At 40.4% G+C, this 71,191-nt stretch overlaps 3 protein-coding genes and 1 non-coding gene across 9 annotated transcripts in view; 1 reads left to right on the plus strand and 3 right to left on the minus strand.

The window, feature by feature from the left end:
• MRPL35 (mitochondrial ribosomal protein L35) overlaps nt 1-8,203 on the minus strand; it is a 9,929-nt gene extending 1,726 nt beyond the window's left edge. Inside the window, exons 1-3 of the mRNA XM_032410518.1 lie at nt 7,999-8,203; nt 2,580-2,769; nt 1,337-1,481 (exon numbers count right to left, since the gene is read on the minus strand). Of these exons, the coding sequence (XP_032266409.1) occupies nt 1,337-1,481; nt 2,580-2,769; nt 7,999-8,152 (489 nt within the window). The 5' untranslated portion in view covers nt 8,153-8,203. The remainder of the gene's footprint in view (nt 1-1,336; nt 1,482-2,579; nt 2,770-7,998) is intronic.
• A 3,486-nt stretch (nt 8,204-11,689) lies between these two features.
• Nucleotides 11,690-51,321, plus strand: IMMT (inner membrane mitochondrial protein). Of its 4 annotated transcripts, none has more exons than XM_032410520.1 (15): nt 11,690-11,876; nt 26,020-26,093; nt 26,823-27,012; nt 31,486-31,597; nt 33,549-33,686; nt 34,043-34,138; nt 36,897-37,033; nt 39,451-39,554; nt 40,827-40,962; nt 41,663-41,792; nt 43,859-43,873; nt 45,217-45,440; nt 47,913-48,044; nt 49,025-49,154; nt 50,385-51,321. In XM_032410520.1, exons 1-15 carry the CDS (start codon nt 11,832-11,834, stop codon nt 50,996-50,998), a joined length of 2,277 nt encoding a protein of 758 aa, XP_032266411.1. In that variant the 5' UTR covers nt 11,690-11,831; the 3' UTR covers nt 50,999-51,321. The 4 variants fall into 4 exon arrangements, with proteins under 4 accessions (XP_032266411.1, XP_032266412.1, XP_032266413.1 ...); XM_032410521.1 differs by having other exon boundaries at nt 33,582-33,686; XM_032410522.1 differs by having other exon boundaries at nt 33,585-33,686.
• A 5,456-nt stretch (nt 51,322-56,777) lies between these two features.
• PTCD3 (pentatricopeptide repeat domain 3) overlaps nt 56,778-71,191 on the minus strand; it is a 27,400-nt gene continuing 12,986 nt past the window's right edge. For 2 of the 3 annotated variants that reach the window (XM_032410524.1, XM_032410526.1), the window contains 16 exons: nt 70,905-70,972; nt 69,640-69,727; nt 69,078-69,138; nt 68,497-68,582; nt 67,674-67,818; nt 66,954-67,004; nt 64,594-64,683; nt 64,035-64,063; nt 63,086-63,192; nt 62,044-62,122; nt 61,860-61,950; nt 60,914-60,999; nt 60,272-60,420; nt 58,680-58,721; nt 57,908-58,066; nt 56,778-57,656 (listed from right to left, as the gene is read on the minus strand). In XM_032410524.1, the coding sequence (XP_032266415.1) occupies nt 57,584-57,656; nt 57,908-58,066; nt 58,680-58,721; nt 60,272-60,420; nt 60,914-60,999; nt 61,860-61,950; nt 62,044-62,122; nt 63,086-63,192; nt 64,035-64,063; nt 64,594-64,683; nt 66,954-67,004; nt 67,674-67,818; nt 68,497-68,582; nt 69,078-69,138; nt 69,640-69,727; nt 70,905-70,972 (1,404 nt within the window). In that variant the 3' untranslated portion in view covers nt 56,778-57,583. The remainder of the gene's footprint in view (nt 57,657-57,907; nt 58,067-58,679; nt 58,722-60,271; nt 60,421-60,913; nt 61,000-61,859; nt 61,951-62,043; nt 62,123-63,085; nt 63,193-64,034; nt 64,064-64,593; nt 64,684-66,953; nt 67,005-67,673; nt 67,819-68,496; nt 68,583-69,077; nt 69,139-69,639; nt 69,728-70,904; nt 70,973-71,191) is intronic. The other variant, XM_032410525.1, reaches the window with a different exon arrangement.
• On the minus strand, nt 59,123-59,259 carry LOC116636527. The gene has a single exon (XR_004300366.1). It is a non-coding gene; the product is annotated as a small nucleolar RNA SNORD94 (small nucleolar RNA).

Consider the following 71,191-nt stretch of genomic DNA (forward strand, 5'->3'; position numbering starts at 1 on the left):
TATTTTCAGTTCTTATACATTAATATAAATTAACCCACCCAGCTTTTTTGTTTTCCCTCTTAATATTACATTTTGATGAAGCAGGACATTCCGTATATAGAATATTTTGGGGGGTCCTGAGTGGGGACTAGGCATGATTGGAGAATTTGATCAGATCCTTTGTAACATGCAGGTTTCAGGGCCCAATAAAAGGGATGTAGAAAGGAAGGCAAAAAACCCCACCCAGCTTATTTTATCTAGGGCCAGATGACGACCTGGAAATAATCAGTATGACAACGGGGAAGAAATTTTCCAATGGTCCAAAATTCACAAAATTCAGAACTATTAACTGAATAACTCAGTTCAGCTACTTATGGATTACATGAGCTTCTATTTACTAGTGTAGCAAATGAACTACCACAGTATTGTTCCCAAGGAGGAATGAGCTGAGAGTTCCAGTCAACCTTTTTACCTTAAATTTAGGATTGTTTATAAGATAGGAAATAATCCTTTCAACCTTTCAACTAGTGAAAGTCTTACCAATTAAGTATTTTATTTTTATGGAGAAACATATTTTGATCTTTAAAGAATCGTTTAACTTCCAAATAGTAGAAGGGAATTAGAATTTGAATAGTTATCAAAACTCAAAGGTGGTTTTGCAAAACTCTAGTCTTCAGCTGCTTTCTAATTATCAGCTACTCTGTTTCCAAGAATAAAGACGTGAGTGAAAAAGCCCACACACATGCTGAATGATGTGCTGTGGGAGAGGACAGAGCAGTAATAATTTGTCAGAGGCCCTCTCAGAGGCTGTGGTCCCAGGCCAGAGTAAGTGTTAGGGTTCTGTCTGATACGGACCCCAATCGTACACACTTACAGAGAAAGACATAGAGTTAAAAAAGTATATGTGGGGTTAATATTCTGTCATAAAGACTAAGCCACCTAAAGAATCCAATCCAAAGCAGGCGGAAGAGCCCTTCAGCCCCTGATCTGAGCCATGCCACGAAGTCCCTGCTGAAGGCGACTGCTGCCATAACACTCTAGACTTAAAGAGGGCCTCCCCACAGGCTATTACACATGGGCGGTGTCACAGGGCTTCTGGTGATCATTAGATATGCCAGACATGTAGAAGACCTGAGATGAACTCATCCTACAGTGAGGAGTTTTGCCATTGTGACTGATACTTTGTTTTATGAATTCATTTACCTTAAGAGATGCCTGCCAAGCTGGTACTTAAGCACAGTACTGTAAAAGCTACTGGTAAACGGGAGGAAGATACATCAATGAAGAGGCTCACTGAATTCTTCATTTTCATATGCTCCCACTCCTTTTTCAATCAAATAACAGTGTGAAGACTCACCTTCCTCCTCAGCCACAGGCCAGAATGAAGTCGAAGAAACCTATAGACAACAGCTTTCACGGTCTTTCTTTTCCCTTTCCGTGAACTGAAGTACGTTACAGTTCTGACTGGTAGCTTCAGGACATCTGGAAGCAAGGGGGCCGCTCTAAAATATATTAAAAAAATTTTAACTCAGCAATAAGACTCATTAGAGGATAAAATCCATTTTTGTACTTAGAAATTTTGGACTTAGAAATGAGTGAAGGAGTTCTACTGGAATAGAGCTAACTTTATTTTTATTTTTATTTTTTTTAAAGATTTATTTATTTGACAGAGAGAGAGAGGCACAGTGAGAGAGGGAACAAAAGCAGGGGGAGTGGGAGAGGGAGAAGCAGGCTTCCCGCCGAGCAGGGAGCCTGATGCAGGGCTTGATCCCAGGACGCTGAGATCATGACTTGAGCCGAAGGCAGATGCTTAACGACTGAGCCACTCAGTTGCCCCTAGAGCCAACTTTAATATACATTGTTACTTTAAATGATCCATGACACTAAGCATAAATAAGAATAGCCACTATTGGGCGCCTGGGTGGCTCAGTCATTAAGCGTCTGCCTTTGGCTCAGGTCATGATCCCAGGGTCCTGGGATCGAGTCCCACATCGGGCTCCCTGCTCGGCAGGAAGCCTGCTTCTCCCTCTCCCACTACCCCTGCTTGTGTTCCTGTTCTCGCCGTGTTTCTGTCAAATAAATAAATAAAATCTTAAAAAAAAAAAAAAATAGCCACTATCACCAACCTGTAAGCCTTCCATCAACTACCCCCTCAATCCCTATGAGAGAATTTATCCTATATATTTTAATCACCTGATTTCTTACCTGCCCGCTAGATTATCAAGTCTTTGAGGACTTCAGTTTATCTTTGTATCCCTTCTGCCAAGAACTGGGCACCCAGGAGTCCTTAACTAAATATATGTTGACTAAATGAACACCAGCCTTGCATGCTGAGCATCTTGTTCACCCTCCGCTTTGGCTGACAGCTTCCATCCAGGAAACTACATCTAGAACATCAGAAGTGTGCTCTGTTTGGTAGTCCCTGCTGCTGGCATGTAGGCATACGGGGATATCAATCATATTCTCCCACTCTAGCAGGCAAAGTCTACATGATAAACTGCAGGTAGGCAAAGAGTACCATCTGCTTCTAAGATGTCTTTGCAGGCAGGAATATTTTACAATTTTTGTCTAAGCATCCCGTTTACTGAAATATACTCTACCTGTTGAGGATTGCTGTAGTATGCCCACATGTCAGGTTTCTGACACATGTGCTAAGTCCGGGAGCAGAGGAAACAATTGGTGTCTGAAGAGAACTAAAATGTCGGGTGGACAGTGCAGAGCTGAGACAGGCATTCTTGACACAGTTTCGATAGGCTGAAGACACCAAAATGTTCAGGGGCTGTAAGACTCCTATAAAGAGAGAGAAGCATACTTGTTTAATACAATACTCTAAAATATGCATCCAGATATTTAAAATCAATGTATCAAAACAAGGTGAGCATCAGACTCACCTGTGGAGCTTTTTACCAACTTTACTGAGGTATAACTTACATACCACAAAATTACCTGTATGTGTAATTCAATGCTTTTCAATAAATTTACAAAGTTGTGCAACCATCACCACAATCCACTCTGATGTGTCCTAGTTCTGTGTTCAACAGTAGGGAACAAAAATGTTTGTAACATTAAGTCCAGATCTTATCCTCTGATGAGCCAGGGCTCCCTAGCATGTAGTGCAATGGCAAGGCAGAGACGAGAAAGCTTGGCCATTCCCTGGAGAGGCAAGAGAGTGGCAAGAGGAGTCCTAAAGAAAACAAAAGAGGTACGTGAGCTCTCCTCTAGGAAATGAACAGGCCACAGGAGGAGGAGGTTGAGAGTCCAGGTAGGATGAACAACATTCACAAAGGCAAGGGGGGCTGAAACAAATACGTGCCCGAAGTGGGACTGGACCTTCCAGAGGCTGAGCACTGCTTGCCTGACAATATGGAGATGCCTGGGCGCAGCTCAGAAGGCACCTCGTGGGGTTGGGGGTGGGGAGGGTCTAGATGCATCGACCCAATGCAGTCCTCTTTACCTATTCTTCACATTATTGCCAACGTAAGAGTCCAGGGCTACAAAGCAGAGTCACTCACAGGGCACTGACTTGACTCAGATTCTGAGTCTAGGGTGGGACTCAAGAATGTGCACACTGAAAAAGTGCCACAGGATGATGGAAATGCCCCCAAACTGGATTGTGGTGATGGTTGCATGACCCATTAAATTACTAAAAATCATCAAATTGTACACATAAAGCAGGTAATTTTATGGTATGTAAATTATACCTCAATAGTTGCTTTAAAAAAAAAAAAGTTCCACAAATGAGACTGCAGTTCAGCCAGGGCTTAGAACCACTGCCTTACTCTCCGTTGCACTGATTTCACGTAACAAATGAGGGGCAGTGTAGTGTGGGACTGGAGTGTTGGTGTTTGAGTTAGACTGCGTTCATCTTCTAGCTCTACTACTCACTAGCTGTGTGACCATGGGCAAGTTACTTAACCCTTCTATGCCCCAGTTTCCCCAAATTTAAATAAGGTTAGTCATGGGGAGGTGACAAGAATTAAATGAGAGAAAACATGAAAAGTGCTAGGAAGAGCACTTGGCACAGAGAAACCATTTAATGAATGCTAATAGCAGATAGTAAAGAGCAGAGAAATGCTTAGCAAAAATGCTATAATGTTAACAGATGGCAGGAGAAAGATTGAATACTTAAAAGCCATATTTTGCTTTTCTGTTCTCCATTGAAAATAACAATTTTCAAACTAAAAAGGGTAGTATAAACATTAATGAGTGAGCTGAAATCCAAGATTCAGGAGACTGTTGAGAGCCCCTCTGGGAACTTGGAAGTGAAATTCTCTACTGCAAGGCATTCAAGTTTCCAGGTATAAATAACTTATATTTCAAAGAACTGTAAATATTCGCAGACGTGAGTACAAACTAAGGTAATCTTTGAGAGATTAAGTGAATTGAAGAGGAGGACTGTAAACAAGAAAATGTCCCAATTTTCACAAGGTCATCAGAATTTGGTGTCTTGGGGCGCCTGGGTGGCTCAGTTGGTTGAGCGTCTGCCTTTGGCTCAGGTCATGATCCCAGGGTCCTGGGATGGAGCCCTGGGCGGACTCCCTGCTAAGCAGGAAGCCTGCTTCTCCCTCTCCCGCTCCCCTGCTCGTGCTCTTTGTCAAATAGATAAATAAAATCTTCATTAAAAAAAAGGGGGGGGGCACCTGGGTGGCTCAGTCGTTAAGCGTCTGCCTCCAGCTCAGGTCATGATCCCAGGGTCCTGGGATCGAGCCCCGCATCAGGCTCCCTGCTCAGCGGGAAGCCTGCTTCTCCCTCTCCTACTCCTCCTGCTTGTGTTCCCTCTCTCGCGGTCTGTAAATAAATAAAATCTTGGAAAAAAAAAAAAAAGAACTTGGTGTCTTGGTTAAAACAAAACAAACAAAAACTCTCAGAAATACTGAGAAACCTTCCCTGAAGGAAGTGAGCAGCTAAGAGTCTAGAACATATAAATGGGTAAACTACAGACTCATTTGTAGGAAAAAAAAAGTTAGAATGGATAAATAAACAGGAAGTGCACACACACAAAAATCTACATTGTCAACTGGGAGTGAACTGTTCCTTAAAAAGAACTTCATTTTTTGATGTAGTCACTAGCCTGGGAAATCATGGGAATGTCTAGACACAGTGAAGCCTGATTTTAGGAAGGCATATGACAAGGTTTCTTTATATTCTGAAGAAATAAATGTGGGCAGGATAATAGTACAATTACGTAAATTCCAAGCTGACTAGAAACTATCCCCAAATTAGTTGACTGCTGTTCTGATCAAAGTCTTTTCCTGGCTCCCTAATTGATTATATTTTCCTCAATTTTTATGAAGGCCCTGAAGCTGCATAAAGCATGTTTGTCAAATCTGCATAAAAGCAAAGTCCAAAGACTATCTGGACTCAAAGTGATCTTGGTAGAATGGATCAAAATTAACAAGACAAAATCCAGGATAAATACGCTGAGGTTAGAAAAAATGAAGGAAAGGTAAATCTTGCTTGATAGCAGTTCCTGGGAAAATGACTTGGGGGGCCTTATCCACCATACCCTCAGCTGGACCAACCCGTGATTTAGTTTGTAAAAACTGAACTCAGAATGTGTTGACAAAAGGGTAGCACACAAATCAAGGGCAGTAATTAACTGTTCCTTCAGTCTTCTGCCCTGTTTGGGCATTTTAATACATACTGGCATTCTCTAAACTCATTCTTATATGGAGAACGCAGATATTTTAACAAAGAAAGTGACACAAAACCAGAGTTTTGAAGGAATAAGAAGAGGCAGAGGGAAAAGGGAGTGTACAGGTGAAGAGTGAAAAAAATGGTATAGTAGGTTTGGGGAATTACAAATAGCTCCGTGTGGCAGGAATCAAAACAATGGGGAGTGCGGAGAGAAGCGAGTATGACTGTCTAAAGTAGTGGTCTTCGGGCGCCTGGGTGGCTCAGTTGGTTAAGCGACTGCCTTCGGCTCAGGTTATGATCCTGGAGTCCCGGGATCGAGTCCCACATCAGGCTCCCTGCTCAGCAGGGAGTCTGCTTCTCCCTCTGACCCTCCTCCCTCTCATGCTCTCTGTCTCTCATTGTCTCTCTCGCAAATAAATAAAATCTTAAAAATAAATAAATAAATAAAGTAGTGGTCTTCAAACTTTTTTGATCCCATACCCTCTAAAAGTATTCTGAAAAATTTTGTATGAGGCTCAATTCCACGACCCTGAGATCATGACCTGAGCTAAAATCAAGAATCGGCTGCTTAACCGACTGAGCCACCCATGCACCCCTATTTTTTTATTTTTGTTTTTTTAAAGATTTATTTATTTGACAGAGAGGGCACAAGCAGGGGGAGCGGGAGAGAGAGAAGCAGGCTTCCCGCTGAGCAGGGAGCCCGATGTGGGGCTCGATCCCAGGACTCTGGGATCATGACCTGAGCCGAAGGCAGACACTTAAGCAACTGAGCCACCCAGGCGCCCCGCACCCCTATTTTTTTTAAAACACTTATTTATCTTAGGGAGAAGGAAAGAATCTCAAGCAGACTCCCCACTGAGTGTGGAGCCCCACTCAGGGCTCAATTCCATGACCCTGAGACCATGACCTGAGCTGAATTCGAGTCTGACGCTTAGCGGACTGAGCCATCCAGGTGCCCGTGGGGTGACTTTAAAAAAGCACACCACTTTCACAGTATCAGGCAATGCTGAATATATACATATTCTGATTCAGCAATTTCACGGCCAGTTTTATAAGTATACACACAAGCACATCGTAGAGAAACTCTTGCACTCATGTGCCAGGACACAAAGAAAATCAGCTTTGGACCTAATCGCCCCAAACTGAAAACAATCAAATGCCCACCAATCCCAAAATGGAGAATTGTGGGGTGGTCGAATAAGAGACTATTACACAGGAACAAGAATGCACTACAGCTACACCCAAAATGAACGAATTTCACAAAGTAAAAGGCATGAGAGTACATACTGTGTGATTCCATTCACGTAAAGTACAAAAACAGGCAAAATTAAACAATATATTACTTAGAGATGCCTATATAAATGTTAAAACTATTACAGAAAAAAAGACAAGGTAACAATGAAATGAGGCTACTGTTTATATTTAGCAGAAAGAGAGAATTCTGATTAGGAGAAGCGCAGCGAGATAGAGAAGAGGTTCCTAGCAGTGTTGTGTGTCCTGCCTTCGGTGTTACAGGGGCGTTTGCTTTAGAGTTATTTGTTAAGCCATTCATGTATGTTACATACATTTTTCTTTATAAGTTATTTTCACGATTAAAAAATACCCCCACATAAACATGCTCTTCTGTAACAGCTGGGAAATTTACATTGTAGCTTTTTTCTTTATTCCTATTCTTCCTCCACAGAATTTTATCCTAATTTATTTTGTGTATAAGTAATTTACTAATAATTTTACCCTATTTAAATAATATTTTTGCAAAAGTCCTTAGAGCGAAGGCAACTTAATTTAATTGCCCTCACTCCTGTCATCTCTCAGTCGAGAAATCCTTATGACTGCCCCGTACCGGGGACTGAGTGAGCAAAAAACCCGCCACATTCCCGCACATTGTGTGAATCTCACACGTACAAGCTTGCTGGGTGCCAGGCACTACGCAGGGCGCTTGACAGGCACGAGCTCATTTAGTCCTCAGGTAGCGGTGTCATCCCCGTTTTAGAGCTGTAGAATCTGAGGTTCAGAGAAATTACTTTTTCAAGGCTAAAGGTCATGAGTGGCGAGTTCTAGCCTCTAAATGAGAAGGTTAGCAGGGACTTTTCTCTTCTCCTTCGCCCCCCTCCGCCCCGGTCCTGGTCTGTTTTCTAGCTAAAGCGGAATGGCCGGGAGCCGGTAAGGAAGCGGACACCGGGGGACACCCAGGTCCGCCAGGGTCCAAGAGTGTCCGGAATCTCCGATGCGACCGGCCGAACACAGGCAGTCCCGGAGAAAATTCGGGACAATCCTCTGGCCTTTTTTTCCCCGTTAACCTCCACGCTAAACGCCTACTCCATCCTGCACCAGTCCCGCCTTCTGTGAGGGGATATATCGAGCGCCTCGCTTTCCACTGACCTGGTGCTGCCCTCACGGCACGAGCAAAAGCAGCGACCGCCATCTTGCCACCCCGCCCTACGGCAGCCGCATTGGGTCTAAAAGCTCCAGGGCAAAAGGGAATTAAGAAAAAGAAATTTGGGTGGAGTCGAAGAAGGAGAAAAAAAAAATGCATAAAGGAACGGTCAAGGCAACCTTTACTGAATGTCTTCTATATGCCAGGTTAGTCTTCACTGCTGCAAAACAAGTGCCTATGAAGACTGTCTGGCATATAGTAGGCTCTTAAATTTTTAATGAGCATTTGATTGACAAATCTATTTAAAGTACACAATTTGAAACACAATTTCTTTTTGCTCATTTTATTAAATTTGAGGAAATAACTTATTTTCCTTCCAGAGCTGGTAGCTGATACGCTAAGTGATTGGGAAATAGCAATGTTATTAAATTTTTTAAAAAATAGAATGACAGCCATAATTAAATGAATGTGAATATCCTAAGGCTATCACACACATATTTTTTTCTAATCATTAACACTGACTGTCATTTGGTAGAATAGCATCTCAATCCTTCCTAAACAATTCTATGTTCCTTATTTTATTCTTGATGATTAGTGATCATACATTTTTTCTAATGTTCATTCAAACAGGAAACAACAAATCTCTCACCCATCCTTGTTGGCTAAGATATTCCATGCATATACAATAAATGACACCATATACTGGTTGAAATGGGACACCATACACTGCTTGAAATGGGTAAGGATCAAGACTGGTCTCGAGCAGTTCACATTTAATAAGGAAACAAGCATAGAACATAAATACAAGGCAGATAAATAATTCATATGAGTAGTTCAAAGTTAAGGAGAAACGGCTTTCTGACTGAGATGATCAGGAAGGATGCGGTAGAATATAATAAGAATCTTAAAGAATGGGGAGGATTTTAACAAGGGCAAGGTCATTCTTGGCAGTAAGAACATGAAGAGCTAAGGGGCGCCTGTGTGGCTCAGTCGTTAAGTGTCTGCCTTCGGCTCAGGTCATGATCCCAGGGTCCTGGGATTGAGCCCCACATCAGGCTCCCTGCTCAGCAGGAGGCCTGCTTCTCCCTCTCCCACTCCCCCTGCTTGTGTTCCCTCTCTCAGTGTGTTTCTCTCTGTCAAATAAATAAATAAAATCTTAAAAAAAAAAAAAAAAGAACATGAAGAGCTAAGATGAGAAGAGAGGGAGCCAGGACAGAAAGATACAGGATTTATTTACAGCAGTGGTTCTCAAACCTTTTTTTGGTCTTAGAACCTCTTTACATACTTAAAAACTGAGGACTCCAAAGAGCTTTTAATTATATTTCCAATTCCTGCTGTAACAAATTACCCCAAACTTAGTGGCTTAACACAACACAGATTATCTTACAGTTCTATAGGTCAGAAGTCTAAAATGGGTTTCACAAGGCTAAAATCAAAATATCCAGGGCTGTGTTCCTGCTGGAGGCTCTAGGGGAGAATGTTTCCTTGCCTTTTCTAGCTTCTAGAGGCTGCCTGCGTTCCTTGGCTTGTGCTGCCATCCATCTTCAAAGCCAGTAATCACATCCCTCTGACTTCTGCTTCCATTGTCACATATCCTTTTCTGACCGTGAGCCTCCTGTCCCCATCTTTTACTCATAAGGACCCTTGTCATGACATTGGGCCTATGCAGATAATCCAGGATAGTCTCCCCATCTCAAGAGTCTTAATCACATCTGCAAAGTTCCTTTATCATGTAAGTTAAGATTCATAGGTTCCAGGGATTAGGAAAATGTGTATATGTTTGGGAATAATTATTCTGCCTACCGTACTAATTGATTTTAAAACAATTATTTTTATAAAATATACTCATGAAAAATAACTATTCCAAGATTAAAAAAATTAGTGAGAAGAGTGTCATTTTATTAACCTTTTTTGCAAATCTCTTTAAGGTCTGGTTTAATAGAAAGCTGGATTCTTAATCCAGCTGGATTGAATTTGCTTATGCATTCAATTTGTTGTGATATCACTTGTCACCTAGCTTCTGGAAAAACACTACCGTAAAATTATGAGATAATGAGTGAAAACAGCAAATAGTATCTTAATATTATGAAGGTAGTTTTGATTCTATGGATCTTCTGAAAAGGTCTCAGACTCCCCCAGGGATCCCAGTTCACACTCTGAGAACTGAGAATGTTAAATCCTTTAGTTCTTCTGGGTTTTAGGGTATGTAAGTGGGTGATGAACTCTGACTACTATCATTGCTTTCTTAATCTCCCACCTAAGGTGGCCAAGTTGAGCCTTAAAAACATTCCCATATGCTGGAAAAGTACTGAGACATTTCATAAATGCTCTTTGAATTGGCAGTGGGAGTCACTGCACATTTTTGGAAGAGGATTGATTTAAATTTGTGTGTTACTTTAGGGGAGTCCATTTTAAAGCAAAAAAGATTCATAAATTGCATGTGGAGGATGAAGATTAAGGATTTGGTTAAACGGGACATTAGGAAACAACAGAAATTAATTTTGGAGTTTGAGATCTGGAAGCTGGAGAAGTTGGTAATGATGTTCAGGCCCAAGATGTGGCTGGGCCACACATGGTTGGAGCAGATTGAAATTGCTTATTGGTATTGAGAGGCTTATGGCCAAGATGTTAGAAACGTCATTACACTGGCATCACCCAGGATAACAGCAGTAGGCAGGGGTGGGGTGGGGAGACTTCAACTTAATTGCTAAAGTTACTTTAAAAAATGGGAGACTGCTCTGGAGGCTGTTAGGTGATGGTGATATGAAACAGAGGGTAATGTAATTATTAAAGCACACTGAAAAGCACTGCAAACATAAGTATTTGATTTTAGTTAATTTTCAAATCCATTTCTCCATTTTACAAGTGGGATTAGTATACTGTAATACCACCATACTGTAAAAAACTGTAACTCTAGTAACACCATACTGTAATAAATTACCTAGTTAAGACCTGAAAATACTTTGCAAACACAATAGATATACACGTTATTTAGTTTCTTTGATGTTGTGATGGTGATAAAATCATTATTAGTACTAACAATATTGAACACTGTGTTCAATATTTAACATGCTAAACCTTGGTTACAGACTCAGTGGAATACTTTGAACAGTTCTTCTGCACTGACCTCCTTAACTTCCAACCCATCCCACAGACTGCAGCCAAAATTATCTTTGTAAAATGAAAACGTGGTGGGAAAATCAGTGTGGTTTAATCTAGAAGGAGTGGAAGCGGTGGAACCTGAAGAATCTGGGTTTCTATTTCTGCTCTGCCATTTATTAGATACGTGTACAACACACTCCGCACAACGGTCTCTCCAGTGTCCGTTCACCCAATCTCCCGTAATCAGGATGACTCCTTGAAGAAAGGCTGTCAAATGAAACAAACACGCAAACCAAGACACCATTGTTTACGTAACTTTCGCCAAGGTGACTGCTTTCTACGAAATATCCAACTGACATAGGCGGTTGAGATGGTCTCTTGCTTGAATTCTTCGAATAACATCTGCTTTCTGCGCTGATCAAAGCCCGAGTTTCACACTCCCCCGCACCCTCCCAGTTCACCTACTAACCCCTTCTTGGGGCTACAGACCGGAACTCCGAGAGCGACCCGGAAGGAGAAATCGCCTTTTCCGCCGAGGGAGAGCCCACCCTCTCCGAGCGGCCTGGGCGGGGTCGAGAAAGGGGGCTGCGCGTGCGCAGCGGCGTTGGTTGCCCTTCCGGTACGACCGGCGCGGAGAAGCTGTCCGGACGCAGGCACGCGCTCACGCACGCTCTTCCCTACTAGCACCGCCGCGGCAGCTCCCGCGTATACCGGCGGTGCCGTCCCCCCGGCCAAAATGCTGCGGGCCTGTCAGTTATCGGGTGTGACCGCCGCCGCCCAGGTGAGCGCGGGGGCGCCGGGAGAGAGCGCGTGGTGAGGCTGACTCCGGGCGACCAACGGAAAACGGGAGAGGCTTTCGCTCTGTCTAGGCCCCGGGAGAGAGGCGTGTTTCAGGGCCGCCTTTATCGCGAGAATCATGGGCCGACCTTTGAAGCAGTTAATTGGAGAGTTTGCCCAAGAGGGATGACTTGAGGGTTATTGCTGAAGTGGGATGGGGTGTGGAAAGAAGGTGGCGGGGAGGCGGGCGCAGGACGGTCGGCACGGCTTCGGGGACGTGTCATCCAATCAGCCCCGCGCTGCCCTAGTCAGGGACCAATCGTGGCCGCTGCCGCTCGGGTCGCCGGTTGGGCTCGTGTTAGGTTTCGCGCAGCCAGTGGTTGAAGGTCGAGGGGAGAACTACAGTTCCCAGCAGGAAAAGCCTAGCTTTGGCTTGTTGCATCTTTAATAAGGAGGTGTTTGGACTGTTAGAGTCCGCATTTTAGGGGTCAAGGCTGTAATTATTTGGGAGGGACCTTTTTTTGTAGCTGAGAGCGCCTCTGAGCTATTCTTACTCTAAACAAAAATCGGAGATTGTAGTTTATGGAGTAAAGACTCTGAGGAAGGACAGGAGTCGTGACCTTGTGCTCGTTTCTGAGATTAGCTTGGGGATCTCTCTCTCCAGGTGCTGGGACAACTGTGGCAGACATCCAAGAAGTCTAGACACCCAGTGACTTTTATTTCTGCACGATTATCAAAGTAATTTTCTAAAATTGGAAATAAAAAAATAAAACTACTTCCATTGCCTACAATTTTCAGAATATTGATATGTGGGAAAAATGTATTGTAAAACAGGTGCTGTGACTCAAGTAGTAATTGAACAAAATCCCTAGTCATAGTGAGTGAGAGATCATAAAAGTCAATTCTTTTTTCCTTCAAGTTTGCTTGTCCCCCCACTTGTTGCCAGGATAGAAGCAGCCTCTTCTATAGGCAAGTAGGGTCTGTATTAGTTCTTTATTGATGCATAAGAAATGTCGCAAATTTAGCAGCTTAAAACAACACCCATTTATTATCTTACACTTTCTGGTTATGAATGGTCTGGATTCCTTGCTCGGTGCCACACAAGGTTGCAGTCAAGGTGTTGACGGTGGTATGTTTCTCATCTGAAGCTCAGAGTCCTCTTCCAAGTTCACTGTGGCAGAATTCAGTCCCTTGCAGCTGAAGGACTGAGGTCCCTGTTTTCTTGCCTGCTCTCATCTAACTCTTAGAGGCTGCTTGAAGCGTCTTGCTCAGAGGCATTTCAGTAACATGGGTGTTTGCTTTCTTGCAGGCTACCAGGAGTTTGTCTCTGTGACTTCAGAAGTCTCTCTTAACTTTCCTGTTTCTGATCTGTAGACCAGTGTGTAAAGGGCTTTAAGATTGGGCCGGGCCCACCTGGAAAACCTCCCTTTGATTAACTGAAAGTCAACTGATGAGTTACCTGAATTACACCTGCAAAATCCCTTTTGCCTTGCAGCCCTAATCATGGGCTTAATAGCGGGTGGAGGTTGTGGGGGCCATCTTAGAATCCCTCCTAATATAGTACCCAAGTGGGACTAGAAGAATGGAGGAAGTAGAGCTGCCTTTCAGGGCAGAACTGTTGGTTTGTCTTTGGGGAGCCCTCATTTTATGGCACACTCTTGTTCTGCCGTCATGTTATGTCATGGTTGTCACTGATGTGTCTCCTTGTCTGCCATAACGTCCAAAATTACTTTTTCCTTGTCTTTATTAAGATACTTTGTACTAACTGGGATCCCAATTAGGAAGTTTAAGAAAAGAGATTAAAGCTTAATACTAAAATATGAACCCTTTTGTAACTTGCATCCACATTTTCTTATGGTCTCGAAATTGCGTTCTTGAAAAATTCATTGGTTTATTCTCCTCAGTCATTCTTTAGCATTGGATATTGTTGCTTTGTGAAACACTTCTTGCCATTTTGGCTTTTCTTACGTAGTATCTAGGGGCCCATTTTACCCTTCATCTCTCTTCTTTCTCCTTTGTTGAATCTGCTTCTTGTACCTCCAAATATATCCCCAAGGTCCTCTCTTCCCATCTCTCCCTTTTTATTTTAATTAAGACTTTTTTTTTTAGAGCAGTTCTAGCTTTGCAGCAAAATTGAGGGGAAGGTACAGAGTTGTCCCATATATCTCCTGCCCCCATGCATAGCTTCCCCCATTACCAATATCCCCCATCAGAGTGGTACATTTATTACAATTGATAAACTTAAATGGGCATATCATAGTCACCCAAAGCCCATAGTTTACACTGGTGTTCACTTTTTGCCTTTCCGAAAGTCATATAGATGGAATCTTACAGTGTAGCCTGTCTTTCACTTGGTAACGTGCATTTAACTTTCTTCCGTGTCTCTTCATGGCTTGATAGCTCTTTTTTTTTTTTTTAAGCATTTAATAGTATTCCATTGTCTGGATGTACCACAGTTTATCCGTTCACCTACTGAAGGATATCTTGGTTGCTTCCAAGTTTTAGCAATTATGAATAAAGCTGTTCTAAACATTCATGTGCAGGGTTTTGTGTTTACATAAGTTTCCAGCTCTTTTGGGTAAATACCAAGGTGCATGATTGCTGTATTATATGTTTAGTTTTGTAAGAAACTGCCAAACTGTCTTTCAAAGTGGCTACCATTTTGCATTCCCAGCAGTGATGAATGGGAGTTCTTGTTGTTCCACATCCTCATCAGCATTTGGTGTTGTCAGTGTTAGGGACTTTGGCAATTCTAATAGATGTGTAGTGATATTGGATTGTTGTCCCATCTCTTTATATACTGTTACTTGGGATTATATCAGTTCTCAGAACTTTAGTCCCTAAGCAGATGACTCTTTAGCTTCTTTTGAGCTTTGTACTCAAATCTTTTCCTTGTTTGATTTTGTCAACTTTATCCAGAACATTCTATTTGTCAAAATTCTTTCCACTCCATCGAACTTCATCTTCTTTAATGTTTTCCTGCTTTTACTATTGCCCTCTTAGAGTCAGTTCTTTATAGAGTAGTTAATAAAGTCTTTTATAAAAGCATACAGATCGCGGGGCGCCTGGGTGGCTCGGTCGTTAAGCGTCTGCCTTCGGCTCAGGTCATGATCCCAGGGTCCTGGGATCGAGCCCCGCATCGGGCTCCCTGCTCAGCGGGGAGCCTGCTTCTCCCTCTCCCTCTGCCCACCCCCTCCTCATGTTCTCTCTCTCTCTTAAATAAATAAATAAAAATCTTTAAAAAAAAAAAAAAAAGCATACAGATCGCATCATGCCCTTCATTGACATCCCATCACATTGAAGATAAAATACAAACTCTTGACCACACCCACCAGGCTCTTCATGATGTGCTCTTTGCCTGTTTCATTTTCTAGTCTGCCTCATTCTGTTTTGGTATCTGTAGCACATACCTCATTGCCTTGTCTTTCTATTTTATTTTAATTTTATTTTAATCTCATTGCCTTTTCATTTGCTGTTTCTTTTGCCCTGAAGTCTTCCCACACATCTTTGCTTAGCTCACTTACTTCATTCTAATATTTTCTCAAATATCACCTTCCCTTCAGAGAGGCCGCCCCTATGTAATGTAGATCTTTGACCAGTCTTTTCTTCCTTGCATCACTCTGAACTTACCCTTACCTTTTACTTTGTAGCTCTTACCACTACCTGACATAATGTATATTTATTGTGGGTTTGCCACATTAAAATATAAGCTCCACAAAGGGACTGTGTCCATATTTTTTATTGCTCTATTTCTAGTACTGATCTTAGTAACTGACTCCCAATAGATGCTCAGTAAATGTGATGTGTTTGAATTAAAAAATAAATTATTTTCTATTAATTTTTCTTAATATCCATAAGTGGATGTGATCTCCCTGATAGCCCCATAGGTTTTATTTTATTTTATATTATCTTACTTAATTTTTTAGAGAGGGAGGGAGGGAAGGGGGGCAGAAGGAGAGGGAGAGAGAATCTTAAGCAGGCTCCATGCCCAGCAGGAGCCCAGTCTTACAACCCTGAGATCATGACCTGAACTGAAATCACAAGTCGGACGCTTACCCATTGAGCCGCTCAGGCGCCCCAAACCCCATAGGTTTTAGAACCTCTGATGGTGTATTAGAGTTCTCCAGAGTAACAGAACCAATAGGATATGTAATAGATAAAAGGATTTATTGTATGGAATTGGCTTACGCAGTTGTGGAAGCTAACAAGTCCAGTACCTGCAGTGGAGCTGGGGGGCTTGATATGCAGAGACCCAGGAGAACCTGTGGTGTGGTTTTAGTTTGAAGGCTGGTGACCTGGAGAGCTGATGTGCAGTTCCAGAATGAAAGCAGTCCTCTGAATTCCCCCTTGTTTGGGGAGGCTCATCTTTTTGTTCTAGTCAGGCCTTTACCTGGTTGGGTGAGGCTCACCCACATTGTTGACGGCAATCTGCTTTATTCACAGTTTACTGATTTAAATGTTAATCTCCAGAAACACCCTCCAAGTTGACATAAAATTAACTATCACAAATGGCATCTGCCTTATTCTTTGTCTGGACTCATCATCCTTAAATTCCTTACATACGGATATTCAACAGAAATGTTCTCTTTTGTGTCCTCTTTCTTTCCAGAAATGTGCTTCAGAACTCAAGTTCTTCCTCAGTTTATTTCCCAGACTTAACACCATTTGTCTTCTTAGTCCAAGTACTGCTTGCATCACCAGGCCCCACCTTTTTTGAGTTGGGCATTCAGTTTGGAGGGGTTGAGCTTTCAGCCCGGCCCTCTCCTAAGCTATAGATTTGGTAGTGGTCATCTGCATATGCAGAATCGTAACTGTTTATCACTTAAAAGAAGAGAAAGAAGCATTGTTCTTGAGGGTTCACGAAGTCAGTTTGTTTATGGCCAAAGCTAGTTTAGGTTTGAGTTTGTGCGTGGACATTTTTGTTGTCATCTTCTGGATTTTTTTTTTTATTATTGTAAAACAGTATGTTATTCAGCAGTAATGCCTGCCAAGCATACATGGTAGAAAGTACTTTAGTATGTCATGCAGCTTGCTCTTTGCCTTTTTTTTTTTTTTAAGATTTTATTTGTCAGAGAGAGAGAGAGCACAAGCAGGGAGAGCGGCAGGCAAAACAAGAAGCAGACTCCCTGATGAGCAAGGAGCTTGATATGGGACTCAATCCTAGGACCATAACCTGAGCTGAAGGCAGACGCTTAACTGACTGACCCACCCAGGCGCCCCTTATTTCATTATTCTTATAAAATATTTTAAGTTAACTGTAGAAAAAGTTGTCATATACTAATCTGCATTTCAAATGTAGAACTGGGCATTAACTTCTGGGTGTCTTTTGTTTGTGTGGGAGGAATCCTTATGACAAAACCCACCAAAACATCGGCAGTTATAGCTACTGGCAAAATCTAGAGGGGAAATCTGGAACCTCCAGATGGGGTTCATGTGAGGGGATTATTTATTATAGTCTCTTGTTTCCAGGTTGTAATGCTAGAATTTGATTTCTTTTTGTATGTTTACCTTCGTTTGGAGCTAAGGAATAGATAGATGGTTTGTGCAAGAACTTAATGTGGGAATTGTAGGTTTATCTTTTTTGTTTTCATTTTAATTTAATTTATTTATTTGAAAGATTTTATTGAGAGTGAGAGAGCGCAAGCAAAAGCATGAGTGTGGAGGGAGAGGCAGAGGCATAGGGAGAGGGACAAGCAGATTCCCCGCCCAGTAGGGAGCCTGATATGGGGCTCGATTCCAGGACCCAAGGATCATGACCTGAGCCGAAGGCAGATGCTTAACTGACTGAGCCACCCAGGCACATCTCTCTCTCTCTTTCTTTTTTTAATCATGTTTCTATAGGTTAGAAACAGTAATGCTAACCTTGTAACATTTGTTATAAGGTTATATGTCAAGGCATATTGCTTTGAAACAGTATAGTTTTTAGGTTATTAATAAAAAGGAATTCCAGAACTAAGAAGTGTGTTCAAGTAGGATATTTCGTTTATATAAATAAAGAGATTAGCTTGGTGCTTAAGAAAGAGAGCTCTAGAGGCCGACTTAGATTTAATGGTTTCTTAGATATGACTCCAAAAGAAATAAAAGATAAGTTGGGTTTTATCAAAAATAAAAATTTTTGTTCATCAGAGAACACTGAAGTGAGTGAAAAGAATGGGAGAAAATATTTTCAAACCATATATCTGATGAGGATCTAGTATCCAGAATATGTGAAGAACTCCTACAGCTCAACAACAAAAAAGACAACCTTAATAAAACATGGGCAAAGGATTTGAATAGACATTTATCCAAAGAAGATATGAAAAGATAATAAACATCCATTGGCATTAGGGAAATGGAAATCAGAACCACAATGAAATAGCCACTTCATACTCACTGGTAAGCCTATAATAAAACAGAAAATAACAGGTGTTAGTGAGGCTGTGGAGAAAATGGAGCCCTTATACATTGCTGGTGGGAATGTAAAATGATGCAGAGTCAAACATAGAATTACCATATGACCCTGCAGTTCCACGCCTCCCAAAATTGAAAACAGGTGTTCAAACAGAAACTTGCAGAGAAATATAGCACTATTTACAGTAGCCAAAAGATGGAGACAACCCACATGTCTATCAGGTGATGTCTGGATAAACAAAATATGGTATATCCATAGATGAAATACTCCAGTCAGCCACCAAAGGAAAGTACATGATACATATATGATACATGCTACAACATGGATGAAGCTTGAAAACATTATACCAAGTTAAAGAAGCCAGGCTCAAAAGGCCACATATTGTATAATTCCATTTGTACCAAATAGCCATAGAGCCAGAAAGTAGATGGTGTTTGCAGTGGCTGGGGAGAGGGGTGAATGGAGAGACTGCCTAGTTGGTACAGGAATTTCATTTTGGAGTGATGCAAATGTTCTAGAACTAAATAGTGGTGGTTGTTGTACAGCACTATGGATGTACTGATGTAACTGAATTGTACATGTTAAGACGATTGAATTTGGGACGCCTGTGTGGCTGTCGGTTAAGCCTCTGCCTTCGGCTCAGGTCATGATCTTGGCATCCTACGTTGGAGCCCCACATCGGGCTCCCTGCTTAGTGGAGATCCTGCTTCTCCCTCTCCCTCTGCCTGCCGCTCCCCCTGCTTGTTCTCTCTTTCTCTATCTCTGTCAAATAAATAAAATATTAAAAAATTTGTATATATAAAGTGGTTGATTTTTATAAGTGAATTTTACTACAGATGGGGGAAAAAAACTTGACACCAGGTATCTGCAGATGGGCTGAAGTAGAGAGACACAGTTATATTTATATATATATATGTGCATTATATATATATTTTATGTATATATGTAAAATTAAAATAACAAAATGATATGTTTTAAATTTGAAGTGGAGTCTGTTGGCCAGAGATGGGACAATTTTTTTCAAAAGTGTTTAAATTCATGAGTTCATAAAGATGCTGTTTTGGTTACCTATAGCTGCATAAGCCACCTGGAGCTGGGGGTAGAAGAAGAATTTATTGCTGCCTCGCTCAGTTTTGGGGTTCGCCTGGGCTCAGCTGGGCAGTTTCTGCTCAGTGTCCCTCATGAGGTTGTAGTCACACAGTGGCTAGGGATAGAGTCACCTCAGAGGCTTCCTCACGTCCATGTCTGGCAGTTGATACCGGCTGCAGCTGACGCCTCAGCGGGGACTGTGGGCTAGAACCCCTGCATGGGGTGTCTTTGCACACAGGGTGTCTTAGATGCATACGTGCTCCCTGGGGTACGGCTCCATAAGCACTTCTCCTTTCAGTCTAATAACCTGTGAACTACAGAGACAAGTCCTCTGCTCCCCATATACCCATCATACAGTACAGTATGACAGGCATTCTAGATACTCCCATTCAAAAAGGCAGGAAACAAGACCGCATGTAGCAGTCACTGTTCATAACGTGTAAAATCTTGTTGGGTACGTGTTGCTAATTTCTTAATTCTTACTGATTGGTAATGATTCTTCATAACTCTTGGTTCTACTCTGGGCTCTTGGTTTCATCCCTTGAATTATCCTTCCTTTTCAAGAAAATATAGTTAACTTTGGTTTCCTGTGGATTTTATTGGGGTTTTCTCCATTAGATAAAAAAGCCACACCCATGAATATCAAGGTAAGCCCTTTACCGTTTTGGACTCCTGTGAGCTGCTGTAGAGTAAAACCCTTAAAATTCTTAGTAGCCCTGTTATTTAACAAAAAGACTATGGGAAGTACACCCTTAGGATCCCCAAGGGGCCTTTTCTCTGTGTGAAAAGATTCTGTAAGGAGCAACTCCTTAGAACTTCGAGGTCTTAAAGGATTTTTGCCAACTGGAGAGGCTGAGAATGAGAAAAAGTTTTATTTTTGAGCCTATAAAGTCCTGGCTCCTTAATATTTCCTTTAAATTGTGCTTGAAAACTAAAAAGGTCTTTTGGTTCGTTTTGAAGCTCATTTTTACCCTTATATCCTGCTCCAAAGAAACTAGTTGGCACTTTTGAGCATTCTCCTTGGAACTCTGTTTAGCTAAATCCATCAGTTCATTAGGTACAGCTTCTGTTTTTCTATTTTGTATGACTTACCACAGGTGACAGTTTTGACAAACTTCTGACACTTACATAACAAGGATCCCTTTTTTCTCTAGGTTTCCAAAAACATTTTTCTTACTTAAGCCCTTACCAACACTCTGTGGAGGCCATAAGGCTTCTGTGAAGTCTCTTCAAGGCCCTTCCAACTTTCACCCTCCACCCCATGTGCTTTATGTTTTATTGCAGCCACCCTTACTTATAGGTACAAGTATTTGTTTGGTTATAGCTATATAACAGATCACCCCAAACGTAGTGGTATTAAATAACAGCATCATTACTTATTATTTTATAGTAATAACATTTATCATATAGGTAAAAATTATATAAATGAAAATAAATAACAAACATAAATTATCTCTTAGGTCTAAGGATTTCTGGGCTCATGCAGTTGCAAGGTTCTGGGGAAAATGGCAAGGTTCTGGGAAACCAGGTGGGATGGGAAATGTAACAATTTTTAGAAAATATAATTTGTCACAATTAATAAATGAAAAAATCCACAATTGGTCATTATCAGAGGATAAGTGGATAAAAGGATAAAAAGCATTTATCCTGCCTTTCCTATATGAACTGTACTTTGGGTAACCAAATTGTAGATGAGGGGAAACATCTCTTTATAAGATATGTCAAATAATAAATGAAAAATAATAGAATTACCATCTTCTACAACTTCCAGTAAATTAATGGATCTAGACATTGTACATCAATGCAATTGATAACATCATAAAAAGAGAGATAACCAGATATCGTGTGCCTTCTGATGAGAGAACACAACACCACCTAAAGTTTTGCCAGAGAGACTAAACCTGAGTTTGAGCAGGTGTCTGGATCTACCTCTGGTTTTCAGGGAATACAGAAGACAGGATCACGTTAAATTGCACCTTAAACAAAATCCAGCCTGTGGAAAATTCTACAGGTCAAGCAACCCAGGTTCTTCAACAAATTAATTATTGGAGGGAAAACGTATAGATTAAAAGAGACTTAGAAGATATCTTTTCTTTTTTTATAGGTAAAACTACACTGTGGTGTCTAGGGACTCATACTTGGGTGATAAAACCATAAAAAAATTTTTCTGACTTTTGAAACTACTTAGCATATTAAATGCTACATAGAATATGAGAGTAGGCTGATGAATAGGATACTTAAATTTTTTAAAATCAAGAGCCACTGGTTTAGATAAAAGCCCTATATATTTGAGTCATGATACAATTCTCATTTCTACTTTTTTCTCCTACAGAAGTAGGAAACTTTACTGCTATCAGATTTTGGCCATGAAAGATAACCGCCCCCCCCCCCACATTTATCCCTCCTTAAATCAGGATGCATCTTTTTTTTTTTTAAAGATTTTATTTATTTGAGGGAGAGCACGAGAGCAAGCATGGGGGGTGGGGGGTGGGGAAGGGCCTGACTCGGGGCTTGATCCCAGGAGCCTGAGATCATGACCTGAGCCAAAGGCAGATGCTTAACTGAGCCACCCTGGTGCCCCCAGAGTGCATCTTATAATTGATGGTGTGTTGTTTAATTGAAAGCATTTTGATAGCTCAGCTTTCAAAAGAAAAAAAGAAAGGAGTAGCCAGAAAAATTCTGAAAAAATAATAGTACTCAAAGAGAGGACAAGCCCTACCAGATTAAAAGCTAATTCTAAGATGTAGTCGTTAAAATATGGTAGTATTAGTGTAGATCAGTGGAATAAAATAGGAAATCTAAATGCGTCAAGGCATTTGGTGTATTTTAAAGGTGGCATTTCAAATCATTGGAAAAAATTGTTCAGTCTATGATTTAGGGACAACTGAATAGATATTTGGAAAAAAATAAGGTTGACTCCGTACCTTACACTAATTCCAAGGATTTATATATTTAAAAAAATGAAACTGTGATAGAAGAAACATGGAAGAATTATTTTATAATTCTGAGGGTGACTTTCTAAGAATATGAGAAACACAGAAGCCATGTAAGATTGACAGTTTTGACTACATAAAAATAATTATTTGCATGATGTAAACTACCATGAACAAATATAAAAAGCAGATCACAAACTGGATGAAAACATTTGTGATTAGCAGACACGTGGCTAATTTCTCGTCATATATAAAGAGAAGAGAATATGAAGAAGATCAGTCTTACTTAAAAGTGGTCAAAACAGAGAAAGACAAATACCGTATTTCACTTGTGTGTGGAATCTAAAAACCAAATGAATAAACAGCAGAGTCAGACCTATAAATACAGAGAATAAACTAAAGGGAGGAGGAGGGGGAAGGGCAAAGTAGGTGAAGGGGTGTGGGAGGTACAGGCTTCCAGTTATGGAATGAGTAAGTCACGGGAATAAGAAGTACAGTATAGGGAACGTAGTCATTGATACTGTAATAGCATTGTATGATGATAGATCGTAGCTGCACTTGGGGTGAGCACAGCATAACATAGAGTTGTTGAATCACCATGTTGTATATGTGAAACTAATGTAACATTGTGTGTCACCTATACTCAAAAAAAAAAGTGAAACTGGGTGTAAGGAAACATTCACTAAACAGTTTTATTAAGTACCAGAAAGAGAGAGCATGCACGCACAAGCAGGGGGAGCAGCAGGCTGAGGGAGAAGCAGGCTCTCCGCTGAGCAGGGAGCCTGATGTGGGACTCGATCCCAGGACCCTGGGATCATGACCTGAGCAGAAAGCAGACGCTTAACTGACTGAGCCACCCAGGTGTCCCTTTATTTTATTTTAGAAAAAAAGTTTGTATGAACAGCAATAATAAATAAAAGTAAAGAAATAATAAAAGTGGTCAAAAGATGCACTCTGATCATTCATAGAAAAGGAAATAACATAAATACATGAAAAGATATCAGTCATAATAAAGGAAATTGTGATTAAGACTGTACTGAACGTGTGTGTTCGGCAGGCTGTGAGAAAACATACTCTCATATTACTAGAAGACATTTTGACTACTTTGGCAGTATTTATCAACATTGCAAATTTTACTTTAAGAATCGACCCAAAATAATGTATATTTCCCAGGCAGCGTTATTTATTATAACAAAAATTTAGACTGAACCTCACTGTCCATCAAAAGGGGGCTGGTTAAGTACATTAAATAACATCCATGCAGTGGAATAATGAATCTCCGTAAAACCCACTGGGAAGAGTTCATTGACTGATACAGAAGGATCACAGATACATCTTGTTGAATGCACTTCACTTCAGAACTGGGTGTATATTACGGTATTTGTGTTAAGGGGGTGTTTTGGGAATTCTCTCACAAAATATCTCTGGATATACAAGAAACTGATAGCATTGGTTGCTTATGGGGAGGGGATCTGAGTGGCTGGGGGACAGAAGTAGTGAAGGAGATCCCACTGTATGCAACTAAACCTTTTGAATTTTGATTTTAAAGTTTATGTTTTAATTTTCTTCATACTAAGAAGTGTAAACTTAGAGTCACATCAGATATATTCTGTCAAGAAGGGAAGAGGGTCAAGGTAAAAGAAAGTAGAAGATGGAAAAAGAAACAGGTTAAAAAATAAATACTGATGTGAAATAAGGTATTCTTGAGTTCTAGTGTTAATTTGGTTTTGTACTTCCCAGATTCAGTTTTCCACTACAATGTTTGCTGCTTGATGTTCCAGGTAGCTAGTTATCCACTGTGAACAGTGTCTTAATTTTTGACTTGAATACTTCTTTGTACCTGTGAAAGTATAGAATCTTAAGTACAACTTTAATCATTTCCTAATAATTTCTAAGTCAACAAAATGGAGCTGTTGGCATATAAAGGTAGATGCAGTTCTGTTTAAAATGTCATATAATCTGCTTTACAGAACGGTAGGAAAACATGCTTTTCTGTTAAATACAGTTGAAAGATGTTGAGAATTCTACACGTAAGATAATTGAAATGCTTTTAAAATACCAACTATAACTTCTTTACATGTTGTAAAACATCTAACTGGTTACTTTTTTTCCCTAAATGTGTTAAGACGTCAATGTTTACCTTCAGGCTTAGAGGGTAAATTGCAGCTGTAATTCTAGAGTAGTTTTATATGGCCTATCAGGTTTCTTTGAATTTAAGATATTTCTAAAAGGAAATTTGTGTTTTTCTGATATTCTTTGAATGTAGTTTCATCAAGGAACCCAGAGAATGCATTTTCCCCCTTGCCTTGTTGCAATTTTTTTTTTTTTTTTTTTTTTTAAAGATTTTATTTATTTGACAGAGAGAGAGAGAGAGCACAAATAGGCAGAGCGGCAGGCAGAGGGAGAGGGAGAAGCAGGCTCTCTGCTGAGCAGGGAGCCCGATGTGGGACTCGATCCCAGGACCCCAGGATCATGACCTGAGCCGAAAGCAGCCGCTTAACCGACTGAGCCACCCAGGCGCCCCTCCTTGTTGCAATTTGATTTTCTAGTTGGTATAAGGAAAGATGATATTGATGCAATAAATTTGAAATTTCAGATGGATTGCTATGAATGACTTTAAGTTTATCAAAACCTTCCCCAATAGCATTTCGATAGGTGTTCATTTGTTTTATTTAAGGGATTCACATATTGTTAAGAAACATTTGCATTTATGTGCTTTACTTTGATTAAAACGAATTTCAGAGTGTTGGTCTGATAATTTGCTTTTGAGTAAAGATAGACTAGTTACGTGGACATAAGTATTTACTTGAGCATTTATAACGTTACAATTTTTTTCTTAAAATTTTTGACTTTTAGGGGTGCCTGGGTGGCTCAGTCAGTTAAGTGTCTGCCTTCAGCTCGGGTCATGATCTCAGGATCCTAAGATGGATCCCTGCATTAGGCTCCCTGCTCAGCAGGGGGTTTGCTTCTCCCTCTTCCTCTGCCTCCTCCCCCTGCTCATGCTCTGTCTCTGTCTCTCTCTTTCAAATAAACAAAATCTTTAAAAAAAAAAACCCAACAAAACTGACTTTTAGTTTAAGGCAAACCAAGATGAACTTTTATTTATTTATTTTTTTTAAGATTTTATCCCAGGACCATGAGATCATGACCCGAGCTGAAGGCAGCCGCTTAACTGACTTAACCCCCCAGGCGCCCCCCAAGACGAACTTTAGATTTAAATGACTGCCGCTAGGAAATGACTGGCCCCATAGTTATCTTACAGATGGGAAATTTGATTTTCTAGATAAATTAAGCTAAGATTGGCTCTCTCCTGAGTGGATTCATATACATCCTACAATGCAGTGTTTTCTCTGGGTGATTTTTCAGATGTCTAAATTAAACTTACTAAGTAAAAATAGATATTTTATACTATTTTATTTTTTCTTGCCAATTAAAACATATGGCAAATTCCAGTCGTAGCCAAGAAATAGTGTACATAACACTTAAAAGTGCTAATTGATCATAATCTGATAAGCATTTTTTTTAACCTTAAAAATAATCTTATATGAGCCTTGGGGTACTGGAAGCATCACTGTTGTTAAGGGTCAATAAGAATGTTTCATGGTTGATTTCTGAAAATAAAATAATTTTTTAACAAAGGCATGTGTAATAAAGATATTACATCTGAGTTACCACCCTAAAAGCTTTCCAGATTCCTTCTGCATTGGTTGTGATGTTTTTTCCTTCCTCCCTAGAGTTGTCTCTGTGGGAAATTTGTCCTCCGTCCATTACGACCATGCCGTAGATACTCTACTTCAGGTGGTTCTAGGTATGTGGTGTGTCTCCCCGTAAATGGGCTTTTAATCATGTGTAAAGAGATGTGGGTGCATCTCTTTCCCATGAATATGGAAATAGCTGCTTAAAATCTTTTTTGTTAAGGGGTACAAACACTGGAGTTTTGCTGTGAAAATTTGTAATGATGCTCCTTTTGGTTTTTTTGTAGTTGGACGGCATCCGAGGTAGACAGCTTCCCTCCCCCATATGCTGTCTTCCATTCTGTGGCTAATAGATTTATATCTGGAGCTCAGCATATTGTAATTTTAAAAGTATTCGTTTTATCTAATATTTGTATTGTCTGTCTTTTGTAAAGGGTTTATTTTATTTACAGAAATGTTTTATTAAGAGGAGAGGAGCTTTAAAAGTTAGTGATACTTCTTTTTTTGGGTTCAAAGGAAATCTCTTGATTGTGAACATCTTGAATTTTTTTTAACATCTTGAATTTTAACTGTTACAGGGTAGATTACTTCATTCTTCCTACTCTAGATATTACTGTACTTAAAAAATATACATAAGTAAATGTTATTTTCTATTGCAGACATGTTTTAAAGCAAATCAGGGAAAGGTGATGTGCAGCTATAGTAATGAACTCGGCTGCTGTGATCTGAATCAGCAGTAGAGGGGTGGAGGTTAGAGGTCTTTGAGACTTTTACATTGGTCTAAGAAAGTAGGTTTGGGAGAACCAAGAAATATAAATGTGTTTCCTCTTTCTTTCACTTAGGTTGTCCCCTGGTAAAATTGCTGGAGCTGGCCTTTTGTTTGTTGGTGGAGGTATTGGTGGCACTATCCTGTATGCCAAATGGGATTCCCATTTCCGGGAAAGTGTAGAGAAAACCATACCTTACTCAGACAAACTCTTTGAAATGGTTCTTGGTTCCCCACCTTATCCTGTTCCGTTGCCAAAGAAGCCGGTAAGAGTTTTAAACAATATTTCAGTTTATCCTATGGAATACTTGTAAAAGCAGGTTGTTTTCATTCTGAAAATATCTTATAATTCAGTAGAACTTGCCAGATGTGTGTTTACTAGTTTCCTTTAACATTAATTTGTAGAATTGGATTTTTATCCCTTCTGAGTTAAGTGTTCTCATTAGTACCCACTACATAGAAAATAATTGCGTGGCACATGAGAGTAAATGGAAGAGGCTTCTTGGGCAGAGGTAACTGTGGTTGTCTGTGGATAGAGGGTGGTTGTGACAGCCTACACTGTTGCAGCTATCAAGCTCTGACTTACAACACTAAAAACATAAACATAGAATGGTCATGACACAGAACCCAAGGGTTATAGTTAGTAGTGGCTCTTTTTAGACCACAAAACAAGGGTCACAGAATTTTCAGCTACTTACTGATTGGTTGACAGGAATATCTTCTGGTATTTCTGGAACTTTGTACATATTCAGAGTTTGAACCTTCCCCCCCCCCCCCCCCGCCCCAGGCTTAAAATTTTTAAAAACATCTTAAATAATTGTTCATTCAAACAACTGCTTGAAAAAAAATTTACAAAAGAGATCATGGAGTTTTGCTGATTTGGTCTTGGGTATTTCTTTATGCTGTGAGGCTGGACATGGCTGATTAGTACTTTCTTAGAAATTGGGTGGACTTCTGTTCTCTAGTATCTAGCATAGTCTAGAGGTCAGTCCTATCACAACATTAATAATTGGAAAAGCGAGTGTCTTCTGACACCTTCCCCTGACCCTGTCATGCTTTTTCAAAATAGTCTCCCACATCATTTATTCTTCCATATGAACTTTATAATGTCTGTGCTGGCCAAGAGAGACAGTTTTGCAGCTTTAGTAGTCAAGGAACAGAATTCTGTGGATTCATTCTAAAATCTTGGGTCTATTTTAACCTACATGACCCAGGAGAAATAGCTGAGAGCAATTCTAGGAGTAAGGCTGAACAGTTGAGAGTAGTGTTCTTTTCTTGCTTGACATGACTTCAGGTGTCATTCTTTGTAGATTACTTGTGTTTATCTCTCTCAAGAGTCATGGCCTCTTCTCATTCCACTTTAGCTATCCTGTGAACATTTCCACTTGGATTACTTGGCAGGTTCATACTGCACCACCTCAAAAGTTACACTCTTCTTGATTGGCTTTTTTTGTGTTACAGGTAGTACCATGCTGTCACATAGTTAGGTTAGAATTCTTAGGTTCATCTTCATAGTTGCCTATATTTTGTTAGCTATCATATCTTGTTTAATCTCTGATACTTACTTTTTTTCTTGCATTACAACTGTCATCCCACTTCTGACCTTTATCACTTCATATCCACACTAGACCTGTTTTTTCCTGCCCCCCCCCCCCAAGACTTTCCTCCCAGTCTCCACCCCGAAGATCTCTCCTTCTACCATAATCTAGGCCATCCTCATGTCAGTACCAGAGAATCTTCTAAAATAAGTGCTATCACATTTTTATGATATTTTCATGTTACCACTTATAAGTAACTTTTATATATTTATTATCATTTGAAAGACAGAAGACCACAGAATGAAAAACTAGAGAGACTTTAGACATTGTTTCATGTTCTGAATAAGGAGAGTAAAGCCAGGAGTGGTTAAAAGTTAGCCTAGGAGCTAGCCGTTTGTAAATAAATAAAGCTAGCCTTTATTCTGTAGTTTATGGTTTTTGCTGGTTTTTAGGTTGACATTTAACACACTTGGCAGTCTGGCTCTTACTTACCTTTCCAACCTTATCTCTGAATGGTCCTGCACATAAATCCTTAGCTTCATGCCAGTTTACCTTACAAATATACCTTGTGCTTTCCATCATTTATTCAGCAAATGTCAATCAAGTGATGATTACATACCAGACACTGTTTCAAGGGCCTGTGTTAAAGCAGAGAGCTAAACAAAGATCGCTTCCACTTGCACAACTTTTCCCTCGGTGGGCTTGTACCCAGAGCGGCTTCCTTTCTTTTGCCTACTAATGTTCTCTTCAAGACCTACATCCTTCACTACATACACCAAAGTGTATTTTCTCACCTCTGAATTACAGTAGCAGTTAGTGTTTTATTTTTTAATTTTTACCATTTACTCATTCTCTACTCTTGCACATTGTTACCAACTTCTTGCTTTCAGAAGCTGTGCATTTTATTTCATGATAATCATTTTGGTGCCAACATTATTTATGCATAGATAATAAATATTGAGAGAAGATAAACTTAAAATCTTTTTGATGGACATGGAATAAGACCTGCCTAAATGGAGACAAATACTACATTCCTGGATAGGACTTAATATCATAAAAATGTCATTTTTCTCAAATATATACATTTCTCTCAAATTTCCCTTAAATTTGTGTATATTTGACAGAAATGACAATTGTATACACACACACCCACACCCCCCACACACACCCCCATATACACATACACCTAATAAGAATTCTAATGGATTTCTTTAGAGGTTGAAGAATCAGATAAGATGATTTTAAAATTCACATGAAAGGATAAATAATGTACTAAACTAGCCAAGAATATTTCAAAACAGTTTTGGGTTGGGGAGGGATCAGAGGACACTTGCTTTTCCAGGTAATTGACTTTGTTATAGTCCTACTTTAATAGAACAATAAGGTTTTGACACAGGATTAGAAATTAGAGGAATAGAACAACTTAGTCTGGAAATAGGTCTTTTTATACACAGACACACATACACACACATTTATTGTGAGAGTGTGAGTTGCTAGAACCGTATGTGAAAGCGATCTGTTAATAGCTGCTAAAAATATATAACCTCTTTGACCCAGCACTACTTCTTTTGGCAAACTATCCTACAATACCACACTACAGTGCTTTTCAGTTACATGGACAAAAATTTTGTTTTTTTTTTAAAGATTTTATTTATTTATTTGTCAGAGAGAGCATGTGCACAAGCAGGGGAGAGCGGCAGGCAGAGGGAGAAGCAGGCTCCCGGCTGAGCAAAGAGCCTGATGAGGGACTCAATCCCAAGTCCCTGGGATCATGACCTGAGCCGAAGACAGATGTTTACGGACTGAGCCATCCAGGCACCCTGGACAAGGGTGTTTAACAACAAAAAAAGCAGGAAGCAGCTTGAATGTCCAAAAATAGGAGAGTAATTGACAAAATTATAGGGTTTGCAGATACATTAAGATATGCAATTAAATTAGGATGTTATGCAACTGAAAATAATTTCTTGACCTGGAAGAGAATGTCTGTGATAGATTATTAAATAAAAACAAAACCAAGAACTGAGTTACATGATAATTTGTATAATATAACCCTATTTTGGTTTGTTTTAAAAAATGAAAAATTGTATATGTATATATACCTGAGCTTATGCTCAGGGGTGGAAGGATAGATTTCAGGCTATTGGCAGTGGCTACCTGCAAGTGCTGAAGGGAAAAGAGCAGTAAAGAGGCAAAATAAAACCATTAATATGTCTTGATATTATTTTGCTTGTTATAGTGAGCATGTATTTCATGATTTAAATGATAAAATTTTACTAAAAGAGAATGCACATATTTCTCATTTCTGGTAGTGACAAAGTTCAGAACTATATTATATTTGAATAGTCTTTGAGATATCTGAATCCCATTGCCAAGTTCTGGCAAAAAATGCACATCGCAGGTGGTAAATGAAAATATTTCTGTTACTCAGTAATTTTTGCCAGCACATCATATGGTAGTCCTGTTAGTGAACAGGGTCTTAAACTTAACTAAGGCAGATGGTAACTGAGAAAGAGAAAATTGGGCATTACAATAGGATTGTGTTTTTTCGTGTGCAGTTGTATGAATCTGGGAGATTAAAGAAACAAAAAACCAACATTCAGTTTTACTCAGAGCCTCTGAAAATTGTTTCTAACTGAATGTATGCACAAGGCAACAAAATTTGATTTAGAAAGCAGGTGGAAATGGTCTGCTCAATGTTGTGTATGTGGGCGCCTGGTGGCTCAGTTGTTAAGCGTCTGCCTTCGGCTCAGGTCTTGATCTCAGGATCCTGGGATCAAGCCCCGCATCAGGCTCACTGCTCAGCAGGGAGCCTCCTTCTCCCTCTCAAACTCCCCGTTTCTCTCTCTTGCACTCACCCCTGCTTTTGTTCCCTCTCTCACTGTATCTCTCTCTGTCAAATAAATAAATAAAAATCTTAAAAAAAAAAAAATAAAGGGAAGGCTCTGCTTCATGTAGTTTATTAGTTGCCCTAAGAGAAGCCTCTGTTACTATGAAAATTGGGCCAGTCATTTGGAATGAAGTTTTTGGGTTGCATTTTTCTAAAATGAAGACTTCTCTTACCTTACTGTGATTAATAAGATACGTAATATTGTGAAGTGTTAAAGCCTGATATACTTGAATTTTGAAATAATTACACGTTACTGTATGCTGCCTTAAAAAAAAAAAAAGTATTTGAAATGTTACATGTTTTTGATTTCCAAGATTCAGTCTGGTCCAGTAAAAATCTCTAGTGTATCAGAGGTAATGAAAGAATCTAAACAGCCTGCCTCACAACTCCAAAAACAGAAGGGAGACACTCCAGCTTCAACAACAGGTACCTATACTTAGAATCAATTTTTAAAAATTGTAGGTAAATGAATTGTTTTAATGTATTTGTACATTAAATACATTAAATACATTTGGGGTCAAGGGTCAAGAGGGGGCCACTACCCCATGAAGCACTCCTCTGGTCCTTCTCACCAGGGAAGGAGTGTTTACACCTATCATTTGACACTCATTTTAGGAGTTGAGTGGGATATGGAATTGGACTTTATTATGAAAAGCTACTGAGTTGTATTGTCTACAACACTCTTTCTTTATATTTTTCCCCTTTGACTCCTAGCCTTTCTCCTTTCTTCTTAGTGATCTAGCTGTGGTCTGGGGAATTTTTTTCCCCATTCATGATTTGCCAGTAATTCTATCCCAATTTACGGCACTTATCTAACTCTAACCTGCTCAGTAAACATTTCAACTTCTGTGTTTCTCCTTAGTCACTTCTGTCCTTGATTAAACCTCTTGACTTTCTTTCATTCAGCAAATATTCACTGATTGTCTCCTATGTGCCAAACATTCTTCTAGGCACTGGGGCTATAGCAGTGAACAAAATAGTAAAAACAAACACAAACTCTGCAAATATTTCTTAGTGGGATAAGGGGAGGAAGATTATATATAAATATATGTAAAGTGTATAGGATGTCAGAAGTGATGTGTTGGGGGGAAATATTGCAATTTGAAATGGAGTGGGTAAGGAAAGTCTCACCTGGAAGGTGTCATTTGAGCAAAGACTAGAAAGCAGTGAGGGATTAAGGCATGTATAAAAGGCTGGTGGGAGGGGCGCCTGGGTGGCTCAGTCGGTTAAGCGACTGCCTTCGGCTCAGGTCATGATCCTGGAGTCCCTGGATCGAGTCCCGCATCGGGCTCCCTGCTCGGCAGGGAGTCTGCTTCTCCCTCTGACCCTCCCGACCCTCCCCCCTCTCATCTGCTCTCTCTCTCTCAGTCTCTCTCTCTCAAATAAATAAATAAAATCTTTAAAAAAAAATAAAATAAAATAAAAGGCTGGTGGGAGAAAAGCATCCCAAGCAAAGGGATTAGCTAGTGTTAAGGCTTGGTATATTTAACTAGTAAGGAGCACATGAAGCTGGAGTGGAAGAAGAACAGTAGAAAATGAAGTCGAGAGGAAGCAGGAAGCCTATTGTGGCAGTCTTTGGAGGCCGTTATAAGCATTTTGCTTCATATTCTGAGTGGGTTGGGAAGGTGTTAGGAGGGTTCTGAGCCAAGGGAGCGATATATGACTTTTAATAAGATCAGTGGCTATTGCGGAGAGTAGATAAAGGGACCAAGAGCAGAGCAGGGAGACCAGGTAATAGGCCTTGCAGTAATCCAGCTTCGTCTCTTAAATGGGACTTTTAGTTTATTTAAATTTTCTTTTTCTCTATTATGTTGCTCTTTTTTTCTCCTCTATTTTACCTCTAGAATTATCCAGTTTCTTTTCCAACACTTGTTTATCAGCTCTTGATTTTTTTCAGCCTTTCTTCTTTTGTGTTTAAAACTGTCATACTGTTCTTGCTCACAACTTTCATCTCTACACTGTTCAAAGCAGTTAAAAAATATCTTTTGGTTACTTTGTTTTGTCTACCTTCTTCATTACAGGCCCCTTTTTCCTTTGTTACTACTTTTCCATGTTATGTAAATTTTAGGCCTACTTCTCATATGTTAAGATTTAATGTCATTTAGTACTGTTACTAGAAGCCCTGCCTGAGAATGGTGGTGCTTAAAGTGCAAGAGAATCCTTTCTCTTGTGCATTTCCCACCATTGTCCATCTTGTGTGGGTTTGTGTCTATGGGAGACAGGGCCATAGTCTGTTTGCATGTTTGAGTAATGACAGTACATGCGTTTGTGTCTGTAAGGAGTCAGATGTGAAGTGGGTGTTCGTTGTAGTAGATTCCTGTGTGCTTCTGTGTTAACCCCGGAAACTATAAATATCATGAGTAACATATATTTATAGGACCTACAGAGGCAGCTCAAATTATTTCTGCAGCAGGTGATGCACCGTCAGTCCCAGCCCCTGCGGTTCAGCATGAGGAATCTATAAAAACTGAGCACCCTGGAATTGGTGAAGGGCAACCGAAGCCTGCAGCTTCAGGTAGTTTGTTTATATTTGTGGTTTTATAAATGATTTGTTCATCAGAACTATTTAATGCCTAGGCAACCTCTAGACAGTATGTAAGTACCCACTGATGCTGGTTTTATTTCCAGACTTGCTTAGGGAATTTTTTTAAATTTCAGAGTCTGAGTAAATCTCTGAAAGCAAGAGGTTTAAGAGCTGATCCCTTATTTCTTCATGTTGGAATCATTGATGATGTGGTTTTAGAATCCTAGTGACAAAATGCCTTCAGTTGATAGAGCTGGCAAGTACAAACGATGGTGTTTTTATATCCCTCTGAGCTATTGAAATTCTGTGCTGAAATTTGATTTCCTCTTATTTACTTATGCTGCAAGAGGAAGCATCCTCAACTTCTGTACGGGAGCGACCACCCGAAGAAGTTGCAGCTCGCCTTGCACAACAGGAAAAGCAAGAACAAGTTAAGATTGAGTGTATGTAAACAGACGACTTCTTAAGCACTTTGGGTCATCTCCATCAGTTGCTGTCTTCTTCAGCCATTGGCACATGTTTCTCATCCATCAGCTAGTTTGGTTTCTTTAGTGGCATTTGTCTGTGTACCACCTTTATTTCATCATTTGTATTCTTTCCATTTAAACTTTTACCTGGGTAACAAAGGCTATTCTTAGTGTACAGTTGGAGAAAATTCCAAATAATACTTGTACTTAATCCATTTGTGTTTATTAGGGTTTGTGCTAAAGATTCTTTGTATTCTGTGGAACAGAAATTGCTTATGTTTTGGCAACTTCCCTGAGAGTCTTTTAATTTCTCTGGTTTATTACCAGCCTCTGGACTCTGTCTAGTAGCCTCCTTATCGGACATTGGTGGGGGGGCGGAATGTTATACACATTGCCAGTTTTCAGCTAACTGAAGCATATTCCTTTTTAAGTTTCGATTTTATGTTAAACTTTTTGACGGTTTTAAAAAATGATACTAGGTACCTAAAAATGTATTTTCTGGTCTTAAACAAGGTGCAGGGAGCATCTTTTATTGTACTGGGCAGTATAGTGATGTCTCTGGAGGTAGGGGATATGTAGCTTTTTCCTGGACTGAGAGATGTTTGTTTTAAAGTCTTATGGCAGCTGTTTATAGTTTTTGTTTGTTTCTCCCCATGTCTTATTTCTGCTTGTCTGTTTGTCTTGAGTGGTTCTTGTTTCCCTTCTAATGCTTTGGTTCTGCCCTACTCTGAGGAGGCAGGTTTGTTGGAATTATGTAAAGAGTAGAAGGGACAGAAGGAGTATAGGTGCAGGGCTTTAGTTTGGCTACTTGGATTTTTTTTTTTTTTTATGTGTTCTTCTGAGTTCTTGGCCATGGTTACAAATAATTGGGAATGTTGAATAAAGACTTCTAAATAAGTGAGATATTTCTATATTTTTTTCCCACTTCCTGATTTTTCCTGAATTCTCTACCACAGCACATCAAGATAATTTTTTTATTCATATTTTATTTTTCACTTTTCCCTTTTATTATGTAGACACCTTGAAGTAAGTTGTACATTTAAGATTAGTGATGTCTGCTGTTTCATCATGCTCCCTTTTTTTTTGGTCCACTTACTATCTTTCATTTTGGGCAAAGTGAAAATTTTAAGGATTTTGTCTGTCACCTCTTAGTTTTCTCCCAAGCTTTACTTTTAAAATGTATGTGTTTGTAATTCTTGTCAAGAATCAAAGCACCAGGGGCACCTGGTGGCTCAGTCGGTTAAGCATCTGCCTTTGGCTCAGGTCATGATCCCAGGGTCCTGGGATCGAGTCCCACATTGGGCTCCCTGCTCAGCAGGGAGTCTGCTTCTCCCTCTACCCCTCCCCCCTGCTCATGCTCTCTCTCTCTCTTACTTTCTGCACACAGAAGCAACAAGTGGAATTACATCAAACTAAAAAAGCTTTTGTACAGCAAAAGAAACAACAAAACAAAAAGGCATCCTGTGGAATAGGAGAGACTATTTGCAAACCATATGTCTGATAAGGGGTTAATACCCAAAATATATATGGAACTCCTATAACTGAATAGCAAAAACAAAACAAGAAAGAAAGGCGGGGGGAGGAGGAATCAAAGTACAGTGAGTAGACCTGAAGAAGACTTTGAGCCTGTGGGCCACTGTGAAGTGGTTTACTGTTACCTGTGCTCTCATGTCTTCCCCACCCCTGCAACTCATGCATGTTCCCTCCCTGCCTCTTTTTCTCTTTATACCCCTCTCTTCATATCCCCTGTGTCTTCAGGTGAACCTCAGTCTGACACTCATGGTGTGGTATTTTCTCATCACCAACTTTCTCCTTTTATCTCCGTTGCCCAGGTACTGCAGGTGGTTCGGAGGTTCCGTTTGTTCATCTCTAGCTTATGCTTCTTTTGCTCAAAATCACCTTCTGTTTTTGTTTTACCTGCCAAACATATTTTCCCTTTTTAAATCATCTGATATGTGATAAATTAGTCTTCTCACTGGCTTTCTTTCTTCAGATGACCGTTTTGCCATTTTAGTATTATATCTGGAATCATCCCTTGCTTTATTTTTCTTAAAATTAGGTTTCTTTTTGATTCCTGAAGCAGCATATAGAAATATGATCTTAATAGGTTGTAGCCTCTTGCATCTTGATATATGGCTGTTTCTTGAGTTCTCTTACGGAAAACACTGTCCCTTCCCAAACCACCTTTTCTTTTTTGTTGCCATGTTTCCTTATCTTTTTCTTTCTCTTGTCTGTCTGTTATCTCCCTATATCTTGGTGATGTAAGTTGCTCTGAGTGTCCCTTCATGCTGAGGAGATACTCTTTTTCCCTGTGGATCTATACGATCATTATTTAAACTGAAAAATGCTGGTGGTTATACTGAATTTATAGCCTCTAGTAGTTAAAGGGGCTGAACAGTGCCTTAAACTTTGTTCCTCCCATTTGAAGTATATGCTGGCCTTCTTTAAGCAATTTTTTGTCTTAAAAAAAAACTCAGAACACTTTTTATTTTGAAAAAAATTCAGTTGTATATAAAGGTAAAAATAGTATAATGAATCCCCATAGGTCTGTCCACCAGATTTAGTAATTACTAACATTTTACCATACTTTCAAATGAAACTGATTCTCTGTGTTTTTGTTTTTTACATTTTTGAGGAAATGCAAAAGAAGACTCAGTAGGAGAAGAAGGGAAGTTTACAATAAAGTTATTTAGGAGGGAGGGATTTGTTATTTTAACTGTTCTATGTATTTCAGCTGTAGCCAGGAGCTTAGAAGATGCTCTGAGCCAAACTGCTCACATCACTCAACAGGCCATTATAGCTCAGAATGCTGCGGTGCAGGCTGTCAATGCGCACTCCAACATCTTGAAAGCAGCCATGGACAATTCTGAGGTGAGCCAAAGAATGGATAGACAGGTAGTACTTAAGACTGATTTCTTCCTTCTAGTATGGGCTTTCTCCCACTAAGTGAAGACTATCTAGAGTAACTTTTTAAAAAATATTTTATTTATTTGAGAGAGAGCAAGCGAGAGCACAGGCAGGGGGAAGGACAAGCAGACTCCCCGCTGAGCAGGGAGCCAGATGCAGGACTCGATCCCAGGCCCCTGGGATCACGACCTGAGCCAAAGGCAGACGCTTAACCGACTGAGTCACCCAGGCGCCCCTAGAGTAACTTTTTTTAAATAAACAAGGCAGGAAAAATCTTTGCATGTTGTTTTTAATGAGTTTCATATAGTGCTTTATCTCACAACAATGATATGGTACAAGAATTAGTTCCTGTTTGCTTTCATATCTTAATAGTGCTTGAATATTATTTGTCTGCTTTTTTTTTGCTTTAAAATTGCCAACGATTTTTAATTTAGTTTTTTAATTTTAAGTTTTAATTTTTTTGCCATTTTTTTAAAATAAACTTTTTACTTTAAGATACTTTTAGATTGTCACACAGTTATAAGAAATAATACCATTTTCTCTTGATTTTGGCTCAGGTCATGATCTCAGGGTCATGAGATCCAGCATGGAGCCACACATCTGGCTCTGAGCTGGGCATGGAGCTAGCCTGCTTAAGATTCTCCTTCTCCCTCTGTCCGTGCTCCTCCCCACCCCACCTCTCCCACTCTCTCAAAAAAAAAAAAAAAAAATACAGAGAGATCCCATGTACCTCCAAATACCAGCTATTTTATTATTTTTATTTGTTTGTTTTTTGGGTGTGGAGCCGAGCATACTCATGACCCTGAGATCAAGACGTAAGCTGAGATCAAGAGTCGGATGCTTACCTGACTGAACCACCCAGATGCCCCAAAACCAGCTATTTTAAATGCTTGTGTTGATTATTTAACTTATGTTGAGCACATAAGAGAATAAAGTAATTACATTGATTTAAAACTGTAATACTGGGACTTAATTTTTTTTTAATAATTACATTCAGTTATTCAATGTATAAAAATATATCTAGACACCAAGTCATTTAAAGAGTAAAAATAAATACATAAACTGTGAATCTCAGGGATCAGGATCTTGTGCCATAAGTAAAGTTACTTTGCCACTATAACTGTGTGCTTTTTACAGAATTTAAACACACTTCACATTGTTTCAGTCCTACACACATACATCACAAAAAAGAGCTCTCATGTAAACAGCTAGAAATCACAACCTTTAAAAAAAAAAAACTTAAAATTTTGGTTTATTCAGTGTCCAAGAAAAAAATTTAAATTTCAGTCAGAGTTCAGTCAGGAAAAGTGGAAACTACACAGAGAATACTTAATATTTTGGTTATACAGGTGTGGGAAGGCTGTAAGTTGTAGAATATCAGGAATTTGGGTTCAAACCGAAATAGACCAGTATGTTTCAGAAGGACACTGATTAGAAGCTTTAAATGTCAATGGTATTACTTTGGTGAAAGGCTACGTAAGAGGGTATTTCCTCTTCCCAATGAATGCACACTATGTAATGCATGTGGATTAGATAGTATGAAATCTATTAAAATCAAGATTTTACAACTAAAGGACATCTTACGGTAGTGGTTAACTAGATTAGGGGATATTAGCTGGTGTTACAAAATTATCAGAAACATGAATGAACACGTTTTGAAATGTTAAAAATGGATTCCAACTTGTGTAAAAAAAACTGGTGCACAAAGGCTCTTAAAATAGATACAGAATTACTTTCTCAAAACAGTGTTTGGAAACCGTTGGTCGTGGCTTGATAGTAGGGGAATCTAGTGTCTGTTCTACAGAACAGCTTATCCTTGGACCTCTATAAAGATTTTCAAAGAGGACTTTTGTATATATATATATAAAATTAACATTTTATAAAATTCAGCTCAAGGAGCTGATTTTCACTTTACCAGTTACAGAGGGTCATTTTTTAGGATAATGTTTTGGAGGAGTAAGGACTGTACAAATGTATAAACTTTCTACTTATTCTTAAACTGATTTTGGTAGACCTGCAATTAAGAGAATTTTAAATATTGGTGCTTCATTGAAGAATAATCAAACAATTGAAGAGTTATTGTTCTTATTAACCTTTTCTGCTTCATAATATCCTTTTGTGAATCTAATATAAATATCATCTCTCCTTAGAAAATGCTGATACACACTAGAACACAGTCTTTTACAGTTTTGATGGGGTTCATGGACTTCTTTGGTTCTAACCATGAACCTTAGATGAAGAGACCCTACTCTGAAGAAATGCCGTATATAAGTTTTTACCTTTGAATTTAATGCCCTTGTTTCTAAATTTAGCCACGTTGGTGTATCCTATGACTGTAATAGTGGTTATTCATGTTTGTGTAAGTAAAACCTTTTGTTTAGATTGCAGGTGAGAAGAAGTCGGCTCAGTGGCGCACAGTGGAGGGCGCATTGAAGGAACGCAGAAAGGCAGTCGATGAGGCTGCTGATGCCCTTCTCAAAGCCAAGTAATTACTCATGGACTTTAACAAGTAATTAGGGCCTCCTGGTGGCTTTCTTTGGGCTGGGTTTTCTTTGTACTGTCGGTATAGAAAGAAGAGACAGAGAAACCCTTCACCTTCACCTCCACTTGATCTCTATTGGTATCAGGACCACAGAGGTTTAAAAAGGAGAGAGGGAATAAAATATAATTAGGCCAAAGTAAATTTGGCAGAAACCTATATAAAGGATCTTGTATAAAAAGCCGTTTTTCTTTTAGGTGATGTATCTCAGTGGATTTGCTGAGGTTCTGCCATAATTTCAAGATTTTTCAGGGGTGGTTTAATCAGAATTTTGAGAGTATGTTTGAGAGTATGTCTTTTTGTCTTAGCTATCAAAGTACTTCGTACCTAGTCTAGTTTTATGCCACCCTGACCTTGATTCCTGGAATTTGGCTAAATCTAGGATCAAGCAAGCCAGGTATAAGATCAGCCTCTGATGATGGAAACCTGCATGTGACTAAAGGGTCTCATCAGCCTCTCGTTTTGGAATCACTGTCATTCAAAATTTTGGTGTTTTTTTTTTAAATTTTTTTTAAATTTATTAAATTTATTTTTAATAAAATATTATTCATAGAGAAAGAGAAGTCTTCTAGTTCAAGCCAGCATACTTTTAGGAGATTTAAGACGTTATGCTCACATCACTAAACCTTGAGTCGGGGCTCTTGAGTTCTGTGTTTTGTGGTGGGTAGGCCACAGTTCATCCAATTTGTGAAACATTATGAATCATGAGGGCTCCTCGAGACCCAGCTATATTTGCTCAGTGAGCTCCTTGACTTCCTCCCTTGCTTCCGCCTTCCTTAAGCTCTCTCTCAGCTGAAGGGGAATCAGCCTAATCCATATAAAAGCTGCCATTTATTGAGTGCGCTCAATGGGACAGGCACTGTGCCAGGTACTTCTCATTAATTACTTCTAATCCCCATACAAGGGTGAGCACCAAAGGAGAGGCTGATCTGGGAGTTGGATCCAGGTTTTCCTAGTTCTGAAGCCTGTGTATTTCCCTCTACACCATGCTCCTTCTCTGGTTCACGCTAGTAAATCTAGCTTCTGACCAAGCTGTTTTCAGTTGTTAGTGAGGAAAGCTTCTCTGCCTGTATTTATTGTGAAAAAACACTTGAGTAATTTTTTTCATTGTATTTTTTCATAGACTCTTAACAATTGTTTGCTGTATTTACATCAAGCTCTTTGCTAAAGTTGATGAGGAATAATACTAAATCTTTGTTTTGCTTTATTGGTTTGCAGAGAAGAGCTAGAGAAGATGAAGAGTGTAATTGAAAATGCAAAGAAAGAAGAGGTTCCTGGGGCCAAATCTCATATAACTGCCGCAGAGGGGAAACTTCACAACATGATAGTTGATCTGGATAATGTGGTCCAAAAGGTGCGTTTCTTAGGTCTTTTACCGCATTAAAAAATTTTTGTTTTTAAAATATTTATTTGAGAAACAATGAAAGTGAGAGAGATCACACATGGAGAGGGAGAAGCAGACTCGCCGCAGAGCAGAGAGCCCGATGCGGGGCTCGATCCCAGGACCCCGAGATCATGACCTGAGCGAAAGGCAGATGCTTAACTGACTGAGCCACTCAGGTGCCCTGCATTTTGAAATTTATAAATATAATCCTTTACTCAAAGGATTTGAAGAATTCAGGAAAGTAATAAGATTCCTTTCTTTCTCCCTTTTCCCCTGCAAAGAATAGAAGTTGTTACTAATTTTAAAAACTTATCTGGGCACAAAGTGGATAATCTGTTATTGTCGATACTTTTTATAATAGGTAATATTTTTGGTCGTGGCTATTAAATGAAAATTTTAATTTTGTAGCAGATCTTCTGTCTGCACTAACGTAGTCTATATGGGTAGTTTCCTGTGACCAGAGAAAGAGGGACATGGACAAAGTAAGATGGTAAAGGGCTTGTTTGAATTACAAGGCTTATGTTCCTTTTTCTAAGCTTTAGCTTTCTCTGTATATATTATTTATATATTCCCAGCCAACATATAAATACATGAATATAATTTCTCTTTTTTTTGGATGGTGATGGTAATTTCTGTTCACTTTAACCGCATACCCCCTGTATTTGTTCAGGTCAAAGCAGCTCAGTCTGAGGCTAAGGTCGTATCTCAGTATCATGAGCTGGTGGTCCAAGCCCGGGATGACTTTAAACGAGAACTGGACAGTATTACCCCAGAAGTCTTGCCAGGGTGGAAAGGGATGAGTAAGTACTACTGAAGTGTTGGTACTTCACTGTTTTTGTGTTTTAACAGCTATTCAGCTAAACTTGCTTTAACCCCATTCATCGAATCCAAACACCTCTGGTATGCATATCTCATTTGGTGACAGTACAGTGTTTTCTACGTTTTATTTCAGTCATAGCCATGATAGGTGACAGTGCTCCCATGGTTTTAGTCATGGTGGACACAAGTTCCAGCCAGTGTTTGATTCCAGAACCAATGGTTCTATTCAGGTCTCTGCTACTCAGGAATAAAAAATTTAAAATCCAAGTAAGTGAGAGTGACATTATAACCTTAAATCTATTAGAATATTTTATATATATACATGTAAAATTATTCAAAGCCTTTGGTACTTAAAAAATATTTGTAATGAATTAAGGCACGCCTCAGGACTGCTCTGTGACAACATTATGGTTGAAAACGCCCTTGGTGAGAAGGAAATCATCTTTATGACTATCTACTTGCAAATAGCTCGGAATGCAGGGAACTTTGTTAACTTTGTTTCATACAGTGTAACTGCAGAGAATAGTCACATTTTCCTGAAGTGCTCTGAGAGTACTAACAGTCACATAAATTACCAGTCTTAACAAATTCAAAATACTCTTTAAATGCTATTGTCTGTTATAAGTTGAACGTCAGGTAGGAACTGAACTGGTGTTCTAGGCGTCTGTGGGCCTAGGTCAGAATGTATATACTACCTGATCCAACTGGTTAACTCCTAGGTATGTGCTTAAGAAGACACACGGGTGCTCAAGGAGACTCATAAAAATATTCATAGCAGCCCTGTATTTGTAAGAGCAGAAAAATCAGAAACTGCTAAATGTGCCTCCCATGTGGCAGTATAAATGAATGAACCAAAACTATATCTCTCAAACATAAATTTTTTTTTTTTTAAGATTTTATTTATTTATTTGACAGAGAGAGAGACAGCAAGAGAGCAGGGGGAGTGGGAGAGGGAGAAGCAGGCTCCCCGCAGAGCAGGGAGCCCTATGCGGCCCTGGGACCATGACCTGAGCCGAAGGCAGACGCTTAATGCTTAACGCTTAACGACTGAGCCACCCAGGTGCCCCTCAAACATAAATGTTAAGAAAAAAAGTTGCAGAAGAATACATAGAGTAGGATACCACTTACATGAAGCTTAAGAACATGCAAAACAAAACAATGTGTTGTTTTAGGATGCATATATATATATATATAAAATCTAAAAAAAAAAAGATAAACACTATATTTAGAGATAGTGGTTACCACTGTGGGGGGAGGGAGGAGGAGCCTTGAGGGGGAGCCTAGGTGGATGTTGCCAGGATGGGAAAATGAAGTGCAGGTTGTAGATTGTCATTATTTCCAGGGGACAGTTCCTTTATTGCTATAGACTAGTATATGTAGTCCTATTTATGTGCCTTGTTGAGACTGACATTATCTCATTTTCTTCATCTTGCCAATTTTTCCTGCAACACGGACAGATTCCTGTTTTTTTGGTCTAATACCAGATTAAGTAGTTGACTTTTAGAGCCATTTGGGGTGAAAAATACCTGTCTTTGAACTTTCTGAATTCAGGGGTCATGCCCATGATGTTAGCTCATGCTGAGAGGCAGGAGACTGGCTGTGGTTCCCCTTTCCTGTCACTGTGTCCTCAAGGTGGTGCTTGTGATAGAATATTGATTTCTTAAGTATTTGAAATGTTGGAGAGGCCTGGTACTGAGAGTCCAGACTAGGACTTAGTGAAAAGTAATTTCTAATGGGGGGCAGAGGTTTCTGTGTAAATTTGCTTTATCAAAAATACAGATGAGCCCCTGGAAACCAAAGCTACTTTTAATATGAATGACTCTCTTATTTTGTAAAATGTTAGCATTTACCTTGATTTATATTGCCTATGTCCTTTTATCCTTTTACGTTTTAGGAAATAAACTCTATTGTTTTGCTTTCTAATATTAAAATATGCTTTTTCTACTACTGGTTTCTTGTTCCCCATTTCTTTTTGGATATTCCTATTTAATGATTAATAATTGAAATATGTATGTTCTTTTTTTCAAACTGTTCTTTTTCTTTGTAGGTATTTCTGACCTGGGTGAGTAATTTTGTGTGTTTTAAATTTAAAGGCTTTTGCTTTGTGTCTTAAAATACTGAAGTCTTTTTATTTGCCTATGATTCTTACACTAAAGCATCTAAATAATTTATAACAGAATTACATTGCACGAGATAAGTCTGATTTGGATGTTTTGGGCATCCATGTGCTCTCAGGAACAAATGTTTCAGTGATTGGAAACCTGTAGATAGAGATATGTATATATTTTAAAGCTTTCATTTTGTAAAATTTCAAACATAGAAAAGTAGGAGGAAAACTATAATAAGCTCATTGATCCATCACCCGACGTCAGCAATTGTCAACACATGGCTAGTTTTTGTCACTTATTTCCCCAGTTTATATTGAATCAGATCCCAAATATCATATATCCTTTTCAGTTGTAAATCATTTCCATATGTTTTTTAAAAAAACATTAATCACTGTATCATTATCACACCTAAAACAATAATTCCTTAATGTCATCACATGTCATTTTTTAGTGTTAAGTTATCCCCAATCATTTTATAGAAAGAGGTTTTTAGTTGTTTTATTTCAGTATCCAAAGGAGCTACATGTCTTGAATTTGGTCAGTAAGTCTCTTATCCCCACTTTGTTTTTTGCTTCTCAGTTCTTTAATTGTGGAATTGAGTCATTTATCATGTAGTATTTCCCACACTCTGCATTTTGCTGTTAAAGCTATAATTCTTAACCTATAGTAATGTGTCAGAATACTTTTGGAACGTGAGATCTGAAAACAAAACACATGCTTAAGCCTAAATCAGAATCTTCTGCCGTGTGTATTTTAAAAAACTCGACAAGTGATTCTAATGGACAGCTCTGGTTGCAGATCATTGTTCTGGGTAACACCATCTGTTTAAGAAAAGGTATAGAAACTCTTACTAGAGAAAATTCAGAGAATCTGAATTTGAGATTTAACAGAAAAGAATATTAGGATGCCTTTTATGACTAATCACATTTATGCATGAATGAAAATATAGAAGTGTATATACATAAACTGTCTTTAGAGGCAAAATTAGGGTGAATTATAAAATCTATTTATATTTAGTTCAGATTGGAAGTACTAATTTGGGTTCCTGGAAAAGAACTGGTTATATACTTGAAGGCCTACCTAAATTACTTCACTTGGGTTTGAACATGCCTTAGTTAGTTGGACACAGGCTATGAATTTCTGATGGCAGTGGAGAATCTAAATCCACTTCAAAGGGTTAGCTACCCTTTGCTTTCTTTACAGCTGTTAAAATTACTATCACTTGAAGCAAGTACCTTGTAGATGTATAATTTTCACTGGTGAAATCATTAACATTTTAATGTAATTTTCTGTTTAGCTGACAAGCTGTCTACTGATGATCTGAACTCCCTGATTGCTCATGCACATCGCCGCATTGACCAACTAAACAGAGAGCTAGCAGAACAGAAAGCCACAGAGAAGCAGCACATTGCAGTAGCCTTGGAAAAACAAAAGCTAGAAGAAAAGCGGGCATTTGACTCTGCAGTGGCAAAAGCATTAGAACATCATAGAAGTGAGATACAGGCCGAACAGGACAGAAAGGTAGAGTAAATGAGAAATTTAATGTGAATCCACTTGAATAGCTGCTTCTAGAGATAATACCAATAGTCATTGACTTTAAAATATTAGATGTAAATCATGCCGACCCACCATTGAATGGAGCTTTGGCCCTTGTTCTAGTCAGAACTTCTAGGGAAGGATTATTGTAGCAGAGTTCTTTTATGTTGAGCAGATGCAGAAGTGAAAGAAATAACAAGCCCTTGGTATCCAAGATTATCTACTTTATCTTTTCCCGGTGGAGCCTCTGTCCCCTAAAGCAGTGCTGAAAAAAATCTCTGTTGGATTCTGAGTGTCTTTTTCTCCGCCAGTGTTTTGGTTAAGAATGGATGAGATCACTCCTTTAGTCTTCTGTCAGGGCATGTCATGTATTAAATAGGTGTCTCCGGGTTGATTTGAGCGCCTGAGTACTTATTCTCCCTTCGTGAGCACTCCCTCCTCTGTGAAGTTCTTTCTTCCCTGGTTGCCAGGACACCACACTCTCCTGGCCTTTCTCCCACTTTGCTGGCCACTCATTTACCCCCTTCTTTGCTCAGCCTCCCAAATAGGAGCATGTACTGGCCTTGGTTCTGAAACCTTTTATCTATCTAAACTGTCTCCAAGTGCTCTTATCTAGACCTGTGACTTAGAAGGTTAAATCCTGTCCATCACGGGGATATTTATGTTGCTGGCTCTGGCCTCTGCCTTGCCTTCAGGTTCCTCCTGTCCAGCTGCTGACTTGGTGTTTCTAGCTGGCTTTTCAGTAGTTGTTTCAAACTCAGCTTGTCCAAAACAGATTTCTTGACTCTCCCCAACCTGTCTCCCAGCCGCTCCGCTTGTTTCTCTCTAAATCTTCCATCTACCCAGTTGCTCAAGCCAGAAATCATGCTTAGTTGTTCCTCTGTCAACTTTCACATCCATCCACTAACACATCCAGTTCTGCATCCAAAGTAAATCCCAAGTTTGTCCACTTTCTCCAAGTCCAGATTATCATCATAACAGGTTCCCTGCTTTCTTTTTTTTTTATCCTTTTTTTTGTTTTTTAAGATTTATTTATTTATAAGGTGGGTATAGAGTGCAAGCTTGGGGAGGGGAAGAGGGAGAGAGAGAATCCTCAAGCAGACTCCTTGCCGAGCACGGAGCCCAAGGTGGGGCTTGACCCCAGGACCCTAAGATCATGACCTGAGCCGAAACCAAGAGTTGGCTGCTCAACCAGCTGTGCCACCCAGGCGCCCCCAGGTTCCCTGTTTTCATACCCATCTTTCTATGTTTATTTACATGGCACTTGGTCCTACTAAAACCCATTCTGATCAGACACTAGGCTGCTGAAAACCTTGCGCTGATGGCCCACTGCATTTAATATAAAATCCAAATTCTTAACCCATACCTAAAAGGCCTCTTGATCTTATTCCTGTTTGGTGTGAGCCAGACTTCCCTTAATTCCCTTATTGCCTGTATTTGCCAGGTGCCCTGGTTTTTTGTTTGGTTTTGTACCTTCACTACTTATTCTGCCTTGCGGTGTTTGCTCTGCCTCGTACATTGTTACGCTTCTCTTTAAACCTTAGTTCTAAGCTTGGATGTCCTCAGCAAGGCTTTTCCTGTTCTTTCAGTGCAGAGTCTCTATAACTTTCTCTCACAGTCTGACATGTCTGATTTATTTATTTACTGTCTGATCCCTCCATTGAATTGTACATGATATGAGAACAAAAAGTTAGTGTGCCTTGAGCCACCATTGCATCCAAACATACAGTAGGGACTGCCGGGCACAGGATTGGCACTTCATAAATATGTATGCATTGACTGAATGGGTTTATTCATTACTTCTGTTATTTCTGAGAGAAAGTAAGTTATGATATCCAGGTACTTAGTATTAAATAATTTGTAATATGACCCATGGCTAATTGTTAGGCAAGACGTGCTAGCCTTTTCATATTTTTGGTTAGATCTGGGCTGTGTTGTGAATTTAAATTCACAGTTTCAGAGCAGTTTTCTTTGTTTAGAAGAAATTGTATAAAGTAACTGCCAGATATTTATTTTCTATTTCATAGTTCTTTACAATAGGCATTATTCCTAGATCACACAGATGGTTGTGGTGAAGCTGTGTTTGATCCCAAGTTGTAGTTCTTTTTTTCCAGGAGTTGGGATTTGTTAATTGTCACGGGAGTGAGTGATTCAGGAAACGATAGTGTTCGCCTTACATAAGATACAGCCTGGTGATACGGGAGAAACCGAATTGGGGGCCAGAGAGACACCATTTGAAATCTGATTTTTGCCACAGCTGTGTGACCTTGTTTTTGAGTCACCTTCCAACGTTCAGCTTTCTGATGGATGTAAGAGACGTTAGGAACGTGTCTACATGTGTGGCACATCAGAGCAGCTCAGGACACGGAAGCTGCTGTCATCCTTGCTACTAGTCTTTCTCTTTTTCTAAAAGCAAATGTGGAGAATTAAGAACTAATCATTCCTGTGGTTTCACAGGTAGAGGAAGTCAGAGATGCCATGGAGAATGAAATGAGAACCCAGCTTCGCCGACAGGCTGCTGCCCACACTGATCACTTACGCGATGTCCTTAGGGTACAAGAGCAGGAACTGAAATACGAATTTGAACAGGTGAGGACCTGTGCGCGAGTATCAGAGGCCCTTCAGCCTCCCTTCCCCCTTTAAACGAACAGTCTGTCCTTTCCTTTTCGTGTGCCCTGTATGTCATTCCTTCTGAGGGTATGGAGGAGTGTGCACCTAGCCTCGGTGCACTGGGGCCTTTGTATATTTGTAACATTGCGGTCTTTTACAGAAAGATGTACCTATGTTGTTATTGATCATGTGTGTTTTGTATCTGTGTCCTAATTACTTGGAGCCTTCAAAGCTTTAGGGAGGGTTGGTACAGGGGGTTTCAGAAATGCAGATGATACTTGACATGTGTAACTCCTGCTTTATTATCTCCACAAACTCCTACGGACTGTGTGGCCATGCTCAGATTTTTGTATCTGAGGAAACTTCCAGAGAGATTAAGTTCGGAAATCACAGCAAGTCAGGGTATCTCTAATCATAATTCATTTCTATTCAGCAAGCCATTTATAATATATTAACTTATTTGTCTCACAAGAAGAGAATGAGGTTATCCACGTAAGGAGATCTTCCAGAAAATTGAAATTTATGCCAATATGAAAAGGTATTTTACTTTAAATTTATTTGATGGGTATTTTTCTGAGAAAAAAATGGAATATATAAGCTCTTGAATCAGGGATATTGAATACAGTTTAATCTGCTGTGTTGGGGTGGCGGTACAGTTATTTTCTAAAGTTAGCATTTTCTCCTTTTGTAATAGTTTGCTTGCTTCTCCTCCTGGTCTGCTTCCTCTAATACTAGGTTCTGTCAGTAAATTTGTAGAAAATCACATACATCAGCTATGAGTTTGAGGAAATTTTTGAGACCTTCCACATCATGGAGGAGTTTCATGACAGATGTTTGGAGATTTTAAAGGCCCTCTTTGCTTGTGAGATGGCAGTTGCTGGAAGACTGTAGTGTCCCAAAGATGCCATGCACTGAAGTAGCACCACTCTTCTCTGGACACTGTTTGTGTTTTATTTCAGGACCTGTCTGAGAAACTGGCTGAACAAGAGTTAGAGTTCCGTCGGCTCAGTCAAGAGCAAGTTGACAACTTTACTCTGGATATAAACACTGCCTATGCCAGACTGAGAGGAATCGAACAGGCTGTTCAGAGTGAGCGCATGGGCCTCTTATAATTTTATTCAGTCCAGCTTTTTTAGGATAATTTCTTGGTAGGAGGACAATGGGATACATGCATCAGCGTTAGGGCATAAAGTTGCTGAAGTCATGCTATTAAATTTTATTTATTTCTGAGAAAATTAGCCCAGATTTGGTAAGTTTGGAACGTAGAGAGTTTGTGAGAGGAAATTAAAAAGAATCTAAAAATTAAATACTTGAAGTTTTACTCGGTGTGTGATAGACTGGAGATCACCATTAACGAGGCAGGTAACCCAACACACTTTGGTTATGTCTCATGTGTCCTGAGAGGAGCAAAAGGCCAGTGTATCCCCATGCTCGCCCTCCAGCTTTTGCCGACCTGTCTCCAGTCCTGGTTTGGAAGTGGTGGTTTGTTGGTTCCGCCCACCAGATGGACAGAAGTTATTCTGAGGCTTCCGTGTGCCACACTGAGGGGGAAATGTCCTGACAGTAAGGATGTTGATAAAATGAGGTTTTTGGGGGGGTGTTCCAGAGCCTCTTTGTCAGATAAGTATAAAAATAAACTACTCATAAAATTCCAAGATCCAGTATTCCATCAGGTTTACTTGAAGTGTGCCATTCCTTTGCAGGAAGTTTCTGATGGCGTCAACAGAAGTCTTAGCCTAATTTAAATATGTTTCTTTCTCAAATATTCTAAAATAAATACCTCTGAATTAGATACCATGTGTTGTCCTAGATGTCACAGAAAGAGGGAAAAGAGACTCAGTTGTGCTTGTGCACATACATCTTTCTGGTTTTCTTCATGGTTTTACTAAAAACAAGTCATCGGGGCACCTGGGTGGCTCAGTCAGTGGAGTGTCCAGCTCTTGATTTCAGCTCAGGTAATGATCTCATGGTCATGAGATCGAGCCCTGCGTTGGGCTCCGCACTGGGCGTGGAGCCTGCCCAGGATTCCGTCCCTCTGCCCCTGCCCCTCCCCTGCTCTCTCTTTAAAAAAAAAAGGGGGGGGTGCTCATCCTTAGGCTTGCCATGGTTGCCTCATGAAGAGGCCGGCTTCCTCAGAAAGAACACCCCAGAAATGGTGGTAGATGAGGTTGGAGGCGGCTCTCTCTGGCCCCATCGTTCACACGTGTGGCTTTAGCCTGTTGAGGGTGCAGGGTGCATCAGATCTCTGGAGGTATGGAGAAGGACATGTAGTCAGATGGAGAGAAGAATGTTTTTCTTTGCCTTTCTTTTTCCTGCTAGGTCATGCAGTGGCTGAAGAGGAGGCGCGAAAAGCCCACCAGCTCTGGCTGTCGGTGGAGGCGCTCAAGTACAGCATGAAGACTGCATCCGCAGAGCTGCCCACTGTCCCACTGGGTAGTGCGGTCGAGGCCATCCGAGTCAGCTGTGCCGATAGTGAATTTGCCCAGGCTCTAACCGCAGCTATCCCTCCTGAGTCTCTGACCCGTGGGGTGTACAGTGAAGAGACCCTTAGAGCCCGTTTCTATGCTGTTCAAAAACTGGCCCGAAGGGTAGCAATGATTGATGAAACCAGAAATAGCTTATACCAATACTTCCTCTCCTACCTGCAGTCCTTGCTCTTGTTCCCGCCTCAGCAACTGAAGCCACCTGCGGAGCTCAGCCCTGAGGATATAAACACTTTTAAATTACTGTCCTATGCCTCCTATTGCATTGAGCATGGTGATCTGGAGCTGGCAGCAAAGTTTGTCAATCAGCTGACAGGGGAGTCCAGACGAGTGGCACAGGACTGGCTGAAGGAAGCCCGAATGACCCTAGAAACTAAACAGATAGTGGAGATCCTGACCGCGTACGCCAGCGCCGTAGGAATAGGGACCACTCAAGTGCAGCAAGAGTAAGGTCTAGGAAGAGTTTTGTAAAGTATTTTATGTGAAAGGGAATCAGCAGTGATACATGAAGGGTTTGCAACAGGGTCCCAGAATTGTCTAGAAAGGAGCAGGTTACAAGTACTGTTCTAAATGTTAACACCTGTTGCATTTGTATTTCCACTTGCTATCATGTCAGTGAACTCCAGGAGTATTTTCTTTGCAACTTGTGTAACATTTTCTGTTTTTCAGGTTTTACTGATCAGGCTTGTGAGCCCTTCAAAATAATGTTTGTGATCCCTATGACTATTGATTTTGCCCTTGGAGCAAACTGAATAAAACAAAAAGATGAAAAACTGAGTAGCTTATCCCTTTTCAGAAAGTACTATTTCTAGTTTGTTGTATGCGTAGACAATTTCCTTGAGAAGTGGCAACAGCAGAGGTAGGAAATCCTGGGCACTGAGTTTGCAGGTCATGAATTGGGTTCCAGAAGTGCAAGGTCTGTTTTTGGCTTTGAAGGTTCTGGTGAACTGATTCCTACTGGTCAAACTCAAGAGTGATGTACAAGGCATAATTGCCAAAATATTTATAATGGGAGATACAGCATTTCTAGTGATTAAAGGGCACTAGAAATAATAGTATCTATCTGAAACTTTTAAAATTGCCACCACAGGAAAAATTTATATTTTATATTGGGACCCAATATATACACACACCTGTGTTGTGTGCATACTTAAAAGTTTTTTCAAACCACTGGTAGCCCCTTTCTACTTGTGATGTACTGTTCTCTGGTCTGTTTCATTAGGAAAAAAAAAAAAGTTTTCTTTACCCAGAATTTAATTAAACAGCCCTCAAAACAGGTCACAGGTCTCAGTCTGAAACACTGGTAATTGACCTTGCTCCTTTCTGGTACTTGGACTGAATCTCTTCATTGAAGTGGGGGTAGTGAGCCTGGAAACTTCATGGGATTGAATAATTTTGTGGTATATTTAAACTGGATTGCCAGAAAACCCAGAGAACTTTTTTAGTTCACGTCTCTGAAGGTTAGGACAATTGCGATATTGGGTAAACATTAACAAATTCCTTCCTTTGATTTTTTTTCTTACTCCATGAAAGTACTGTCAAATTTGTTTTCAGAGTTTTAATTTTTTGTTGGGGTTTATGGGTTCACAAAGAGACTGAGGAGGCACTTTTATTTGAGCAAAGTATCTGCAAATCCTGGGGGAGAGAGGAATTCTGTTTTATATTTCTGTGGGTGTGTGCCAGACCCTGAATTTGGATTGTTCCATTAAGTTTGCATGGCACTTACCCTTTGATTTGGGGATCTTTTGGTCCTGTTTTGGCTTTGGTTGATATTGCTAATATTCCTTATGTTTCTCCTGAGTAGATTCTTAAATCAACAAAATACACGTAAGTGTCTCTGATGGAACACATGCTTTGTGTAATGTCCTTAATTTCTGCAGTGAGAGTGTGCTATTTTTACCAGAAGAAAATGAGACTATTCTAAATTCAGCCTTCCCCTTTGGAATGGTATGGAATTGCAAAATACATTAACTCACAAAGCTACTTACCTGTTTGTCGTGGTAAAGGTGCTTGTAATTTGTTTTACTTACGCAGCGTGGGAAATATTACCAATTATAAGGAAATCTAAATTTCTCTAGGAGCTGGAAAATAAGTCTCATCAGATGTGATTATCTGAGCTCATAAGAGGCAAGCAATACTGAATGGTTTATTTTAGCTCAGTAAATCAAAATAATGAAGACCACTGGCCTTCAAGTTTTAGTAGTTCCATTAACCAACCTCCTTACCACTGTTGCCTATTAGAAAATGGGATGATATTGGAAAGGGACGCTTGGCCAGGCCTTGATTCTCTCTCCTCAGGCCTAGTAAGACTCCCATCTTCCTGAGAGGTCACTCAGCACCCCTTCAAGTAAAAAGGGCCTTTACTTGGGTTCTCAGTTGTCCTGGAAGGCAAGGTGGAACCCAAAGGGGCAAGTTTGGGGGAAGATGGCTATAACCTTGGACAGTTAGAGCCGGGCAGCTTCACTTTACTTCAGCTGTAGGTGCTAAGTTACAGCTCTGCCACTTCTGACTTGACCGTGTGAAGCAAATCATTATTCGTCTTGCTTTCATTGTCTCAATCTATCTGAGCCTTAAACGGGTTACCTTACTGCCTCCCTGGAGTGCTGTAGGAAGTGTTCCTCAACATTTTAAACTCATGCCTCCGGATATAACATTAAAACTCTGATCTTTGCTTTAATGTTTCAAAAATCAATAATGTAACTAAAATGCAGTTTTAGACAGTCTTTTTAAAGGCACGAAGTCTTTCTATTCCTTAGTATTAACTTAAATCCTCTGCTCTTTCTTAACAGGTTCTGGATAAAAGTCTCCAAGTCCCAGATGAGTTGTCCCACCAGTTTTAAAGTAACTTGCTTGAACTCAGTGCAGAAGAACAGCTAATTTAACATAAATGGGAAATAAAAAGGATTCAATATCAGGCAAATCACTCTTCATCAGGTCCAGTGGTCACCATTACCCCAAACCAAAGCTGAACAACCCCCCCACCCCCCATTGGTTTCCTTCCCCTGAAGCATTCAGGGATCCTGAGGTCACCAGGAGAGTATAAAGAGAGGACGAGGGTGGAAGAACAAGAGGGTACCTGGCCACTCTGCCCTTTTCCAAAACATGGGGAAGTCATGTGGTTTCACTGGCTTCTTAGTTCACGCTAGCTGTAGGCACGCTGCCCTGGGGTTTTCAGGAGAGGGGGTTTTAGAGGGATTACAAGGCAAGAGTCAGCAGAGGTGCCATTGTTGTAGGAGCCAATTCCACTGGTATTGGTGGCAAAGTTTAGGTTTCCCCAGGAATAAATTCTCATAACCTTTATACTCTTGGACATTCTCAGTTTTCAAGAGTCTGAAATCCTGCGGAGCTCTGTAAACTATTCTTGGGCTTGATCTCCAGTCCTGAATTCTCTCAGTCCACGGCTGTGCGGATTGGATGGATAGCGTTTTGACAGGTTAGGCTCCTTCCTGGGCCAGGCTGGATGTTCCTTCCCTGTCCAGACCCTATGTATCTTACATTTCCGTCATTCCATTAGCACATTGCCTTTTATTAACCAAATCAAATACTTGTCTCTGGTAAATCACCACTCTGCTCTAAACATCTGATCTAAATGACTCCGTGAACTTGCCCTGACCAGCCTTGCTCCAGTGACCGCTGTCTCCGAGCATGTCCTATTTCAGTGTTTTTATTTTTTTATAAAGATTTTATGTATTTGACAGAGACACAGCAAGAGAGGGAACACAAGCAGGGGGAGTGGGAGAGGGAGAAGCAGGCTTCCCGCTGAGCAGGGAGCCCGATGCGGGGCTCGATCCCAGGACCCCGGGATCATGACCCGAGCCGAAGGCACACCCAAATGACTGAGCCACTCAGGCGCCCTATCTCAGTGTTTCTAAACTTTGTTACCAGCGGAAAATAATTTATGTCATGACCAGATACACTTATACATGTGTATCTATATGCATATGTCTATTGCACTGTAAAATGTATCACAGCTTTATTGCATGTGATGTATTTTGATTTTCTAATCCATTTCAGTATTCTAATCGTCACCCCCAAAATTTTGTCTTAAATCCTACAGTTTAAAGACAAACATCAGACAGTACATTTTACTGCTAGACTCCTCAAATGTTCTTATGAACCTCGAATCTACTAGTTCCTAATTTCCACACACTGGTGATCTGAGGCATATTGAACAAGTTTATTCACATGTAGCAGGCCTACTCCCTTGACCCTTCCCATTCCATGGGTTCCAACTCCACAGTTTGTTCCTCTGATGCTCTGGTTTCTCCTGTTCCTTTTTGGTAAGTTACTAAAAAATAGTTAAACTACCCTCATTTCCCAATTTCCAAAAGGCTGTTTTTGGATTATTTTAACATGGTTGCTTTATACGCCATTAATGCTCCAAAGCTTTTCAAAACTTGATTCTGGTCCTAACTGGTTTGATTTAGAACTCAAATCTTTCTTTTCATACCATTTTGTTTAAAATACTGAACTGGGGCGCCTGGGTGGCTCAGTTGGTTAAGCGACTGCCTTCGGCTCAGGTCATGATCCTGGAGTCCCGGGATCGAGTCCCACATCGGGCTCCCTGCTCAGCAAGGAGTCTGCTTCTCCCTCTGACCCTCCTCCCTCTCATGCTCTCTGTCTCTCATTCTTTCTCTCGCAAATAAATAAAATCTTAAAAAAAAAAAAATTGCTTTAAAAAAATACGGATTTTAGATTGTAAATGTAATATATATTTCCTATATAAACATCTGTGAAATGTTAAGACCTATTAAGAATGGTCTTAAAAATGAGTTCTCGTACATGACCGAGAAGCCACTCATTTTAGTAAATGCCTTTTAGGCATGCAGTACTTGAGTTATATTAGAGACCGTTGTGAGGAAGACGACAGCAAATTTGAGGGGAGAGCCAGGGACCAAAAGCAAAAACTGATAGGCATAAATAAACAGAACATCTTTTACTATTAGAGGCTAATATTTCATTAGTCCGTGAATAAACATTTAGCAGTGAGAGAATGGAGGGGCACCTGGCTGGTTCAGTTGGTAGAGCATGCGACTCGATCTCCAGGTTGTTAAAAGTTTGAACCCCACGTTGGGTGTAGAGATTAAAATCTTTGGGCGCCTGGGTGGCTCAGTTGGTTAAGCTCCTGCCTTTCGGCTCAGGTCATGATCCTGGAGTCCTGGGATCAAGTCCCGCATCGAGCTCCCTGCTTTGCAGGGAGTCTGCTTCTCCCTCTGACCCTAACCCTTCTTGAGCTCGTTCTTGAGAGAATGGAGACCAGTCCTATAGGGTTAATTTTCTGAAACTTTGAAGCAGTTATTTGCCTAGACTGGGTATTTGCAGTAACTACAGCAGTTAAAACAACTGAACTACATTGAAATCCATTATAAATTTTCATGACATCAGCCCAGATGGGACTTGGTCCTATCAGCTCTGTAGCTATCAAGCACTAAGGTGAGGGTTCAGTTGGGGCCTGACAAGGGGAGAAGTATACCACATTTATAAGGATTGCAGTGAGTACTTGGCCAAGAAGAGAGCAGGCATCTGTAGGAAAGATGGGAAGGAGCAGAGTGAACATAAACTTCCAGGAAGCCAGGTTCTCCCTGGACGTTGTAAACCAAGATCGAAGGCTAATCAGTCTTAACTGTCCTTTTGTTCATTTGCTTTGTTATGTCAGGGAATAATGCACGTGAATGCTTAATAGCTCATTACTGTCATTTCCCTGCCCCCTTTGTCCTTTAATTAGAAGTCTTAAACCGGCAATCTAGGAGAAAACATGAACCAATACTTAGGGTTTTGAGGATATACGGCTGGGTCCAGGTCTAGAGAGAGGACAAAGTAGAACTGGAACAGATACATGTAACAGACAAGGGTACGAAACAGTAGCCCATCAGTGGCAGCCCTGGTAGGGTAAGGACGAAGCTGTTCATCTGGGAGGAACTCATGGGGCCCCTCAGACTATCTGGGACCAGGAATGAGCAAAGCAGCCTGTGGAAGCGCTGGTGAAGGGCAAGAATGCTCCTGTAAACTGTGCAGGTTCCTGCTCACTTCCAGTATTGAGGTTCCACAGTGGTAAGAGAAATGCCAGTAGTAGTAGTAGAGGTTCTTGACTAGCAATCCTCACTTTATTTTGTTATATTTTAAAAGATTTTATGTGACTGAGAGAGCACAAGCGAGCGCACAGGCAGGAGCAGCAGCAGGGAGAGGGAGAAGCAGGCTTCCCGCGGAGCAGGGAACATGATGCGGGACTCGATCCCAGGACCCCGGGATCATGACCCGAGCCAAAGCAGCCGCTTCACTGACTGAGCCACCCAGGTGCCCAGCGGCCCTCACTTCAGACCACTTGTAGTACACCGAGTACAACTAAAGGTGCTGGCACATGGGGGGGAAGCAAGGCAGATGGAGCACTTTCATGCAAGTCCCAGGGCTGGGGGGGGACAAAGGCTGTGTAAAAGTAATGGGAATGCGTACAAATGCACCTTAACTACAGTGTTTATTTACAGCCTTCATTTTCCCATATGTGCAGCCCAAACACTATGCATCTTAGAAATGATGAAACAACAATGGCAAATTTCTCACCTCTAAAATACCCCTTAAATTGGGCTACTGATCCAGTATCAATGGAGATGTGTGTATTGCAAACCTCCTTTAGCCACCTGCTCGAAGACTGAGGAAGCCCCAGCATCACAGCATCAGCCCATGAAGGCCAAGTCCACGACGGGAAGACAAACCACACTGGACAGCAGTGTGAAGTCAGCTGAACAAACACTGCTCATGCACAGGGCTTATGCTGAAGCCAGGAGCCGTGTCCTCACTGTGTGTGTCCACAGAAATGAGAATGGTAGTGCTGCTTCTGTTTAAGTGGTCAACCCTGAATGGGTGGGTCAGGAAGTATCAAATTAGGAATTTAAATAGTCCATGCTGTACCTATTGTTCTTTGAAGTTCAAGTCTGAATTCTCTTGTTTTCTTCACGAGATAGTTGAACAGAGATGTCAGTTCTCAAGTTTAAGTACAACAACTATGCTAGGCCACAGCTGCTCCTGATTCGCCCACTTTTATTTGCCTTCATTGCTGTCGCTGTCGCTGTCGCTATCACTGGTCAGTGAGGTTAGGTTTCCCAGGGCTTCCCTGTAAGGAAAATAAACTAGAGGGTTACACTGCATTTTAGGCTTGGGGGAGGGGACTCTGCAACTTAAACTCTAATGAAAAGGGAAAAGTTTCCAAGAGCCAAATCTATAGGCTCTGACATGTATGACAAGTGAAATAAATAGCTATCACATCCTGGTGTTTTGCAAAGAAAAAAGTTCAGGAGAAAGAAAGCTATAAGCATTGAATGGGTAGATGGACAAATCGTCTGCTCCATCTGATGCAAGACTCACTTTTGTTCCTGGCTGATTGCAAAGTCAGCCATCACTCTCTGGGTGAGGCCTTCACAAACAGGCAAGCTGAAGGCACTTGCAAGCTTCACTAGCTCAATGGCCTGGGCAGGGCTGCTGGATGCTTTTGCACTGTCCATAAACTCATTCAACAACTCATTTCTGTAAAAGAAAGGCAAAATGTCAACATTCCCCAACCAAACCCCTGAGCCCCCTCACAGATTCATATGCAAAGTAAAACCTAGCATTCTATAAAGTTGAGTCATGAAATCCACAACAGTAGCTTTGGAGGTAAACTTACATGAAGACTTCCTTTTTTTTAAAGATTTTAAAAGATTCACCTGAGAGAGAGGGGCAGCATGAGCGGGGGCAAGGGCAGAGGGAGGAGAATTCCAATGAGAAGCCAGACATGAGGCTCCACCCCAGGACCATGACCTGAGACAAAGGCAGACACTTAACCAACTGAGCCACCCAGACACTGCCACGAAGACTAAAGGGTCAAAGATACAATGAACATTGACCCAGTATGCCTTCATTAAGGATCTGTTGTTCAGTGTATGCCCAGTGTGTTGCAATCAACAAGCACAGATTAAAAACAGTGCTTGCTTCAGGATGCCCTAGATGGTGGAAGCAATTGTCCATTTGCTTGAGCAGAAGAATGCTCAATCACTGTGACTGAGGAATGTGAAGAAATTCCAATCATCCCATGGTAAGAGTTAAGACCATGCAGCTAATTCCAAGATGTGCCCAGGGAGGCTTGTTAAATTCAACTTACCCAGGGATCTTATTATGCTTCTTGAAAAGCCCCAACATTTTCCTGTTCAAGATGAGATATGAGAAAGATACGAATATAAATAGCACAGAAGGTGAGCAGATGATCACAGCTGTTCTCCCATTGCAAGTTCCTGAAGACACAGACCTGTGAGCTCCACAGGCTCCCAGCCCTGTTCACATCTAAAGCACCTTCGGTGCTTCAACTCCCTCCTCCCAAACTTCACATAGGTACATTTCAAGTTTCACAGGCCAAGTCTGATTCATTGCCAGTGTTGAGAATTACTGGGGGGGGGGGGGTATATCCTCTTCTCGAGAATCACTTCGGTCCTCGCAGGGACAGAATGCACCCTGTGGGCAGCAGAGAGGGATGCAATAGAGTGCGATCTCTTTCCTCTCTTATGATCCCAGAACGGGATCAGTGTCCTAGAATTACATTGCGAAGAGCAGGCTCAGATTAAGGCATGAGTCTCATGTAAGTGCTCACCAGCATCCTGCCACATGCAAGACAAAGGTGGAACACATACATTCAGCTCCCATGATTCAGCTGAGGTCCGTACCCCTGCGCCAATCATCACAGCCTGATTCGTAACAAGTGCGTGTCAACCTGAGTTAACAAATTCGAGCATCACAGGTTTGTCACTAGCAGTGTAGGAGGTCATGTGTGTGATTTACACTCCTAAGACCAGTTTAGGCAGCAAAGCCTTCATTCACCAGCTTTTCCTGAAGACAGTGAACAGCCACATTTTGGGCTGACAACCCTATGTTCAAGTTACTTTCTTGTGTTGAAAAATCCATATACAAGTACCCCACTTACTGAACAAAAGTATTCTTTCTTCTCTGCTTTTAGAAAAAGGAATGCATGTAAAGTGTCCATTCACAAACACTAAGAATTAGTATGTGAAGGAAATGCTGATGAAAACACCTAACTGGTAGGTATACAGTGACACAAACCGAAGATGGTTCTAGTCAAGGCCATTTTTATTTTTACTTTATTTTTAAAATTTTATTTATTTATTTGACAGAGAGAGAGAGAACACAAGCAGGGGGAGTGGGAGAGGGAGAAGCAGGCTCCCCGCCGAGCAGGGAGCCCAATGCGGGGCTCGATCCCAGGACCCCGGGATCATGACCTGAGCTGAAGGCAGATGCTTAACGACTGAGCCACCGAGGCGCCCCTAGTCAAGGCCATTTTTAAATGTCAGTTTCTAGAAGTCCAAGTGCACAGCCTGCACTTGAAATACCTGGATAAGCCAAATGCCCAAGGCATTTTCAAAAATAAGATTCTGTGATCATTCTATTTAAGTGGACAGGACAAGTGACTACTTGCCCATGGATACAGAAAACAGGCAAGAAATAGAGAATTAGCCCTTATTAAGCTGTGTCCTCTCTTAAATACAACGTATATACTATACTGGTCTTCCAAAAGTTTCCTTTTCAGTTGGTATTTGCAGTCCCAGAGAAAACTCATTATGTAGAAAACTTATTTTTCTGATTACGTATCTAATAGTCAAATTAGAAAATTCTAGTGACCGGGAAAATGTTCTCTGAGATCCAAGTACAAATGCTTCTAATTTACACTTGTGGTTTTGTACTCACCAGGCTTCCTGCGTTCTGCCAGCCCTTAAAAAGAGGACAGCTATATAGTTCAGACAGTTGGCTGGCCACTCAGGAGCAATCTGTCTGGCATCCTGGCTCTCGTAAGTGGATTTGATATCTGCAGCACAGTCAGCAAACGCCACCTGAAGCTGAGAGGCCCTGAAGAGTCAGCAGAACTGCCTAGCTGGTTTTAGGAGAATCTAAGTTCAGAAGACTCCACAAAAGCGTTGACATTTTTGAGCTATGCATTTTACCATTTGAACCCATCACATGTATAGTACACAAGCAATAAAAAAGAACGTACCCTGCCCTGCTCTGGGGTAAATAATTTGAATATTGGCCACATCCTTCAAAAATACATTATGGGTTTTCTTTTTAGATGGGAATTTTTTCAAAAAGCTACTACTGTCAAGACAGTTTTGGACTGGAGGAACGAAAGTGACTTTAGAAATGGGATTCTGCTAATGGCTGGGTATGTTTAGATGTAGAATTTAAATCTGGGTTTAGGTAGCAGAATTCTCTGTAATGTCTCCCTGATGAAACCAAGGAACTTACCCTTACAAGGTCCACAATGTTAGAGAACATACTGGTTAGTACACATCTAATCACTGTAACATAACTTGAATCTGGATATAACCCTACCTCTGGTGGGTGCTGATCCCTTGCCATGAGCATCAGAATCTCTTCTTTCAGGTCATTGCGAGAAATGTGACCATATTCTTTACTATCTTGAAACAGAAAAAGAACATAGTGAATGGTGATCACTGTCATGTAAAACCAAAACTCTTCGGCTGACCTTTGTCCACTGTCACAGTTCTTGGTGGGTGAAAGTCAGGTGCTGACACTATTCCAGGTCTCCAGGAAACCAGCAGGATAATTCACGGTAAGAATGGATGAAGGAGCGATGGAAGGCAGTAACCTGCTCCCAGTCAAGTGCGAGACACAGCATGTGCACGACTCTGGAGCAGCTACCAGCTCCATATGGCAAGACACTGTTTTACAGCACCTGGTAATTGTCAACCATCTTTGATGTAACAATCACTAGAGCAATCTTGTGAAATAGGTCAGGGTTATGGTCTCAGTGTTCAGGCATGGAAACCTGAAGCTGACAGAAAACTCAAGTTGCGATCACCATCACCTAGCAGATGAGACACAGCATCTTCTGCAGCCAATCTTATACACAGAAACGCACAATCACGCCCATGTCTTAGAAACATATCACTGACTGGTTAACAATTGAGTCACAGTGATGCAGCATGGTACAGATGAATAACAAAGGCTTTGCGAATGGAGACCTGAATTTTGATTTAGGGTGTGCCACGTAATTAGCACTGATCTTCCCTTTGTCGTGTCACACAACGAACGCACAAAACTCTACCTTTTCCTGTCACAAAGGAACTTATTTAGGTCACTTTCAATGCATTTTTACTCATGCGATATTATACGCAATGTGAGTCAACAACCATAAAGCAGACCTTAACTAATATATTTAATTTAGTGGAAAAAAAAGGAAATTTCCATCCCTAACATTAATCAAAATGTAGGGCAATGAAGTGAGATGGGCCTGAACATACAAACTGAAACCAACCTTTCCAAATTTGAGGAATCATTTCTAGCCGGTTGGCCACATCCAATGCTTGGAGAAGGTCTATCAAAGTTTGGGAATGGGGAAAGAATACCTGATTAAGAGAAATACGAATACATTTTTAAAGTATCAGTCAGCAAAGATACCCACAAGCACATCTACAATGAGAGGTCATGAATCATCTTACTGAAGGTATCAGGTCCTTGTACCACTTCAACGTGACATCAATTTGTTCCATTAGACAAAGCAAACTGAAGAACCTGGAACTGTAATGGGAGAGAAAAGGTAGGTTTAGTCTCAGATCCCTAACAATAGAATGATTGAATTACAGCACAGCTATAGGATATGTTACACAGAATTTAAAATCAATTTGTAAGTTACAAACAATGTCAAGTTACATGGGCCAATGCTTGACTCAGGAGGTGCTAACTATGTTCTCTGGACTTCCCAATTAACACCTTCTTATCCTCAGCTGGCCATTCATGACTGCCTCCTCATGCTCTCAGCTCACAGTGAGCCAACAATGAATATCACATTCACTTTAAAAGCATGCAATGTGAAGCAAGGATATGGACACATAGAAGACAATCATCACATGCCTATTAACAGGCTGCCTCCTTAAGTTCCTGTTTTTATCTACCTGAAATCAAACTCATTTAAGGAGTCTCTTTGGGCTTCATCTCTGTATCTTCATCTTTAAAAACAAGAGGCTGGGGCGCCTGGGTGTCTCAGTTGGTTAAGTGTCTTCCTTCAGCTCGGGTCATGATCTCAGGGTTCTGGATCGAGCCACACATCGGGCTCCCTGCTCAGCGGGGAGCCTGCTTCTCTCTCTCCCTCTGCCCCTCCCCCTCCTCTAATAAATAAAATCTTAAAAAACAAAAAAACAAAACAAAACAAAAACAAAGAGGCTGTTTTGAGGTGAAATTGTTAGGGACCTACGCTACCATACATTCAAAAATATAAAATAGGGCCTAGAGAAAAAAGATATGTGTATTTAAAGCGTTACAAAGAAAAAGAGTCTAAAAGATACACAGCAGACATCTCCATACGGCAAATCAGTTTACCACTGCTTGAACTTCCAAGTGCTCAATTAACATGTACGGTAAGTTAGGGGCATGGTGCCTGCAGAGGTGACATAGGAGGGCTACCAACAGTCTCCCACTTACAGAACTAATGGTTGTTTAAAGAAGCTCCAATAATGCAAAAGGATACATTTCCAACACACTTACTAATAGAAGTTACGCCGATGATCTGGGCCAATGAATTTCCAGTTGTCTCCAGTGTTTAAAAGGCCATGTACTTGATAAGCAAGTTCTAGATCTCGGAGAAACGAGCACTGAAAATTTGCAAACAGTAAGCATCACTGAGATTTATCAGCCAAACAGTGGCTCATTACATTAAAAAGAGTTACTTGTGGAAATACTCATGCGGATTCAATGTATTACTGGTTGACAGCAAATGAGTTATAAGATTGAGGGGAAAAAAAAAGGCAAACCTCAAGTTATGTAAAATTTAAAACAAGATGATTTTGATCTAGTGATGGTACCTTTAGAAATCAATCCTATGAAAACACTTGGTCAAAGACAGAGTGCTCATTTCAGCATCACTATATTTGCAAAAAACCCCATGAATTAACTCCAAAACACACTCACAGTAGAAGAGTTAAGTAAATTGTAGTACCTCCCTCCTATGAAATGCTATGTTGTTGTCAACAAACAAAATATAATGGAAATGTGTCTGGTTGTGTGTGTTTGAATACCTAGAGGAAAAAACCTACAAGGATACACACTGAACTTTTGGAAAGCAATTATCCTTAGGGAATAGGATATGCTAATCCATCCTGAAACTGCCTAAAACTTCTTCTGATTAACATAAAATGGAAAACCAAAATTCAAAACAACCATTATCAATTTAAAAAGTCACAAACAGGTAAACATGAAATACTCTGAAACCTTATCTGAACAAAGGTGTGAAAAAAAGAAAACGTATACAATAAATAAAGGTAGAGATGCTATGTGAATTAGTATAGAATTTAAGAGAAAAAAAAATTTGGACCAAAAACGTAAAAGAGAAAGTGAAAGAATTAGGGGAGACCCCCAACCCTGCACGAGTTATAGAGGAATTTAAGTGGATAAAAGGAAAAAGAAAAACAGAAGTTAAACAAGAAACAGTACTTACAGCTCTCATGGCTGACTGAAAAAACATATCTGAAAATCAAAGTTCACAAAGTCTTGGTTACAATGGGTAGAATATATTTTCAAGTGAGCATTAATAAAAATCCTAAAAATCAAACTCAATAAAACTGTTAATGTGGGGCGCCTGGGTGGCTCAGTTGGTTAAGCAACTGCCTTCGGCTCAGGTCATGATTCTGGAGTCCCGGGATCGAGTCCCACGTCGGGCTCCCTGCTCAGCGGGGGGTCTGCTTCTCCCTCTGACCCTTCCCCTCTCATGCTCTCTGTCTCCCATTCTCTCTCTCAGATAAATAAATAAAATCTTTAAAAAATAAATAAATAAATAAATAAATAAATAAAACTGTTAATGTGTAAGTTAAACCTAAAGGAATAAAAACTCCAGGAGAGGAAGCACAGAGCAATGCTCCAGACGTATTTTGGCTTCTTCAGAATAATGACCATAAGACAACTAAGCTAAATTAAACCCTGTCCTGTCATAAGGTCTCTAATAATTGGCAATCGGGAAAGCAGGCTCTTTGTTGCACACAAGCAATTTCTGCGCATACCGTCATCTGGGTCCTTTGGGGAAAATTTCTTTCCTGTTAATTCGTTCATAATGTCATAGATTATGAGCGATGATCCTTTTGAAGGGTTTTCTGCAGAACGAAAAAGCAATTAGGCTTCATAAGGAGTCCCGTGTGTACCCCCACCAACCACACAGAGTGCAGCTCAAGGGGCCACACCTCCCCTTCCCCCTGCAGCGGACTGCCCGGCACACAGCTGGCGGAGCGCATGCTCGTGGAAGGAGCAGGTGCACACACTACAGAGGGGAACTCTCCATATGATCTTGGACAGTTCCAGCTCTTTGGCTATGTGCTCCCAGCACACTTGCCCTTCCTCTTTAATCTTGTCCCAAGCTTGACTTTCACTGAAGTGGGAGACACACACAACCTCACCAAATCTGCATACTTCGAAAAACAAACGTTTTTTTGCTAGTAATCATTTGTGTTACGTATAATCAGGATGAAAAGGCCAAGAAAAAGAAAACTGTAGAATTAATGGATCTAGGCAATCCTCTTAAAATCACATGAACTGAGTACTAATAGGTACAAAATGCACCTACACAATTCCCAACACATCACCTTATTCATACAATCTGTTCCCTACCTTATCCGCACACAAGTGATAGTGTAGTTTTAATGACAGTACAGATGTATTTCTACAATTTCCTCAAGCGTGTTTCCATTTGCTGGCATTTCTAATCATTTTATTAATTACATAATAATCTACATGTATCCTTTCTTTAGGCTTTCTCCTTTGAGTAAATACCTGTAAGTGGTTCCTGCAGGGAGCCAGTTTACCTACGTGTAAGGCAAACGGACACTTCTCCTCTGAGTCTGCCCCCATGTTCCCGAGTGTTACTTAGGAAGCAGGACACAACTGAACCGAAGTGATGTGTGATGGCAGAGAAAAATGCAACAGGCTTTGGGGTCAGAAACACTTAGTTTCACTATAACATCATCAAGGTGGAGTAAAATTTTAGAAGATAATTATTGTGGAAACTGTTTACCTGTTTCCAAGATAAAGTCTGTTACCTCTTCCCCCCACCGGCACCCTAAAAAATAAAAATCCTCCTCATAGGTGAGGATGTGGATTTTGTAAAATTAGTCCACCAAAACAGAGATAATCAAGTTCTTCTCTGTTTTATATATATAAAGTCAACCACAGGAAAAAGGACTGGAGCAGTCATTTCTGAACCCAGGGGTTCTTTCTCAGGTTGGGGCAAATGGCTAAAAACTGACAGACTAGGAGTGCCTACTGCATGCCTTCCAAGCAGAGACGAGACACTGGGCATAGTTCATTTCATCATTACAGCCCTATGGTATTCACTCAGGTAGGGTATCCAGTCCCTTCTGGCACAACTGGTAAATGACGGAGGTGAAATTTCAGCTCCAGTGTGCCTTGCTCTGGAGTCCGTTCAACAGAGCACAGCTCCTACAGGAAGTGGCTGACCTAAAGCATGTGACAAACGGAGCCAAAAGGTTCTCCTACAAGGTCAAGGTTACGGTGGAGCAGCACTGTCCAACAAGTCCCTGTACAAATGGGAATGTTCTCTAGCTGCGTCACCGCATACAGCAGCCGGGAGCCACACGTGGGTACCCAGCGCTAATTCGATGACCAAATCTTCAGTCCTTTAACTTTCATTAAGGAGGCATGTGTGCCTAACGGCTATTTGCCTGAAAAGCACAGCTCTGGAGGCGCAAAAGAACTCCAGACTAACATACCTTCTGACCATTTTTTTTTTTAAGTCTTTTTATTTTTAATTTTTTTACATTTTTATTTATTTGAGAGAGAGAGAGAGTGAGAAGATAGCATGAGCAGGGAGGAGAGGGGGAAACAGGCTTCCCACCGAGCAGGGAGCCCCATCTGGGGCTCGATCCCAGGACCCTGAGATCATGATCTGAGCCGAAGGCAGACGCTTAACGACTGAGCCACCCAGGCGCCCCCATTTCTTTGTTTTTAAAGATTTCACTTATTCATTTGAGAGAGAGAGAGAGAGCACGAACGGTAGGGAGAGGCAGAGGGAAAGGGAGAAGCAGGCTTCCCGCTGAGCAGGGAGCCCGATGTGGGGCTCCATCCCAGGACCCTGGGATCATGACTCGAGCCGAAGGCAGACGCTTACCGACTGAGCCACCCAGGCGCCCCACCTTCGGACCATTTGTAATTGTACACCAACACTGTTAGTACATTTAATGGCCCTGTCCCCTCCAGCTGGAATAACTTTTTGCTCAGGCTACAGGAATGTCAATTTGTGTTCTCTATTCTTAAATCGTATGTAGTGAAAGAGACCTGTAACAATTAATCACATAAACATAAGGGAATGTGTCAGCTTTCTATATAAATTAATACATAACGTCATACATACCATGGTGATAAAACAGCTGAATAATATAGTGGTATGTTGCAAGCGAGGGTTCTAAATTACCAGGTTGACAGAAAAAAATAAGACATAAGTCAAACACAGCTGTCCAAAAATACAGTTTACTGAGGCACACTGAACTAAAAACACACTGACCTTGGTATTTAAGTAAAAGACGATACATTTCTATTCCTCTGAACAAAGACCTGTCGTAGCTCATTTTAATTAATATTAAGTGGAAAGGGATCATAAACACTCTTAGAAAGCCTTGACATGTCATTAGTAAATGTTATAGCTAATGCACTTATACTATAATTCTTCATTCAAGAACACTAAAACATACTGAAGTGAACTGATGCCCAAACAACCTTTAATAATTACAGAAAACTATACAACATAGTAGCACATTTAGGTTCAAATACCTAATTATGCTAGCAAATGTCATGGGATTTAAAACTATTTAATTCTTAAGTGAACAGTTCTCCCCAAAAATCCATAGAAAAGTACCTAGAATATTAAAAGAACATTGTAATTTGCTATAAAGAGCATGAATATAAAGGGGCTCCCACCATTACTAAATACTTGTAATGCCAAATGGTGGAATGGAAGTTCTCAATACGTTATATAAACGGCAAAAAGTTTACCATCTCTTTTCTACCTGTCTGCATCTAAGACTTCTGGCCAGCACTGGCTCAGCCTCCAGGGAGGGACATGACACATACTCACCTATTCCGATGGCTTTCATTTCACGGAAGGTCTGTAAGGCTGGCAATCTTCCAAATGCATGAAATCTCCGGAGGCATTTCAGAATGGTATTAAATGTCTGTAGATTTGGTTTCACCTTCTGTGCAGCCATTTGTTTTAGCAGCTCCTAGTTGAGTCAAAAGCATAAGTCTCATTTACGCCTGGGTAGGTAATTTGTCCAATTAACTAATATTACACACTAAAAAAGAACTTGGCTCTCTGGCTAAGTCTAACGTTACTTAGACTAATATATCCCTAATTTAAGAATTATCTATTAGCAGGACCAGTCACTTTGCCTTTTAGAGAAGTCACCCCACCTCACTTGATCAAGGGGTCCAACTGTCTTCACCCTGCCTAGTAAAGCAAAAGAACAGACTAGAATGAACTGGAGTGTTTTCCTGTAAAATAAGCAGCAGTATGGTATAAAGACACATAAACCGTATGGTGTAAAAATATAAACACATTTCTATTCCTAAGTTATTTAAATCCAATGAATATAATTTTTCAGACTTACCTGATAAAAACATTTCAGTTAATATACATTCTTATGACTAAAAAACTATGATGAGAAATAAAGCAACTGAGGTCTTTCTGAACTCTGGGTCAGTTAACATTTCTTCTCACATGTCAGACACAGCTATTTAAACTACAGGGTTGATGGGAGGGGGTAAACACACAACCACTGAGTGCCCAGCGCTGTTGTATCTGCCATGAAAATGTGCAAAAAATGCTGTCTCCACCCCCTTTATTTCTAGGAAAAGGTATTTTAGGCCCATCAGAAGACAAAATGAGGGTTCCTCCTTACCAGTATATTATTCCATTTGTCCTCCATTTTCTTATTCACACTCAATGCTGTTGCTTCAATCAATGCGTTGAAGGTGTACACATCAGCTGTCAACACAAAAATCTGGGTTGAAGTTTAACCCCTAAATGCCTCAGTTTAAGGCAAAGAAGTAATACACATGTGGCCCCTCGCTCCCTTACCACGTGCCCACAACACTAGACAATCACCCCTGCTCTGGATCGCTCCTCCTGCTTCTATCTATGCCAATCAATACCAATGCTACATGAAAAGATAAAAACTGAGCTCGTAATTGAGGCAAGATCCAAATATTTTGCGGATTCAAAAATGTTATTTTATTTTTTTTTTTTTTTAAGATTTGTTTGTCAGAGAGAGAGAGAGAGATACCACAAGCAGGGGGAGCGGCAGGCAGAGGGAGAAGCAAGCTCCCTGCTGGGCAGGGAGCCCGATGTGGGACTTGATCCCAGGACTCTGGGATCATGACCTCAGCTGAAGGCAGATGCTCAACCAACTGAGCCACCCAGGCGTCCCAGATATTACAGATTCTTAAGTAAAGAAAAGGAATTCTCCACAAACGCACTTACCACGGAGTCTGTTGTTTAATAATTCAGTGTACAAGTTTAAAGCCTGCACAGGAGCTCGGTGCTAGGACAGAGAAAGCATAAACATTAAGCAACCTCTAACATGTTGACTTAAGAAATACTTGCACATCGACTGTTTTAGGGTTCGAGAACACAGTAGTAAACAAAACAGACAAGGTCCTGGTTCTCATGAAGTTTATAACCCACCGCTGTGGATACTTTGCCTCCCAGGTGACATGTATAATTCCTGGCGATATTTCTAGTTGTCACAACTGAGGGCTGGGGAGGATGTAGTACCGATATGCAGTGGGTAAAGAACAGGGAGCTTTTCTTTTTCTTTTTTTTTTTATTCAAACCCTTGTGTCGAGGGCTGACTTTCAATAGATCGCGAGGGAGCTGCTCTGCTACGTACGAAATCCCGAGAGAACAGGGAGCTTTTAAACACTCTACGTTGCACTGGAGGGCCCCCACGACAAAATTATCTGGCCCAACCGTCAATAATTCTGAGGGTGAAAAATCCTGACTTAGTGGAAATTAAAGATAAAAATAGAAAAATAAATGTTACCTTCACCATTCCTCGGATCATTGTGCAGTAGGAGTGTGAGTTTTTCTCTGGCATTAGAGCGAAGATTCTCTCAGCATTGTTTTTTGCCCTAGACACAGGAAGAGTAAACGAACCAGGGGAAACAGGAAAAACCAATAGCTATGACAATCTCTTGTGAGTTCAAAATGTTCCAAGCACTGTGCCAAGCACTTCATACACACAATTCCTACCATCCAGACAGAGAGAGAGAGACATGGTTATCATTCTGAAAAGTGGGAAAAACCGAGGCTCGAAAACCTCAAGTGGTCCGCGTCTTGGCAGTTGATGACAGAACCAGGACTGAAAATTTTTACAAAAAATATATACTCACAATACTAAACAAAAAGAAAAGTGTACAGAGGGTATACAGTGAAGTTTCCCCACCCTCTCTCAACCACATACAACTCCCCAGAGGCCACCATGGACAAGCAGTTTCTCCTGAATCTCTCTCTCGTATTCTAGCGTGTACGTGTCACACTCTGGTGCACCTTCCTTCCTTCCTTCTTCCCTATCAGTCAATCAATCAATCAATCAATCAATCAATGTAACCATGTTATAGAGACCATGCTGTATCTTGCTTCTGCCTCTTTACAGAGGTCTTGGAAATCAGAAGCAGGATTTGAGCCAGGATGGTATGCCAAAGTCCATGCTCTTAACCACTATGCGAAATTATTAAAATCTACTAAAGAAATTTAATGTTTGATTCTATTCAATTTATCACTTCAAAAGACTTCAGATATTAATGGTAGCTCTCCTCCAGATGTCCACGTGAAATCTCTCTTACACATTTCTGTTAACTTAAATTCTGAAATGTTAGTTAAACGTTACTCACCTTTTGTCTGGAAATGCTGAGTATTTCTGCTTGCTGGCCAGCAGCCTTACTTTAGAATTACATTCTAGGGTATGTGTATTCTTACGTAAACAAAATTAGCCAATCTTTCACAACAGGAGGTACATATTGCGAGTAGCACTGATGAAACTACCCAAGAAACCAACATTACGTGAGGGTGACATGAAGTGAAATGGGGTGGGGGGGGCTACAAAGAATGAAGTGTCAACCTTGTACTGCTGGTTGGAAGTAAAGATCCTATGGAAACGAGCTCTAAACGCATATGAATACCAAGGTCACATTTGTATTGTATGCTAAAAACAAATTCTATTTTAGAAAACTTCAGGAGCACCTCTTCGGGAACATGCCAAGCGCCATAAAAAACCATACTACAAGGTTCTAATGATGTGTAACATACCTCCATGTGACTCCAAACTGATGATCAGCCTTCTTAGATTTCTCATCATTTTCCTCCGCGGCCTCCTCCTGAAATGAACCATCAACAGAAATAAAACAAAAAAATGACAATGCAATGCATTTTCCTACTTAGAATACTTAAAATCCCAGAAAGGCAAAGGAAACTTCGGAAAAATAAAATACAGATCCAACAGAAGGTGAAGAAAAGAACCAAGTGTTCATTTAAAAAACTGGTAATTTTTTCAGCATAAATCAGCTCACTGAGAGCTGAAAAGTAAAGCTAGCACT

Source organism: Phoca vitulina, unplaced genomic scaffold (assembly GCF_004348235.1).
Source record: "Phoca vitulina isolate PV1807 unplaced genomic scaffold, GSC_HSeal_1.0 scaffold12, whole genome shotgun sequence".
Lineage (NCBI taxonomy): Eukaryota > Metazoa > Chordata > Mammalia > Carnivora > Phocidae > Phoca > Phoca vitulina.

What these genes read in the sequence shown, in the direction of transcription:
- IMMT (XM_032410520.1), top strand. Translation starts at nt 11,832, where the DNA reads ATGCTGCGGGCCTGTCAGTTATCGGGTGTGACCGCCGCCGCCCAG. An exon ending in GTGTGACCGCCGCCGCCCAG is followed by an intron (nt 11,877 to 26,019) that starts GTGAGCGCGGGG and finishes CTTCCTCCCTAG; the next exon opens with AGTTGTCTCTGTGGGAAATT. An exon ending in TCTACTTCAGGTGGTTCTAG is followed by an intron (nt 26,094 to 26,822) that starts GTATGTGGTGTG and finishes TCTTTCACTTAG; the next exon opens with GTTGTCCCCTGGTAAAATTG.